At 37.0% G+C, this 72089-nt stretch overlaps 2 protein-coding genes across 3 annotated transcripts; both read right to left on the bottom strand.

The window, feature by feature from the left end:
* Window positions 1–16065: 16065 nt before the first annotated feature.
* Window positions 16066–71622, bottom strand: LOC139138272 (uncharacterized). Its single transcript, XM_070706581.1, has 10 exons — window positions 71425–71622; window positions 64645–64902; window positions 64015–64100; window positions 63400–63489; window positions 63070–63177; window positions 59741–59842; window positions 23862–23973; window positions 20827–21014; window positions 17681–17861; window positions 16066–16718 (listed from the first exon to the last, which is right to left on the bottom strand). Exons 3-10 carry the CDS (start codon window positions 64042–64044, stop codon window positions 16582–16584), a joined length of 948 nt encoding a protein of 315 aa, XP_070562682.1. The 5' UTR covers window positions 64045–64100; window positions 64645–64902; window positions 71425–71622; the 3' UTR covers window positions 16066–16581.
* Window positions 47541–57217, bottom strand: LOC139138257 (uncharacterized). 2 transcript variants are annotated; one of them, XM_070706565.1, is made up of 6 exons: window positions 56882–57217; window positions 54267–54382; window positions 52979–53236; window positions 50430–50572; window positions 49096–49820; window positions 47541–48322 (listed from the first exon to the last, which is right to left on the bottom strand). In XM_070706565.1, exons 2-4 carry the CDS (start codon window positions 54330–54332, stop codon window positions 50561–50563), a joined length of 336 nt encoding a protein of 111 aa, XP_070562666.1. In that variant the 5' UTR covers window positions 54333–54382; window positions 56882–57217; the 3' UTR covers window positions 47541–48322; window positions 49096–49820; window positions 50430–50560. The 2 variants fall into 2 exon arrangements, with proteins under 2 accessions (XP_070562666.1, XP_070562664.1); XM_070706563.1 differs by lacking the exon at window positions 47541–48322 and having other exon boundaries at window positions 48988–49820.
* Window positions 71623–72089: the final 467 nt, after the last annotated feature.

Here is a 72089-nt window from a genome sequence, read left to right as displayed (position 1 = left end):
GCCAAGGTATGCTACTGCAGAGCTGTCGTTCTTGAACAAAATTTGTAAGCTCCGCGGTATCCCTGAGTCAGCCTGGTTGATTGTTGATTGTTACAGTATCTATGTAACTTGCTCCCCGCATGCAGAGTACGGCTAGGAATACTCAATCGGCCTACTAGCAGATGTATTCCCAAACTAGGGTGTATATTCCATTGAGACGTGACGGATTTTTCTGCACTGTATACAGTCAATGCTTTCGATGCTTTTGTAAGTTACATCAATGTTTCAAGCAATTTTTGCACAATTGCTAGTTGTAATATCTGGCTGACGAGTAAATGACATCGCACTTAAAATGTACCTACATCGACTTTGTCATTAATCCCCGTGTTGTTCATATCCTCCTATAGTTAGGCGTTTTATTCAGATCGATTCAATGTGACAACATTTTCACAAGTTTGGATTAAGTTTGCCTGTACTGTCTTTTTGATACCTTCATCATTTACCTTATGCGAGATTCTAGAACAGATTTTTACATGAATTAAATAGGTAGACAAATGAAACTCACAATATATGCACCAGAAATCAATATTCTGTGTAATAATTTAACATCCCCTGGTTAGGTATATGACCCCTTTTCCTTTATCTCACACAGTATTATTTAATCTGGTTAAGACGGTTAATGCTACATATAAAAGAATGCATACAAACCCATTACCTCTAATAGACACATGACCTTGTTTGAAAAGGCGTATATTTTCTCATCGCTACTGAACACTCGGCATATGTACGTGCCCTCAAAAGCTTGTGTCATATTGGGGATTATGAAGAAGGAACTGAAAATTGGTAAAGAGAATGTCAAAAGACAACATGAGTTTTAATGAGGTGAGTGTTTAGTCAATAGTCAAATGTTATATGGTATTTTAATTTGTACATTAAATTACCTTGATAGAAAGGTTTATTTACATCTAATTACGCGTAAGTCAGTTGCGTATACGCGTGTCCGTGCTTACGTGCGATTGTTTTGGTTGGGTTGATTTTGCTGGGGTTTTTTTCTCAGAAAACGCGAATTCGTGTAATTTTTTACGTAAGTTAATTTCTTTACGCGACGACTATTCTTATACCTCGTCTTTCCACGGATTAAAACAACCTATTTTCTTAAAACATTTATTAAGTTTAATGACATTTTGCCAAGGCGTCGGATCAAAAGTTAAATGAGACTTCACATTTCGTCTATATCGCAAAACGATTACGCATATTTCTTGCACTGGTGCAAACTCTTCGAAATATTCTGATATCCAAACATGTTTGTTAGTTTAAATGATATTTTACGAGGTTTCTTGTCTAAAACCCCTCGAAACATGACGAATTCTAAATCAATATTACACATAATTATGACTAGGCGTACGTAGAAATGTCGTTTACCATTTCAAACGACTGTGCTACACGTATGCGACGCCCGGTTATCACATGACAAAAGCGCTACGCGTCCCGACGGAACGTAATTGCGCGTAATTAAACCTCTCTATTAATTTCCATTGAAATGCCATGGAAAGTTTGGTAATTAGGTGAAAAGTTGATTGGTACCGACAGCTTTCGGAATCAGTTTTTATTGTTTGGTATTCTGATCTGGCTAAAATGGGTAGTGTCTGATTCTCCCGCCTTCGGTATCTGTTTGTGGAATGCTCTTACTATTGTATGGAAAGCCATGGCTGACTAAAGTTGTCTAAATTCATGTTGTCATGAGTATTACCATGTTGTGATGTGAATTTAACATATCGTTTAAAGCATTTTCAATGTTGTCCTCGGAACTTACAGTGTTGTAATGGACATTCAGCATGTTGTCCTTAGCATTTAGTATGCTGTCCTAGGGATTTACTATGTTCTCCTAGGCATTTATCATATAGTCATAGGCATTCAGATATTGTTCTTATGCTGTAAGCATGTTGTCCTAAGCATTTAAATTGTTGTGCTAGGTATTTACAGCTGTTTCACTTTACCTCGCCGTTTCAATGTCCGATACACACACATCGTTTGCACGAAAGACACGGTTTTTATCTCACACAAACGAGAGGACATGTTCAAAAAGAGATGCTTTCTCAGATTACATTGAACTACAGTCGGAGGTTGTGCTCGTTTCTCGAGTAGACTGTTGGTGTTATGGATAGTGACTAAAGTGTAAAGACTTAGTCTAGTTAATACGCCGAACTAAAATATATTGAATGAACTTTATTTATCAATTAAAGAACAAAACAAAATGAAGATGTTGCTAAAACAAAACAAATGAAAAAGAGCACAATAAGGATGATCATATCGCTCGAGGAAAGCAGGCATTTATTATACAATGAAACAACAATATTAAAAAGATTAATTTGTATTAAGTTGCATCGTTTTTAACCTCCAGTTAGACAGTCTTTACTAATTAGCCAGCCGACACAAAACCTGGACTCGGTTCATTAGGCAGACAACAAACAATCAAAATAAAAGGATGAGTTTCATACGATTTTGTTGCAGTTTTGTATGGAAATTTGTTCGCTACAACCCATAATTCTACTGCTAATAATAATTTTAAGGAACTAAAATAAGATGGTTTTACAATGATTAATCTCAGACTGGCAATATTATTATGTTATATGTTATGTTATATTTATTTATTAAAGTGTCATGTGTGGTCTTAAACAGCTTGGTTGCCACACCCAGCCCCAAGGGCTTACAAGACACTAAACAGTAAATAAAGTACATAGATATGAATAGCTCGAAATGTAATTTAAGTATAAGAAGCTTCTTGTCTCATTGAAAATGCATGATAGACATAGGATGCCAATTGGGATGGCATGTCGCTCATTAGAAATTTGAGTTTCTGTTGTACATCAAATGAATCAAATACAGAGCACAAGTTTCTGGCTTTAGAGAACAATTGTTTCCTAATAACATTGTAAAGTGTGCAATCAAAAATAAATGGAGCTCATCTTCTACTACATTTGGACAAAAATCACATAGTCTTTCCTCTTTAGGCACATTCGTGTAACGCCCAGTTTCAATTTTTAGAGGTAAAATACCAACTCTCAATTGTGCTAAAAGTGATCTTTTTGATCTAGAAATGGGAAATTGTAAATATTTCTCCATTCCATATTCCGTCTTAAACATCAGATATGTACGCAATTTGGGCTTTTCACTCAGTTGGGATGTCCAGTTACTAATATACAACGTTTTTAATGCATCTTTCATGACAGGAATACTACAAACCTCTAAATTACCAAATTTCTCCTGCAAACCAATTTCTGAAAATAAATCAAACATATCTTTAGCCCAGTTTTTATATTTTAAACTGATATCCCAAGTAAAAACTTGCTTAATCATTCTGTTATCAGGCATAACTACTAATCTATTCCAGAGTCTTACCATGTTCAATTTATTCCTCAATAGACAAGGGTCCCAACCCATATCTCCATTTATACCAAGTATAGGGGCAAATTTGTGGACGCCAAGAAAATATCTAATCGCTCTGTTTTGAATTGACTCACATTTTGAAGAGAAACGGTAGCCCCAAATTGCAGAACAGTAGTCTAAAATTGGAGTAATACAAGAATGAAATAGAGTTGTAAAAGTGTTATATCTAAAATCCTTGAACATGTGTATCTTAGAAATAACTGATCCCAAAGCTCTACCTGCAGCACTTGCTAGGGTTTCAGCAGTCACTTCAAAATTTAAGAACTGATCCAAAACTAAACCCAAATATTTATACTGAGAAACTACGTCAAGATTTGTACCACCAAATTGAAAAATAAAGTCTGTTTTCATTTGTCCCATATTTCGAAAATGAACAATTTGTGTTTTGGACTTGTTCATCTTCATACGCCACCTTTTGCACCAATCTTGTAGATGGTCAATCATCTTTTGTAAATTTGTCTCATTTTCAGCAAGCAAAACAATATCATCGGCATACAACATAATATTAATTAATGAGTTACCAACTGGGATACCTAAAGCTAAATCATTAATCTCAATTGCTAAATCATTGATAAAAATAGAAAAAAGTGTTGGGGAAAGTACATCACCTTGTCTGACTCCATAAGTTGTTGCAAACCAAGACGTAAGGTTTCCGTTTACATTAATACATGATAAAGAGTTACAATACATACTTTTAATAGACTCATAGAACCTCCCATTAATATTATTTTGCAACAATTTGTAGAACAGTAAGTCCCTGTCAACCCAATCGAAAGCCTTTTTCATGTCAACAAAAACAGAAAAAGTTGGTAAATTTTGAGCTTTTCTATTTCGTATAATAGATGTAAGTACATAAATATGGTCAAGACAAGTTCTTGTTTTTCTGAAACCATTCTGTTCGTCAACTATTATTTTTTCTAAATCAAGGTATTTCGTTAATCTATTATTTAAAATACCAGAGTAAAGCTTACTAATATTAGACAATAAACTAATCCCCCTGTAATTTAACGGGACACGTGGGTCAGACAGAGAACTTTTTGGGATGGGTTTGATTACTGCCTTTCCCCACTGTGAGGGCACTCTACCAGAAGTAAAACAAAGTTGGAAAAGGTTATGAAGAATCTTAATCGCATGATCATTCTTTAAGATCTCGTATGGGATTTTATCTGGACCAACTGCCTTGTTGCATTTAGAGCGATTAACAACATAGACAACTTCTTGTAAAGAAATATCACTATTCAGATACACATTAAGACTTGCATTATTTGCTAGATACATTTGTTCACACTGAGTTTAGCACCGATGATTTTTGTATAAAAAGAATCATCGAAAGTCGATTCATTCTCGATATCAGATAAATTATACAATCCCTCAAAATCACTTTTCCATTTATGTAAAACAAATTAATATCATTAACTATCATACCATTGTCACCATAAACTTCAGAAGGAATGTCCTTCTTACACCTAGGTCCTAACTTATTAATTTGGTTCCAAAATTCTGTTGGATTTGACGCATTTAAATAATCTATATTAGACATCAACTTACGATGATATTCTCTCTTGGCAGTTCGAAAAGTTTTATCAAACTTTCTTCGTGCTGTCAAAAACTCGTGTTTCAAAACTAAACCAACTCTTTTAGAACAATGACTATTCAGAAATTTACGTTCTTTTTCCCTTAAATCTTTCCAAAGACTGGAAGTTCACTCGATTATTACTGGTAAAGAAAACTCCAGGCGCGCATGGTTCATTCATTAACTTAGCTTAAGTTCACGTACGTAATTATGCAATAGCTGTTGTCTAGTGGTGCATAGTCTTAAGTTCATGTCTATCCTGTTTCTATGGCGATGCCAGTCTATCCGACAGGAAGTATTACATATAACTTTTCACGACAGTCCTCCCTTGGATTCACTATCCAAGCCACTTGTAAATGTAACTGATCCGACGGAAAGCTGACACGAGAACGGCTTTCGGACAGTTCTCGTCGAAGATCAGGCATGTATAAAGCCTTTGTGGTGGTTGTTTTTTGGGTGGCAGGAGCCAAATTTTAATGTTGCTAAATTTGCGTTATGATGCGAACATGTTTAAACAACCGTTTTCTTGACAACTTGTAAGCAATAACTTGGAATAGGCCATACTTCGAGCAGTCACTGAAATTCCACCGGAAGACTGCTTACCTTTCTTTGATAAGCGGGATATCTTCCTTAAAGTGAAGTTCATGTGTTACGATACCTGTCTTCTCAGGCAGTGTGAAATCTGTTGAAGCTTTATTCACATTTATTTACATTTGTACAATACTGTATTTCTTGTTCAATGTTGTGTGAGTAAAAATAGATATTACTGTAATGTATACTGTGGTCACTTTTAAAAAAATGTATTCTCTGGTTACATGGGTTGTTCAGTGTATCGGCGTTAAACTAGACTTTGTTCAAGTCTCATATGATATTTGAAAGTGTCAGTAGGGTGAACGCGATACACAGGGTATTTCTCCCTGAATCAAGTGAATCACACAAAAACTAACTCACTGCTGCTCAACTCAACGGTAATGTGTCCGATTGCCAGGAAAACAAAGCCTGCCAAATTGGATATAGATTTGTATGACATAGAAGAGACACATGAGAAACTGTTGCAAATGATTTTGTTTTTTCAAATTGATCGACGTGCAACAAGTCAAGCTTTAGGCCTAATTTCTTACATGTAATTAAGGCGACATCCCTACTACGATACCCTGCTGTCTGTATCAGTGTGCATGCTCCATAATACCCGGGACAACAAGTCGTTAAATGCCTACGACAACATGCTGAATGCCTAGGAGAACATATTGAATGAATTGGACAATATTATAAACGCCTAGCACACAATGTTGAGAGCCTAGGACAGCATTTTAAATTTCTAGGACAACATTGTATGTGCCTAAGACAAGATGTCGAATGCCTAGGACAACATAGTGAAAGCCTAGGACAACATAGTGAATGCCTGGGACAACATATTAAACGCAGGGGACAAAATATTGAATGCCCAGGACACTATATTTTTTATTTTTATTTTATTAAATATCTTTATTCAGGGTATCTCAATAAGCCTCGCAAACTAGTTGATCAGCTTCTTTCATTGAGGCCCTCACTCAGTATAAAAAAACAGCAAACACTCAATAAATATACATAGAATCACAAGGACAATAAATTACAGAACTGTAACAAAAATCACATACTATACAGTAACTATACATAATGATCTTTATACAGTGATTTGAAGTGATTAAAAGTATTTGCCTGCTTTACGTGATCAGGTAATAAATTCCATAGCTTTCCACCTCTATGAGTAAACTTACGTGTTGCATAATTATTATGAGCTGGTTTAATGTAAACAGTGCTAGCATTACTGAAACGTGTATTGTATTTATGTGTATTGGAGACTCGTGTGAAGCATTCTAACAAATAGTGTGGAGCTATACCATGGTAACATTTAAACATCAATGAGCAAATATGAAAATTCTGTCTTTCTAGTAGCGAATACCAGTTTAAAGTTTGCCTTACTTGACATGACGGGGTGTAAGGGTGGCAATTTAGTATTAATTTACCAGCTCTATTATGTAATATTTGGAGTTTAGACAGTAACTTACTAGTACAGTTTGACCAAACGACATCCCATAATCAAAAATTGGCAAAACCATAGATGTAACTAACATTTTGGCAGTTTTCTGCGGTAAAGCAGACCTGATTCTACGAATTATACCAAGCCTCTGTGAAATTTTTGCACTTATTTTGGCAATATGTGAGTCCCAGGTGAGAAGTTTGTCGAACCACAAACCCAAATATTTGAAAGTATCAACTTGTTCCAAAGATTCATTACTAACTTTGATATTTAAATTAGTTGAATCGCCGCGCAGTTTTCTACGCGGTCCAAACATCATACACTTTGTTTTCTTAACATTCAGTGTCAACTTGTTTTCGCTTAACCAATCATTGATTGACATCATATCTTCTTGCAGTTTAGTTTCAATTTCTTTAGTATCCTTTGAAGCGTAAAACAGGGCAGTGTCATCTGCATACAGAACCACTTTTGAGTTGCTAACCTGACCATGAAGGTCATTGATGTAAATAATAAATAATACGGGGCCAAGGACGGATCCTTGAGGAACCCCGTAGTCAACTGGGAGAAGATCAGATGTCACACCATTTACAGAGACACTTGCTTTCTGTTGAATAAGTAGTTTTTAAACCAGGTATACTCATTGTCCTGCAGTCCAATAGCTGAAAGCTTATCTAAAAGAAGTGAAACATCAACGGTGTCGAATGCTTTCTTTAGATCTAGAAAGACGACACCCGTGTACAAACCCTTGTGCGTATTTTCTAAAATGTAGTCAGTGACATCTACAAGAGCAGTAGCAGTGGAATGAGATGGGCGGAACCCCGATTGATGTACACTAAGAAAATTATTTGAAGTTAAGTAGAAATACAGTTGTTGGTGGACAATTTTCTCAAATACTTTAAGGCAGATAGACAGCAATGATATAGGTCTATAGTTTTGAAGTATCTAGTACTGACCCATCCTTATACACAGGACAGACCTTTGCAATTTTCCAATCATTGGGTAGATCACCCGTTTGGAGTGAGTAGTTGAATATAGTAGCTAACGGCCAAGAGATCACAGGTGCAGCGGCTTTCAGCAATTTGGGTGACATACCGTCAAAACCAAAAGCTTTCTTGACAGATAATTTATGCAGCAATTTTTCAACGACCTCAGCACAGGTGGGATTGAATTTAAATGTGGTATGCATACGGTTGGAGGAAACAAAGGGTCTGTGATGACGACTTGTGGTGAATTTACTTGCTAAATTTCTTCCTACTGTTGAGAAGAATTCATTAAAAGCTCTAGCTATACCGATGGGGTTTGTGATATTCTTGCCGTTAACCTCTAAACTGCTAAGATTTACAGACTTTTTTGATGATGGAAGTGACTGTTTAACAGCAGACCATAATTATCTGGCTTTGACATACTCTCAAGAATAAGGTTATTGTAATAGCCCGATTTTGCATCTTTCAGAATTCTCGTGACTTTGTTACGTTGGATTTTATATTGATCATAGAAACGTTGATCTCCTGATAAGCGAGCCTTCCTTTTTAGGTAGTCTCGTGTATAAATCTGCTTTCTAATGTCATCAGTAAGCCATGGTGTTGTGTAGCCACGGACTTTAGAAATGCGCCAAGGAGCATGAATATCACAAATTGAATTAAAAAAGGTCTTAAATACATTCCAGGCTATGTTACTATCAGGAGCACGAAAGAGTGAACTCCAAGGAAATTTTCTAAGATCATTGAGAAAATGTTGACTGTTAAAAGATTTGAAGTTCCTGGTTTTTATGTATTTTGGTTTTGGCTTCGGCACTTTACCTCTGAAACTACAGTAAACCATATAATGGTCCGATATGCTCAGTGGATAAACACCGCTGTGGTTGATTGAAGTACTGCTAGAAAACAGAAGGTCAATTGTACTTGATGTAGAAGGAGTAACCCGTGTCGGTTCGTTGATTAATTGATTTAAGCCAATATCTTCCAGTCGGCAGATCAGAGTCGAGCTGGGATTTTTGGCAACGTCAATATTAAAATCTCCCAGTAGAAAGACATCAGCATTGCTTGTATTCCAACCACTTACCGCTTTTACGGCTTGGTCGCACCAATCAGTAGATACTGAACCCGGGGGTCTGTACATACTTCCCACAATTAAGGGCTTCAATGCAGGTAGTTTTATTTCCGTCAGAGTAAGTTCAAGGCCAGTAGGGACATCGTTCGATCTGTCAAGTGCTGGCAAAGATGATTTTACGTAACAAGCAACACCCCCCCTCTACGATTTCTGTCCTTGCGAGAAATCAAGTTATAACCTTCAATGTTTATCTCATTGTCAGGTATACTGGAATCAAGTTTAGTTTCAGAAAGACACAGGATATCTGTTGGAAAATCCATTAATGCTATTCGTAGATTATCTAGGTGGCATATTAGACTATTGATGTTATAAGCCGCTATGCTGATTCCACTGCTCGATAGTTTGGGCAGAGGTTTGATGGTATTGTCACTAAAAGATTCAGTAAAACCGGAGACAACTTCTTCAATATATGAGTCTGTAAATTGTGGAATAATGCATTTGTGACATATCCACGGTTCCTTTGTACTCTGGCGTCGCTGGTATTCCTGTATATTTATATCAGTACAAGTTCTATGAGTCCACGAGCCACACATGTCACAGTGAAATCGATGCTGATTTCTACGTGTCGATATACCACATTGCGAGCAAGAATTGACAGAAATTGACTGTTTCTTCTTAGTAAGTTTTTGTGGCCCCGGATTTAGGGAAATGTCTCCAGCTAACAGAAGAGTCATAGTGACAAAGTATTTTGCTGGATCAGTACAATTTGTATGACGGTTTTTGCTACTTACTGGTTTCGAATAGTGGTTGTTCTCGTGGGTGTAACAAGTTAATTCCCAGAGTCGGGCCCTGCCAGCAGAATGACAAGGATTTACTGACTGGTTGGTTGTGAGAAATACGTCAGTGAAAGACTGAAACAGAAAAAGTTCATCTTGGTTTGGAGTCTTCGTTACAGGTGTTGTAAGCGAGACACAGATGGTGACAAAGTACAATGCAAGCGCTATGCCACGTTGACCGGTCGCCATCTTCAATGAGACAAAGTCCTGAGTACCAAGGTTGCGAGAAAACTAGGTAAACTCCAGATTCAGGCAGGCACAAGTTGACAAACAGGAAACAGTCAGTACACAACACTGTGAGACAGCACTACACCAGGCAACAGAGAAAAATAAAATACAGGTACGCGTCAAATAAAGAAAAAACACGGAGCACCACGGAGACGATGTTCAACGGGTATACTACTCGATATTACAACATATTGTATGCAAAGGACAACATGCTTAATGCCTAGTACAAACATTGTTAATGCCCAGCACAATATGTTGTGTGCCTAGCACAGCATAGTAAATGCCCAGGACAACATTTTAAATGTCCAGGACAACTTTTAAATGTCCTGGCAACATTGAAAAAAGCCTAGGACATCGACAACATATTAAATGTCAAGGATATCATCCTTAAGATCCCACTAGCTGTAACTCTTGAAGTTAGTGGACCAGAAAAAGGGCTTTCTATATTCTCTGGTTTTCTTCAAATTCTACCATTTGAAGGATACAGTCTTTTACCGCTGAAAATTAGACGAGTAAATCAAAATTTTAACCGTTATTTGATTTCTCCCCATTTTTTTAAAACTGGTAATATTCCAAAGAAAACAAAGCATATGATGTCCCACTGGAAAATATTCAGCCCTATGCATTACATTGGATAACATTGTTGTTTCTCTGAAGATTTAATGCATACATGCAAGACGTACAGTGTTTTTGCTTTATTTGCATGAGGGCACCATTTTATGTTTGGCACTCGTTTATTATTTGTAAAATTGAACGCGTAGTCCCAGTGGCAGTTTATTACACTTGTATAAACATCCCTCAATGAATACATTACCACCAATTTGTTTTAGTTTGGAAGTAAAATCACAAAAATAATGCTAAAAGATATAGCTATTGGGCTTTTAATGCCTAGAGCAACATGTTAAATGCCTACAATAATATGCTGAATGCCTAGGACAACGCATTGTATGCCTAAGACAACATATTGAATGAATTGGACAACAATTTGTAAATGCCTAGAACACTATGTTGAGAGCCTAGGACAACATTTTAAACGCATAGGACAACGTTGTAACTTCCTAAGACACGATGTTGAATGTGTAGGACCACATAGTGAAAGCCTAGGACAGCATAATTGAATACCAATGACAATATGCCAGAAGCTTAGGACAACATGCCGAATTCCTAGGACAACATAGTGAATGCATAGTAGAACATATTGAATGCCTACGACAATATGATGAATGCGTAGGACAATATTTTGAATACCCAGGACAGCATGCTGAATGCCTAGGACAACATTGCAAATGCCTAGGACAACACATTCAATGCCAAGGATATCATTCTTAATGCCTATGGCACATATTGAATGCCTAGTCATCATGCTAAATGCCTACGACAATATGCTGATGCCTAGAACGGCATATTGAATGCCTAGGCCTATATATTATTGCCTGAATACATGGGTTTATGTGCCTGAGAGCAGGTGACAATTTGCCTGACGCCCGGAGGGGCAAATTGTCTCCTGCTGCTAGTGCACATAAACCAATGTATTCAGGGAATACTATTTTTATTACATGCCTCTTCACAATTAACGTTATATGACATTTATTACATGCAGGACATTCTCAAAAAAATTTACCATTATCGACCAGCATCAAACAGATTTTATCGAAAGTCAAAATGGCAGTGCGCGCTTTGATATTTTACATCTAGCGTTAAGCGTCTACTGTGACGTCAAAAACGTCGAACGGCTTCGACGGACTGGGTGACTAGTATGGAACCGGTCAGTTCTCGTTCACACGTCCCGCTAACATCCCTGGATGTTCCTATTCAAAGCAATGCACTGATCTGCACTCACACCGAGGCATGTAATAAAACATATTGAATGCCTAGGACAAAACATTGAATGCCTCGGACAGCATATCAAATTCTTAGGACAATATGTTGAATGTCTGAGTCAACAACTAAATGGCTTGGGCAACATGCTGAATACCCTGGACAACATTGTAAGTTCCCAGGACAACATTTTAAATGCTTTCAACGATATGTTAAATGCAGATTGTGATAATAATGAGATAAGAATACCCATGAGAGCATGATAGTAGACCAATCAAGTGAGATAGACTTTCCATACAAGTTTGAAAATAATTGTAATGCCCGATTTAAATTCGGAGTCCACTGCACGGTTATAACAGATAGATGGGTAGATTTGCTTTTTTGCCACAACCCATCAAAGACATCAAAATGTATCGATACTTACTTTCGTTTGCAAAAAAGACTTAATTATAATGCAAGGACAGGATTAGCTGCATTGCAGGGCTCAAATTTGTATAATTATAGTAAGAATGGCTAGTCGACTACAGCATTATCACCACTTATATTTACTGGAGAGCTGTATAAGATATCTAAGGCTGTGCCTATGAAAGAAAATCTAATACTAAGGTGCCATAGACAATAAAGAATATATATTTGTCTTTACAAGAAAAACTCATAAGATGTGTCTTGGTCAGTGGTTGTGTTTCACGTTTTCTTTGTGAACCAAAACCAGTACAGTGTTCGTTGAAGAAGACTTACCTCATGTGTGTTATGTGGGAATCCAACATGGTCGGTGGATACTCAAATAAGCGTTTCCCATTCAATTCAAGGAATACCGGGTCTCGGTAAATATTAAAATGCAAGCACTGTAGTCGCAGTGACGAGTAGAACCTAATATCTTTAGTTATAATGCTGAGTACTGAGTACGGTTCCATCGCTGAAGAAGACATAATTTAGCAATGAGTTATTTCTTTAGCTATTAATTAATCTTTAGAGATGGCGGAATAGCCTGTATACTTCTACACTTCTAACCATTAGAAGTCTCCTTATGACGAAGAGTAAATCATATGTAGTGGATGCGCTCGCACAAGGGGATGTCCATGCTGGGATTACGTGTGTATCGAATTTACGTCCACCTAAGCGTATCTGTTCGCCCTACTTATCTCACCAAAGAAGAGTCCACGACAAATGAAATAGACATCTGAAAACCGCATTTGCACCACTGTATTTGAGTTTTTATTTATCGCCTTTTACTCCATTTATATTTATATTCCGTACAAGAGTTCCTTACCTTTCAAAAGAAACGCACTTTCACACACTTTCAAAAGAAACGCCAATGACACCCGCGAAATGAATACAGCTTGATAAATTGCATAGATGACAGTAAGACAGTATGTATGTATGTATGTATGTATGTATGTATGTATGTATGTATGTATGTACGTACGTACGTACGTACGTACGTACGTATGTATGTATGTATGTATGTATGTATGTATGTATGTATGTATGTATGTATGTATGTATGTGTTTTGCGTGCGTGCGTACGTGACTGCGTACATACATACATACATACACATACATACATACATACATACATACATACATACATACATACATACATACATACATACATACATACATACATACATACATACATGCATGCATGCATACATACATACATACATACATACATACATACATACATACATACATACATACTACATACATACATACATACATACATACATACATACATACATACATACATACATACATACATACATACATACATACATACATACATACATACATACATACATACATACATACATACATACATACATACATACATACATACATACATACATACATACATACATACATACATACATACATACATACATACATACATACATACATACATACATACATACATACATACATATATATACTACATGCATACATACATGGATTGAAGGACAGAGGGAGGGAGGGAGGGAGGCTGGAAGGTAGGCAGGCAGGTAGGTAGGTATATATAGGTAGGTGTCCGTGTGTGAAAGCGCGCGTGCATGGACGGATGGATGGATGGATGGATAGACGGGTACATAAATTATAACAATTATGGTAAGGAATTATTTGTAAGTAGTCTTGAAAATGTACCTTGGAATAATATTTATGAATGTACTGATGTTAATTTAGCTTATGATAGATTTTGCTCAATTTTTACTGAGATTTGTGACAGTTATGCCCCTATTGTTACAAGCAATGTTAAAAGGTCTAGATCTGATAAGCCTTGGATAACTAGAGCAATTAAGAAATCAATTCATAGAAAACATAAATTGTATTGTAATGTTATCAAATCAGGATATGAGCCAAATGCTATTAGTAAGTATAAACATTATAGAAATATATTGACTTCTGTGCTCAGAAATGCAAAAAGGTTTCATTATAGCAATCTGTTTTCAGAGAATAAGGGTAACACCAAAAAACCTTGGAGTATAATCAATGATATACTTGGTAGGAGCAATGATGTCAAAGGAGGTCTGCCAGATAGACTCATTATTTCACCAGATAATACTGACAGTGATTGTACTTCACCACAGGAAATTGTGTCGGCTTTTAATGATTTTTTGTTCATATTGGTCCAAAGCTGGCTGAAAAAATTGCACAGAGCAACAACAATAGTTTCAGAGAATACCTCGGGGAACCAAATTCCAACTCATTTTACTTGTATCCAACTACTGGTGATGAGGTTAGAAGCTTCCTACGTAATCTTGATGTTAACAAATCCTGTGGTTACGACAATCTTCCAGCTCGACTTTTAATCGATGCTGCTGATGTAATTTCTGAGCCATTAAGTATATCATTAATCTTTCCTTTTCCTGTGGGCAGTTTCCAAATGCCCTGAAAATTGCCAAGGTGAAACCAGTTTTTAAAAGGGGTCAGAACACTCTCCTGATAATTATCGACCAATTTCCATTCTTCCTGTGCTAAGTAAGCTCTTTGAAAAACTTGTAGATAGACGCTTGCGATCATTCTTAAATCACAACCACATACTATATGAACATCAGTATGGCTTCCGAGAAAAGCACAGTACAAAGTTGTCTGTCATAAATTTAGTAAATTATCTCGTTAAACAGATGGACGAAGGCAGAGTCACCTTAGGTATTTTTGTTGATTTCTCAAAGGCCTTCGATACCATCAATCATAACATTTTATTGTCCAAATTGTCTCATCATGGAATACGGGGTTTACCTTTGTTGTGGTTTCAGGATTACTTGCGAAATCGTCAGCAATTTGTGTGCTCTGAAGGTGTAAACTCCACATATTCATCAATAACCTGCGGAGTTCCACAAGGTTCCGTTTTAGGACCAACGCTGTTTTTACTATACATCAATGACTTTCCACTTTCATCTTCATATTTTGATTTCAGACTATTTGCTGACGATTCAAACCTTTTCCACACATTCCCACATACACAGAGAAATATTGACCTTTCCATTGTTAACAATGAACTTAGTGATGTAACAGCGTGGTGTATAGCGAATAAGCTCACGATAAATGAAAACAAAACTAAATTCATGCTCATTAGAGGTCGTAAATGTTTACTAAATACTTGTGGCACACTTAATGTAAATGGCAAGGTCATTGAGCAAGTCAACCATGCGTCTTTTGTTGGTATTGTTATTGATAGACATTTGCTCTGGAAAGAACATATTTGTCATGTAAATAGCATTATTAGAAAAAAAATAGGTGCTATTTTTAAACTTAGAGGCTTTATTCCAAAACCAGTACTTATTTTATTGTACAAGACGTTTATTCAACCCCACATATCATATGGATTAGAAGTATGGGGAAATACATTTACTTCCTATATGAATTGTATTTTTTGTCCCAGAAAATGGTTGTGCGGGCAATCTCATATGCTCATTTCAGGGACAGTTCGTCTCCACTCTTTAATAGTTGGAACTCCTTGATGTATTTAAGTTACACAGGTTTTTGATTGGTATCTTTGTTTATGATTTATTACACAATAATTTACCACATTCGATTACAGATTACTGCATGTTGTTAGATTACAAATACAATACACGACAAAAAGAGCAAGGGAATTTATGTATCCACCTGTTAAGACATCAATAGGAAAACAATCAATAACATACACAGGTGCAATTACATGGAACAATATCACACTTAATACAAGAAAGGAACTGACAAGACATAGTTTTTCACAGTCACTTAAAAGGGATTTGCTGACTGAATATATGATATAGACACTTTTCTCACCACTTACTTTAAACAATAGAAGCTGGGTCTAAGATGTGATGAATTTTTGTATATTTTAATTTCTTTAACATCCATGAATGTACTATTAAGCTGAATCGAGGGGTCAGACTTTGATTAGCATTATTGCTATTTTCTGACTCCTATTACATGTAAGCTTATGAATGATTTGTATACCTTCTTTGTTCTAAACATGATTTGGAAAAATAATTTTTCAGGTAATAAAGTTAATCAATCAATCAAAAATCAATCAATAAGTCAGTATGTTAATGCAAGATTTCGACATATAATTTTAATTAATAATGTTACAGAAAGGAGATGCTTTCTGTTGTTCTAAAGATAACCAATAGAAAATTTTTAAATATTTACATACGAATATCGCAGGCTGGACCTCGCCAGGCTTCCGTACACAGGCATGCACCATTCCATGCATGGCAAGTTGCACCATTCTTACACTGACAGTCATGTTCGCAGAAACCTCCAAACTTGTTCCGGGGACAACCTTAAATGTGAAGATAAGCATGGGATAGTAGTCGACGATTTAAAGGGTAGCATCTCTCTATTTTCCGTAAGTTTTCCATACGTGCCCTTGAAACTCCTGCTTTCAATGATATAACTTATAAAATTAAAAAACAATATACATACAGTATAGTTACATTTACATTTGTTTCAGTGTTTTGATGCTCGTATTATTATACCTACGCCATCACACACCGGAGTTCGTCTGATACATATACAACTTCAAATTATCCAGGGATTAGTCTACAGAATTTGATTTCTGAAGTACATCCTACACAATTTCAAAGAGGATGTACAATTTAGCTGAAGAACAACGTAGATTAAGAAAGATTTATTGTGGCAAGGTGATGTGTTTCAATCTCTTTTCATTTGAAGACAATAAACAAATGTAAACGACCTATATATTTGCCTTCTTCGTGGGTTTACTAAGGCGAAGACAGAAACTCATTTGGTTTTCACATTATCAATTACATTTGAAACATTTAGCATTACGACTTTGCTATCAACATTGTTGTCTATATTTATTTCAAGGGATCTTTGTTTATTTCAGACTAAAAAGGAATTCGTCTAAAATATGAACAACTATAAATTGCCGTGTATTGGTAACTAGGGCCCTATTGTAAATACGTTTGAGCACAAGTATTCCATTTCCAAAAGTAACTTTTATTGTTAACAAAAAGAGTACACCATTGTTTCGATGTCAATATTTAATAAAATGGACGTTTCATCCCTTGCTGAAGTATGACAAAATTTACTTTTCCCTGCTTTAATATTACCGAGCACTCTGTAACATATCAGTTTAGTTTCATGAAAATGTTAGATTAGAAATCGTCATTGGTAATATAAATGAGATTCTCGAACTGACAAGCCATGCGCGATATCTCTTGAGTTAGCAAAGTGTAATGCATGAACCAGTGCAAGTACCATAAAAGAGATTGGACTAACCTGTTAATCTCATATTTATTACACCATAATCAATAGGCAGATTACGTTTGCTATCCTTGAATGTCTTAAGTAGGCGGAAGTTTGTCAATGGAGGAGCATTAAACAAATTTACAGTTAGTCGTACAAGATAAGTTTCCAGTGGATCGACAGTATGGTTGCGGGTTACGTCTATGCCATCTTTCTGTCAAGATAAAATCATGTATAAATATCAATATAACGAATTCTATTTACGATAAGAGCTCATTTGAGGTAGAAAAGGATTAACAACAACTCCATTCACTAAGATGATAATTCGCTGTGAGCACTATGAAATAATCGTGATTGTGTTCAACAAATATATATATATAATAATATATATATATATATATATATATATATATATATATATATTATATATATATATATTATATATGTGTCGGTGTGTGGGTGTGTGTGTATGTATATGTATGTATGCACATACACGTACGGAGAGAGAGAGAGAGAGAGAGAGAGAGAGAGAGAGAGAGAGAGAGAGAGAGAGAGAGAGAGAGAGAGAGAGAGAGAGAGAGAGAGAGAGAGAGAGAGAGAGAGAGAGAGAGAGAGAGAGAGAGAGAGAGAGAGAGAGAACAGTACCGATCATGTGGCTCTTCAGAAAAGTCCGACTGCATTCTGAGAAACGGTATTTAACCGTAGATTGAACAAAAATACGACATCGGTTTCCTTTTCCTTACAGATGACACATTCAATGCACTGTGTGCTGACCATGTTCAAAATTTCACATTAAAGGGGAAGTTCACCAAGGATGATTTTTACATATGTGGTAGCTCCATGGTCATTTCCCAAGGAAAAACTATTTTCTCCATTTATAACACGCGCGAATTTTTACAAAAACCGATAAAAATAGTAGAGGATATGCCCTTGTAATTTGAATCATGGGAAAAACGCTCCAAGCTTGGAGCTTGCATCATGTGATATGGAAGGGACCATCTTCGTAAGGGTATGGCCCCCACATTGTCCACTCACAGTAACACAGTAGAAAACAGCTACAAATAATCTGACGGTGGACAGTTTATTATAAGTGATTCATCGTTTATGCAAGGATACTCAGTATAACAAAAGTTATGTACATACGCACAGCCGGTTTAAGCATGGGTGAGTGGACAATGCTATACCCATGGGAAGATGGTCCCTTCCATATGACATTATGCAAGCTCAAGCTTGGCGCTTTTTCTCACGATTCAAATTACATGGGCAAGCTCCTGTACTATTTCTACCGGTTTTTGTAAAAATCGCGCGAGTTATAAATGGCGAAATAGCTTTTCCGGGGTAAGTGACCACAAAGCTAGCATTTATGCAAAAATTATCCTTGGTGAACTTCCCCTTTAAGTCCATGCAACTTGTAAAATACCATGCCATGCAAGGTTGTTGAAATTTTAAGAACATGAACAATCATTTTGCATCATGATGGATAGTATCCATAATTGCCATCAACTCAACGTATATTCCGCAAAGGTTTGTTATCAGCTTTATCTCTAAACAACTAATTATCCGGAGACAACTTTCGAAGGAGAGCAAAGGACTAGTATCACGTAATTCTCAATGTTGACAAGCACTTAAGAACTATGGAGACTGCCGCTTCAATATATAGTTCGAATTAGGGACGGGGCCATATCTAAGTCCCGTAAGCCATAGTATGTAGACCAGATCAGTGCTGTGCTATTGTCCCAGTTTGAACGGTAAGTCGTCGCAATTGAGTTTTAAGTTCGCTTGTGAATGAATTATAGGTCTCAACAACTTTTCCTGAGCTCGTTTCAATCCATTCCGTTGTAGTGGGATAAAAATACATATTCTTTAATAATTACTCTCATTGACGTAAATTTCAACAATTGCAAGGTGCAGGCATTGAAATAAATGCACACAGACAGGAAATGCATAATGGACCTTCTTCGCTTATGGCGAATTTTCGCCCTTAGGATCACGCCGCCCATCAATCGTACTGTTAACGTCCATCAGATGTCTCTCCATATTAGGATTGTTGGTAAAATTGACATCTTCCGTTCAGGGCTAGTCTTTTCTTCCCTAATATACTATGGTGTGGTCGTTACATGATCGTATCGGTGTCTTCTTGAAGACGGCGACAAGTTGACTCTGACATTTTAACGCGAGGATGAGCTTAACGGTTGTATTGTTGCTGAATAAATGTATCAAATGTCAGTTCCGGCATTTGCAAAAGAAAAGAGACATATGGTTCCGCAATGTTCTGATTTTCAGATAGAAGTCCAGAACACCAATAAAGCATGTATTTCCGAAAGCCCTGATATTTGAAATCCAACTGAGCACAGTACACAGTCATTATTTGCATAATAGTCATGTGACAAGCGTTTTGCTGAACCTTCCGAAAATCGGTTTTCCCGCCTTTACCGCACACGCTGCAAGAATTCCGGTTGAAATTTGTGCATTGACAATCCTTGTTAATGTCCTTCAAATCAAATTAGACTAAGGTGCTTTTCAAGGAACTGTAATTGTCGTGCCATATAACTTGCATGGAGACTTGGAAAAAAATCGAAGACAAGGATTTAAAGGGTATTGCCAAGGCTTGTCAATGCAAAAATTTCAAAATGAAATCTTTCAGTGTGTTCGCTAACGGGACGAAAAACCGATTTTTAGAAGGTTCAGCAAAACGCTTGTCACGTGACCGTTGTGCAAATAATGACTGTGTTCTCTTATCTCAGATTTCCTAATAGAAAGGCTTTCGGAAAATATGTACTTTATTGGGGTTTGGGACTTCTATAACTGAGAAAAAATAAAATCTGAAAGTATCTGTAAGGTATGTAGCTACCTTAAGACGAACGAGCCAAGTCACTCTCATACTCATGTCCTACTCTCAAGGTTTGCAATACTCGTATCGAAAAATAAATAGCTCTCTTCACGAAACCGAAACGTAAAATAAATTTATAAAAATCAAGGCTCTTTAATTAGATAAACCTTGTTCTCTAGTTTCCAAATATCGGCCTGTTCATGATAATACCTTTCTAGCTTCTAAACTGCCAACTGCCTTTAATGGTACTACCCAGAACTTCTCTACAAACAACTGAAATAGCATAATTAGAGTAGCTATCGAAGGATTGCAGTAATGCGTGATAAGATAGTCAAAAACCTGGATTTACCGTAAATCTTTGAAAATGCAGGTGTGTTGCGTTTCCCTCAATTCCATCAAAGGTGAAGACTTCACGGTAATTTGAAGAATCTTGAGACACCAATGTAAGCACAACATCATAGAAAATGTGCTTCTTATCATGTGACACAAACCATCTCATTTTGTACCCTTGCATAATGTCACTGATGTACAACATACCTGGTAAAATATAAAATGCATATGTATTTCTGTTAAGTGACAATGTTTTATCATTGCGTGCAAAGTTCACATATCTTATTGCTGAATGAATTAAAAGGCAGGTTATTTTATTTTACAGGTTGTATTGGTGAGTTTCAATTTCATAGTTGAATAGACATTATGGCTTTGTTGACATGACATCATTTATCATGTTCTATTATGTTTATTAAGCGATAAAGTGTCTTGACTTGATTAATTACGCGGAACTTCTACCAATTTAAAATTGCTTCCACTGCAGCATTATAAATTTTCTATTTATCTATCTGTCTATCTACCTATCTATCTATCTATCTATCTATCTATCTATCTATCTATCTATCTATCTGTCTGTCTGTCTTCCCTATGTGTATGTCTGTCTGTCTGTCTGTCTGTCTGTCCGTCTATCTGTCTGTCTGTCTGCCTGCCTGCCTGTCTGTCTGTCTGTTGGTCTGTCTCTGTTTCCCTCTGTACCTACCTACCTACCTACCTACCTACCTACCTACCTAACCATCTACCTACCTACCTACCTACCTACCTACCTAACCATCTACCTACCTACCTACCTACCTTGGTTTGATCATTTGATGTTATTTCACAGGCTTACATTTACTGAAATCATCATCATTATGATACATGATGTTTGTCCTCATTGGAACATCTTGGAACAGTTGTTCATAGTCATTGATCAGTTTTTTCACTTGTTGTCATTGTGAAGGCTGGAATACGCCCACTAAGTCCCAAGATCTTCTAGGGTTCTGAATTTTGGAGTTTGACTGATCCAAACTTTGAATGTAAAGTATCTTTACTCAAATAAGTTTCACTATTACTAAAGTACCATCATGATGTTTGAAATATCTACACTTACAGATTGTGATACTGTAATATTATTGTTGAATGTATCTATAATAAGTTTAAGCATATTTATGTGGCATAATGGTATTGGTTTAAGCCTGTCAAGAGTTATAAATATGAAACTAAGATCGCTTAATTTCTCGTCAATGAGATAAGGACCAAAGTAATGGGCATAGAATGGTTTTCCAGGAACCTGTAAAAGAGCAATAACCTGTAAACGAGGTAGGTTAGAACTTCCGTTTAGAGGTATTTTTATCGTAATAAACTTTCATGGACTGCTAAGATGACTCAAGATGTTTACTTGTACTTCACATACCCTCGAAAGTCAAGCATAAAATTCTGATTCTGACAGTCATTATCATCTGATAAGAATTTCTCTTTAAAGACTTCGAGTTGGCCACAGCAAGAACATGGAAACTAATATCGACAAGAACTTTCTTCAACTTTATGTCAAACACTTTCCAAATGGGTCTAAAGTTGACAAGATTTTCAATAGGAACACAATGAAAGTGAGTTACAGCTGTGCGAAGAATATTACTAGTATAATCATCGGAGATCAGCGTAAAGATGGACCAGCTGATTGGCATGTAGAAATGTCCCGGCAATTACAATCAGCTGGTCGATCAGGTCGCTGGCCCCGGTAATTACTCTCTTTTTATGTGATTTGATTATACCAGCCATATTCTTCATACAACTGTAACTAACTTTAATTGTGTTTCTATTGAATATCTTATGAAGCTTAGACCCCTTTGGGAAGTTTTTGTCAACAAGTTGAAGAAATTTATTGCAGATATTATTTTCCACGTTCTTGCTGAAAGGGGGTTGACCCACGAGATGCTACTTCATATATATATATATATATATATATATATATATATATATATATATATATATATATATATATATATATATATATATATATATATATATATCGAAGAATACAGATGCTCTCGTGGGAAAATTACAGTGCTCGATGCAGAGTGTAATATAATATATATATATATATATATATATATATATACAATAATAATCGCAATCATACCAATCCATAATCCAATGACAGTAGGTCAGAATTCGTAAGACAATAGTTGTAAACATAGACACAAAACAGCACAGAACAGATAGTAAATAGACGGTACACAAACAAAGTCATATTCAAGAAAGAAAGATATATGGACCTCTGGCCAGAAGACAAGGAGTGATGTCAGGTGTTTCGAAAATAGTAAGCGCATCCTGCCCACGTGTGGCACCCGCCATATATCAATCTATAAGTCAGATAGGTAGTGGTCACTAACTAAGGTCCCATGTCGCCGATGCCATCAGCGATCATTTGTCGAAGAGAGATATTGTATTTATCTACCAGTTTGCGATACCTGCCAAGAAGCGTTTGACTGTAGAGACAAGTCTTGCTCTGGTGTAACCTTGATTTAACAGTTTGTAAGAGAGATGGCCATGTCTCTCTACAAAATCACCATATGAACTGCATGCTCTTGCATATCGAATAAGCTGGGAAATGTATACCCCATAAGCTGGTGACAGTGGAATATTACTGATAAGGTGCGGAAAATTGATTATACTAAAGTTGAAATCATCTCTCTTGTCATATATATATATATATATATATATATATATATATATATATATATATATATATATATATATATATATATATATATATATATATATATATATATAAATAAAGTGCTTTCCCTCTATAGGAGTAAAAGTTACCAATACAATAGCAATGGACGGGATGGCATACATTGTATGTAGCTTCATTATTGGACACTTTGTTACTTACTTTACACGTCTCTTTTTGCCAAACATTTGTTCTTTGCAGAAATAGTCGGTTCAATTAATGAAAGGGTCACTTTGATAGATAATGAGATGACACTATTCCGATTTAAATTTGTTTTTCTTAAAATTCTGAGAATGAGTGCTTGAAATAATGTGACATCATTTATGTGACTCACTTACATTTTGAATTGTTGCTGTCGTGTTTGCTTCGAACTTTCTGCGACAAGAACCCTCTGTTCAACAACTTTCCATCAACTGCTGCATCATAAAATGGAATATTTGAAGACGGCTCCTGACAAAAGTTTAAGAAAACTGTTCGTCAAATAAGTTGACGCGATCTCATCTCGTATTGAAACCAATTCCACAGAGCAGTGTTGGAACTTTTTTTATGACGTTGGAAAAATAACCACCTTCACTTCTTTAGTCTGCTGAAGAGATAATTTATGAAGTCTGCAGGATAGTGAATTTACAGTAGTTTGCTTTGAACCATTTGCGATATGGGAACCAGACAGTTGTCATCATGGTCATGTTTATTTGTATGGGTATGAAATTGTGACTCACCCGACTATACGAATTTTATTTATTTTGTAGTAAATGAAATAAAAAGTGACCCATGCGGGACTCGAACCCACATCCCCCGAATACATTTCGGATGCTCTACCAACTGAGCTAATGGATCAGTCAGAATTACTGTGGTCAGTCCTGTCACTTAGATGGGGCTCTTCATTTCATGTGCGTGTATAGTGAGTTTTGGCTAAACTCATTACCTAATCTTTCTGCCTAAGGATCCTATGGATTCAACAGGGACTCGCACAGAAGTCACCAACTTAGGAATTGACTTTTGGTAATGAGGATCAGTCATACGAATGATGCAAAGCCAGAGAAATGTACAGACAACACTTGCAAAAGATGCGTTCTGAATGGGTTGTTTACGAATGTGTGGTGTCGTTTTGACTACCTCTGACCTTCTTACCAGTTCGTGTACACTCAAAAATGTATCGTCGTAAAACACGTGCCTCTTTACGGCAACAGCTCAGCGCTACCCGTAAAGATTTGATTTAATTTGCCTTGATTTTTGCTTAGGTCAGCGCAGCGGAAATTATTGCTCTGGCTCGCGAGAATGAAAAATAGGAGACATTTGCTGAAGTCATGACCTTTTCAATTAGCCAATCGCAGAAGGGTATTTTTCATGAATATTTCATAAATATTTAAATTTGTGAATGCGGAAATAAACGTACGATTTGCGGGAACAATCCCATTGGCAACCTTCGGCGGGCTTTTTAACCCCAGTTGATAGACATTCGGTGTCCTTCAGATGAAAATATCTCCAAAATGGTCTACACGTTAAAATGGCAGCTTTGGAGGGTGGTGCGTGCGAGATATTTCTCGTTACATCATTTTGAAGTTAGTCGTTGAAATACGCAAATCGCCAAATTTTTGCCCGCGATTTTAACGTTGACAGTCGACTCATTTTTACTGGCGTTTTACGTTCTTAGTTCTAGCATACTTAGTTATTTCTAATATCATTCGAAGGGACAGTAAACCAGTTTTCTAATGATTCCTAACACGTGGATGCCACGGGTAGGTGCACAACGATGCGCGGTTTTGAAAATGAAAAGCATTGTTGATCGCCGGTCGCCTGACAAGTAGTATATTGCAGCCGCTAGCCGTTGCCCTGCGTGCAGGTCTGTGTGTTCCTGGCGTATACGGCCTTGTGGTACGTACCCATGAAGTACGTGTATGTAGGCATGTAAAAAATAGATGTATATATATTCACTGATTGTCTCTATGAAATAAAGGGAAAGCAGCTCCACACATCCTATCTGAGTTGTTGCGTTTTTGTAATTATATATGCTGTTGTGTATATCGTGTTTAGCTGTTTTATGTAGAATGTTGATTAGCCATGAAGCGATGTGTCAGTCAACTACTGTATGTGCCTTGCACTGGAGGGGGGGGGGCTATCTGTGATTCTTTGACTCTACGTTTTTTAAACAGTATTCTTCATCTGTCACCAAAAATCATTTTTGATAGGTGGAACGTGTAGAATGATTGATTATCGTATGTGTCCATAAGTTTGTTCTACTGAAGTTTGTTATTAAGTAGGGAAGCTAGAATGTCCATGGTTCGGTCTTGTTGTGTTTGTGTATGCTCGTGTTAATCGGAGTTCGAGCCATGGCATTTATGAGTGTATGGGCTATATTTCTGTTCCTTTCACGGTTGTGGAGGAACCATGCCCTGTTGTATGCAATTAGATCAGACTAGAGTATTGTCGGTGGTTTTTTTTTTTGGTTTTCGTTCAAGTTGTCCCCGTATGTTCTGTTTCTCCGATGATGCGTTCTTTTTCATTTTTTGTCACGGTGCACGATGTCGATCGTCGACGGCCGGAACGACGAAGCACGGTCCGGACCGTGGACGAAGACATGAAATGACTGGCCATCCGATGGTTACATAATAATAATAATTTATTTATAAAGCGTCAATATCCACAACAAAGTGATCAAGGACGCTGTGAGAAAATTTACATATCACAAAAAGCAATTAAAACAGTAATAAAAAAACTACAATAAAACCATCTAAAACCAAAGTCTAAAAAGCAAAATAAAAAGGAAAGTTTTAACATTAGTTTTAAAAATTGACAGGCTAGGAGAACGCCGAATATCTAATGGAAGACTGTTCCAGAGTGTGGGAGCTGCCACACTAAACGAACGATCTCCATACTTCTTTGTGCGCGATCGAACCGGACGAAGTCTGAACTGGTCAGCTGACCTCAAGTTACGACATGGAACATAGAGTGATATCATATTTGAAAGATAACTGGGAGCAAGCCCGTGAATACACTTAAAAGTCAGGACTAACATCTTAAATACAATGCGCTGTGTCACCGGTAACCAATGCAACTGGTACAGAACAGGGGTGATATGAAGAGAGATTTTTGAACGAGTTACAATTCTTGCAGCCATGTTTTGAACACGTTGAATCTGAATGATTAAATTATTCGGAAGTCCATACAACAGAGAGTTACAGAAATCAATACGAGATGTGATAAAAGCATGGACAAGTTGTTCTGTGGCAGACCTTGATAAACATCAGTTGCGAGTCCTCAGCTAAAAACGTCTGCAGGGCCATTTGAAAGTATCTTCTGTCCTTGGCTAGAACTTTACAATGTTTAAGTTCCATGATTCTGTTGTTTTCCTCGATAGTCGGAGTCAAGCAGTCGCGATATGCGCATGTGTCAGACCACAAACGTTTCAACGTTGGCGGCGGTGTTCCGCATTACGTTATCGACATGCTGATTGGTTTATTTTAGTCACATGGGGGTTTAGGGACATTATTGCTATTGAACCACTCTTTTTTGGGAGTGGAGATTTAGCCTAGCGGTTTTCTCTGTGGCCTCTCCGCTAGGCGACTGATGCCGTATGTTGTAGGTTCGAACCCGATTGAAAACTAGCCGTATGTTCTACCAATCCCGGTGGTGGCAGTCTCGGAGCAGCCGGGTACGCACGCTCGTTAGAAATTTCGCGGAAAAGGGGGTGATTTTAGTCGGAAATCACGGAGACATCTAGGTCCGTGAAATCGAGAAAAAGGGGCACTTTTTCAGATCACCCTCCGAGAATAGGTCTGGTTCTTCTCCCAAGACGCTTTCTCACTCGAGAGAGTAAAACCCAGCAGCGGTCCCCCAAGCCATGATCCAGAACCGTCCCGGGAGAACCGTACATCACATCGTGAAGGTGATTGTAACTACGTGCCCACCCCTCAAATCAGTTCGATTAAAATTTAGTATGTTCTGGCTGTTTAGAAATCCAGTGACCGTCCCTGTGATGGTTAACTTTGTTCTTGTGTTTTATGAATTGATACGCTGTATTACCGGGGGGGAGAGATAGCTAATTCAACATCCAACAACAACTTCCTGTATGACTAGCAATATGGCGGTCGGTGGTAGAGGTGTTCTTCGCGGGAGATGCAAAACCTGTGCAGAAATTGCATGGAATTTGTCAGTGAAAATGACAGTTTGAGTTGCGGTTATTGTGGATGTTTATCTGGAGTACACACAGTGAGTCCAGAAGTGAATCAAATGTTGGAAGTGAGTTCTCCGAGTCAAGTAAGTCTTTTCAAAAACTTAGCGAAACGCATAAATTAATAAATGTACAGCTTCAATTGTTGTGGATCCGTAGCCCTACCACTCTCTTTGCTGGTTGTGTTGGGGGTACTCCAGAACCGTCCCGGGAGAACCGTACATCACATCGTGAAGGTGATTGTAACTACTCTTTCCTGGTTGTGTTGGGGGGACTCCCCCAACACAACCAGCAAAGGGAGTGGTAGGGCTACGGATCCGCAGCAAAAATGTAGCTAGCTGTGCTCTTTGGTCCATAGTGGCTGTGATATCGCAGCGGTGCTGTGGCGTCTATCGAATGCGCTCGGGCCAAGGTCTGTGGCGATGACCCTTGACCCGAGTGCGTTCGATAGACGCCACAACACCACTGCGCTATCACAGCTTAGTCCATAGCTACTAGCGTACAAGTTGTAAGGCATCGCTGGTCAACTCAAGTCAGCGAATCAACATGATAATGCCTACTGTTATTTCTAGTTGAATCAGTTGTCATTTTATAGATTGTACTAACACTTGCATGAGGTGTTATGTAGTTGTAGTATTTCTCGTTAAGTTGGTTGTCATTTATTTGGTAGATTATCTGTTCAGGTTATTGTAATAAAAGTTGCATGTGGTGTTTTGTACTAAGAAGTATTTCTAGTTGAATTAACTGTTATTCAGTAGATTGTACCCGGTTTATTGTACTGACATTTACATGTAGTGTTTTGTAGTACATATAGTTGTATTAACAGTTGAGATTGTAGTATTAGATAGATAGTTACCTGAAAGCAGGAGAGTACTATTTATCCAATCTTTGCTGAAATTCAGTGAAAGAAGTGGTTGTTGCTGGTGGCAAATTTCCCTTAGCTACAAGTGATTTTTGTTCAAAAGGATTTTTTTTGTTTTTGCAGCTACAGATGACGGATGATGTCTAATAGCTCAAGAGCCATCAACTGATACAAGATCAAAATGGATCAGAAAAGTGATTGTATATGAGTGTGACTGATGAACATATGGTGAAGACAAAACATTGAACGATCACTGTCTTTCAAGTTTTCATTATGTTACTAAGCATACATTGAACAAGGCAGTCTGTTACTGTGCACATCAAACACAAAGTCAACCATGCTAAGCTAGTGTATTATGTGTTCCTTTTTCACCAAGAGTCAGCACACTTGCTTTGAAATTGGTAAATAATGTATTCAAATGTCTTGGCAAACATTTAGGTAAATCTCCCAGATATCGGAAAAAAGGGGGTGTTTTTCGCAGTGACTTTCTCCCAGATTTTCTCAAAAAAGGGGTGTTTTTCAGAGAAAAATTCTGGGAAAAGGGGTACATTTCAAACTCTGCTAACGAGCGTGGGTACCCACCCGTCCAGAGACTGCCACCGCCGGGGTTCTACCCTGGGTTGGTAACTCTGCTATACACTGCAAGATCCGAGGTGCAAACTTTTTATAGACTACCCCTTCGCTACGTATTTAGGTGTTGCGAGTGTAGCGAATGCTAGGAAAACAAGTCTAATTACAGTGAATATATCAATGCGCAGCCTATTTTAGATGGGACTATTTTCACATAGAGAGTCTGGTATGGAACAGCTCGGTCTTGCCATCGATTTACATATCGTGAATAATTATGCCTTTAAGAAGAGAAAGAAAGTTGAGAGTAGTAAAAGAGAGAGGGTCACCTGAACTTCGTTTAAAGGACCAGGGACCCCTACAAATAATTTAAAAACTATACTAGGGTACGTTGGTGATTGATGAAAGCTAAACATGATAATTTTCAAGATATGTTGAGGTGATGCATGTAGATATTAAGTATGGAATAGAACGGTAAAGTTGTAAAAGAGCAGTCGCGTCGTTACTCGCCAGAGAGACACCCATCTTGTAGCGTAGTTAAGAACGTGTAGCGAGGTGTAACCAAGTCTAGGAGTAAAATTTTTATGAAAATTGGAGAAGGGGGTGTAGCGGACGTAACGAAGTGTAGCGAGGTGTAATAGGCTGTAAGATGGTCACTTTTTACTCGCCAGAGAGACACCCATCCTGTAGCGTAGTTAAGAACGTGTAGCGAGGTGTAACCAAGTGTAGGAGTAAAATTTTGTGAAAATTGGAGAAGGGGGTGTAGCGAACGTAACGAAGTGTAGCGAGGTGTTAGGGGCTGTAAGATGGTCACTTTTTACTCGCCAGAGAGACACCCATCTTGTAGCGTAGTTAAGAACGTGTAGCGAGGTGTAACCAAGTGTAGGAGTAAAATTTTGTGAAAATTGGAGAAGGGGGTGTAGCGGACGTAACGAAGTGTAGCGAGGTGTAATAGGCTGTAAGATGGTCACCTTTTACTCGCCAGAGAGACACCCATCTTGTAGCGTAGTTAAGAACGTGTAGCGAGGTGTAACCAAGTGTAGGAGTAAAATTTTTATGAAAATTGGAGAAGGGGGTGTAGCGGACGTAACGAAGTGTAGCGAGGTGTAATAGGCTGTAAGATGGTCACTTTTTACTCGCCAGAGAGACACCCATCTTGTAGCGTAGTTAAGAACGTGTAGCGAGGTGTAACCAAGTGTAGGAGTAAAATTTTGTGAAAATTGGAGAAGGGGGTGTAGCGGACGTAACGAAGTGTAGCGAGGTGTTAGGGCTGTAAGATGGTCACTTTTTACTCGCCAGAGAGACACCAATCTTGTAGCGTAGTTAAGAACGTGTAGCGAGGTGTAACCAAGTCTAGGAGTAAAATTTTGTGAAAATTGGAGAAGGGGGTGTAGCGAACGTAACGAAGTGTAGCGAGGTGTAAGGGCTGTAAGATGGTCACTTTATTGAGGGAGAGGGGGTTTAAGAATGTAGCTGCGTTTTCATGATGTTAATTCAAGTAATACAACAAAAAGTTACAGAGTGTTGTTAAAAATGTTTACAAAATTACTCGAACATATTTAATTTGAAAAATTGTCACTTGTATAGTGCCCTGTAGCCTCTATAGAGAACCTTTCAGATTATTCAAATAACAGAAAATTCCCCAAAACGTCATTCTTTCTTCTTCGACCTAAACCCTCGATCTTAGGTAATTCTGTAACCTTCGTACGGAGCTATTTAACCTCTCGAAGGCATGGCACTGTGAAGCTCACCGAGCACTCGCACATGCGTAATTATTAACAAAAACACTTCATATAGTACGCAAATACAAACACAGCAACTAACTTATACATCGGTAAATTGTGAAATAGATAGCCTTCCGACTGTAAGTGCAGAAATTGGTTCTTAAGTATCGATGCCCTTACATTATCAGGAAGAGCATTTTCAATAAGGCATATTTTTGTCAGAAACACTGATAGTTTCATCAAAATTTGTGACATAGAGCAGCTTTTGAAAAGGATATTATTGTATTATTGCTCTGTGACAGTGATTAACTTGAAGAGGATAAAATCATCAAAGTAAACCGCGTATTTAAAGAAATGGCGTCTTTATCAAGAACAACAAGTGGAACTGAATTAAAGCGCAGTGGTCGTCGCACTGCGCATGCTCCTGAGGGGTCCCCCCCCCCCCCCCTTGTTGACAACATATCCGAGAATGCCGCATGAGGTTACGGGTTGATTATTATGTTTGCGATATTGTCGATAATATGGCGGCTGATTTGTCACAAGCATACCACCTTTCCAAATCTAACACGTAATAAAGGTCAATTAATCTGAGTTAAATATCTTCTGAATATTGAACAGTAATTACACGCTGGATTGAGATCACATTTGATCATGATTTCCTGAATCAGTTGAACGGGCCTCGCTCGAGCCATGGAGCTGAGTGTATGTCAACGCGGTGACCTTCTCCATTATCGAAGCAACAACACCTCCCTTGTGCTGCTCTGGCTTGCCGATCATGGTCTTGAGTGTAATATTTGTGTTTAGGCATTGTGCTTGTTCCTGGTCTTCATATATATACAATGTTGATCATTTTAGTGATGCATTTTTACTGTGCTGTACATAGCATTGTGTACAACCAGCGTGACCGCGTGATCAAACCCATTTGTTCACTGTGACTGCGTGCAGTAAACTCGGCGACATAATGTGCAGAGTGTCTCAATGTTCGTAGCCTTACATGAGTTCATAGATAGAAATACACCACTGAAGTTCGTTTCCGATCTCAATATTTTACTATTGCATGATGTTGAGTCTTACAAAGGCGTTAACAAAGTGAGGGACCGCCCCCATCTCACTCCAATTGAAGTTGGCAAGACTTCTGTTTACAAACATTTATGTTTATCAACAAAAAAATCGCGCACGGGCAGCGCGACGACCACTGCGCTTTAAATTTCCTAAATACCACTCATACGTCATGAATCGGCTCTTCATATATTTCATTTGCAATTTACTCAAACAATGACGATGAGAATGCAACATCGACGATGGACAGAGAGACAGACACTGAACAAATTAGGAAATACATGTACAGCTGTTTTGCAGTAAAACAACGAAAACATCAAGAAGCCTCAGATCAGAGTGCCATGCACCAAAAGATGAAACTTCTCTATAAAATCATAAACATTGCGGAAGGTGGTACACGGATCGGTATTAGCTGTTCAGTGTTTCCTTACCTGCTCAGTGTCTGTTTTCTCTGAAACAACAGCACTCAATAGCTTGAAATTTAATTTTAAAGTGTACATGCAGGTTTGGTCTATGACAGTTTTTCTGAGATATTAATGTTATAGCTCAAGAAATATGAAATTGAGTTCGAACAAGAAAAGAATTAATAAAAAAGCCAAAACTACCCGACCAAGATTTGTTTACATTTTCCCAAAATATAGCCTTACTGGGTGGCAAACCTAAGTTGTTTAAGGAAAAGCCAAGTTGATCAATTGGTATACAAATAAACATAGGGAGTGATCGCTCTATGACTTTAAAATTTTGTCATTTATTTTTATGTTGTTGTTGTGCTAGTTTGCTGAACCAAGTTGATGACATAACTAATAGGCAATGGTTCTACTCCGGAATAAAAAGGACGCGATGTGTTCTACAGACTCAGTACGCCCAAATAATCACGTGATGCCGGTACAAACAAGCCCACATGTGTACTAACGCGTATGGAAATACACGCACGTCTATGCGCGTTTGCGCACATGGCTTTGTTTGTACCGTGGTCGATTCGAATTCCGGGTTTGGCCTATTGTACAAACATAATCCTAATAGTAATAAAAAATTCTAAAATAAGAAAGTATTTTCGTCGTATGAGCAAACTGTCGTTGCAAACAGCATTTTCATCTTTTTGTGTCCAAAAAATTTAGTTTGATCCTGAAAGGGGCTGAAAACATACTCAATTCCGTACAACTTGAAATTATAAAGGTGGGTTGATCATGTCAAATGAGGGAATGGAAGGGATAGGAACAGGAATACCCGTGGTGTGCCGAATATGACTCCGTTCTACGACTAGGGCGATGTTCGGCCTCTGAAATAAACCATTCCATAGACAGATTGAAATATATGTGAGATGACAACTTTCACACCTCGGTAGCATTCATTGATTAACCGATCGACCGGTAAGTTATAGGGTTGACCAGCTTCTTTGATAATGAGTCATGCTGTCGAGCGTCTGCAATGTCGCATTTGTCGTAGAAAAGGCGATACAATCTATACAAATAGAAAAAAGAAATTAGGCTAATCATCAATTTTCAAACGTTTCTTCACGTTGATGAAGCGCGCTTTGGCCCTTTTCGAAATGAACAAGTTTTCAACGCCGGTGAAACTATGAGAATTGGTAAAAACTCTTGTGAAGATGGTACTTTGCGGACAGTCAGTATTTTCATATACAAATGTCATTGTAAATGATAGTTATCTTAGAAAAGTGTCTATTTTCATTGATGTTAGGTAACTTGTGTGATGCCGATCACCTTTCAAAACTGCAGGTGGGAATTGGCGACTGCAACCTTATTTCCAATTTGCCATTTTCCGACTTCCTATTTGAGTTTAGGAGTGGTCTATGCTAAGAAGAGGCGGAGCACGAGACGAGTTATCATGACAACTAGATTGATGTCTAAGCATTCCCGCGAATATTACGATTAAGCTAATCACAATTTCATGAATGTTCATCGTTACATTCCTGGCACTTCGCCACCTAATTATGAATCAGCCTATTCCCGACAGTGTACATATTTGGAAGTATATCCGATATAAATGAAAGGATTGACATGATTTAATTGTTCATTTTCGCCACCGGTATGCTCATGCAACTTCTCCGGTGCAAAATTAATATATGAAGTTGATCAACGGACCGCGCTCTATCATTTCGTTAAAATACTAGCGCTCCTTTCGTACCTTATTACTGTGATGAGGGAACTAATAAATTGTACATATTTTAGAAATATATTTTTTACTATAACCCAAATGGGATTCGAACCCCCACACACTCACGGCAACATCGCCTAGCTGCTAGGCCTCACACAAAACCAGTCGGCTACCGTTTCCAAGAACATTAATTTAAATAATTTTATTCAGCCACAGGAAGTTTTTCCTATATCTTGAAATGCCATGACGGTCAAGATATTTAACATCGGGACTGTAAAGATGTTCACCTTGACTGAGTTCCTGCTGCTCCTCCCGTTTACGTTGAACCGTTGGCTGTCGAAATTGAGATGCCAACACTCCGCTGTTATCATCTGCTGAGCCGTAATATCCACTAAAAAATCAAATCTGCGAAAGTTGAAACATTAATTGACTTGCGGGAGGTCAGACTTGTAGTCAAAACGAATGACACCACACTAGATCCAAGCACACCTGATAGCCACCACACTGGTTGATAATATTAGTGATATATGTCAACGTCACTGTTTGGTTCATTGTTTTGATTGATTTCGAGGTGTCCATTATTTACGTTCCGGAGGGAATTCCCAGTAGACCACGCCTAAACTCTAATAGAAATTAGGATATGGTTGACTTTTGGAAAGTAAGAAAATAATCAGGTGTTAGCTAAGCAGCATTTTGAAAAAGATATGATTTTCAAATATTGAATGAAGTTTTCCAAGCAAAATTCTGATTTGCCGCAATGTACCATCCTCACCAGTCCTTTTCCCTATTTCTCACACTTTAACTTGTGGCAAAATTTAATATATTTAGAAAAAGGCTGAAATGCTCTTCATCTGCTCGCCTAAAATTTTAAATTAAATTTTGATAATTACCCTTCATTTTATTTTTTAATTGAATAGCTACATTAGAAAATGAACTCACTGCAAAGTTCCACGGATTCGATACTCGGCGCGCTTGCCCTTTTTCTTTCTTTCGTTTAACACGATACACAGTAAACCGGCCGTTACAATTTCCATTTGCACTTTGAAATGGTTTTCAAACCTATACACTCAGAGTCTAGTCTTGCGTTTAGCCGAGCGTTGTCAGTGGGTTAGAAAAACGAAGTATGGTCTCCGTTCTTTCGAGTTGACAAGCAACCTTGCTATTTTAGTTGTACAATAAAACGGCTTTTGTTCCGTTTTTTCATGTAAGATTTACACCTTCAGATACGCATCGTGTGTAAGGGATAAGGCGAATATAATATTTCGTTTCTTGCGTTATTCAAGTTGGAGGATATGGCCCCAATGTTTTCGCCCATAAAAGCGTCAATGTTTCTGTAACGTTGGCTCAAGCAACGAGTTTTCATTCATCTGTTCAACTGTCAGGACTCAATGGGTTTATTTATAGAATGAAATGCGTCTATTTCCTTTGTAAATTCATGGAACCTCACTTGAGATTATCTTGTTACAGAAGAGGAATAGGAGAAAGATGGACTAATGCAACTTTTAATTTCCTACTGTACTTATTTATTGTTGTACTGTTACAGTATGGGAAATAAACGACGTACTGTGATACAAACTTGAGAAGAGAGCTGGGAGGGTTATATTGGTAGTACATGTTACGGTGTCTTCTCGCTTCCTTCTTTCACGTCAATGGGCTATCTATGGATTTACTTATAATTATTTTGTCGCTGTTCAGACATTTAAAATAATGAATGGTTTTTCACCTGATTATTTACAGTTTCCGCGTTTTTAGATGTATCATTTCAATACTCGAAGTTCTGGCAACGCTGATTTGTACATTCCATCTTTTCAGACAGCAGCTAGATATGTAGTTTGTACTTCTACAATTGGATATAGTATTCCTTCGTCTATGTAGGAATACCGAAAGTTTGCCACAGTTCAAAGCGCAGTTACTAGTTTTGTAAATGATAAGTTTAAGAAAAAAGGCTTCGATTAGATTTCATTTGTTATTGTTAACTTTTGTATTTTATATTAAATAAAGTCAAATTTTGTATTTTCCTTATTTTTGCACTCGGAAGTCTCTGATGTAAATTATGATTTCAAATGGCAGAAAATGTAAAATATGTAAACTATTTACAACCTTGATACACATAAACATCGATCTCGTCATCCCTGAGAGAGAGAAGAGAGAGAGAGAGAGAGAGAGAGAGAGAGAGAGAGAGAGAGAGAGAGAGAGAGAGAGAGAGAGAGAGAGAGAGAGAGAGAATTGAAAAGCCTATGGAATGTACTTGTTGGAGACAAACCTGCTAAAATCACCTTCAGCTTTGCTATTTCAATACCAAATACAGTTTTAAAATTACCATAGAAAATGCTTACTAAATAACCACATTGTATACTCTATGTTCCTGAAGGTATAAAATAAGAACAAGTTTTTTCACAGTATTTATTAATTTTGTTCAACGTCATCACAATCTGAATATATAATGGTACTGAACTCAATGGAACTTTCATGCCAAATTTCAACCAGCATCGGAAGTGATTGTTGTAGGGATATTTTACCAAGATCGACAAAGAAAAATAATAAAAATATCAGAATTGTTTATCTCATTCTAACATGCAATGTATGTATGACAACATTTGTAGGGATTTACAAACCTAATTTCCAATCAATACAAGGAACTATTTCTGTATTTTTTCCCGTCAAAAATTCCGAAAAAACTTCACAAAACACAAAATTGAAGATATTTCTCTGAAGCTAGAGCCTCTTATGTTATATAGAGAACTTTTTGTGACATATGTGTTGATGAAGGAGGACATCTTTGACAACCATGCCAGGCTAGCCTGACCAAAAATGGCAAAAATAGCTGCAAAAATACTTGATTACATATGTCATCATAATTTTGACATATTAAAATAATCGCAATCATACCAATCCAAGATCATCCATGGGAATATGTCTACTGAATATCAAAGTTATCAGACGAGTACTTTTTGAGAAACAATTATTTAAACCAAAATGACAAAATTTTCCCCAAAATACAAAATTGTGGATATCATCAGACTTTCAATACATCACATTTCGATTAAGCTTATGAACCATTATACCAAATATCAAAGCTATCATATGAGTAGTTTTTTGACCAAAAATTTTGAGAAAATGCCCAAATATTACCAACAAGAGAATTTCACTACAATTTGGATAAACTTGACTATAGTCATCCAATGGAACATGGATACCAACTTTCAAAGCAATCGGACAAGCCGTCTCAGGGAAATTTTTTTGACTAAACACTGAAAAAAAGCAAGTCATTGACAATGACATAGTCCCCACTTGTAATAGGAGTATTAGTCTTGATGGGGCAGGGAAATGTGGAGTGTATATGTTGAGATCTATGGGCACATAGGTCTATGTCGTTGTTCCCAATTTGAAACACATGAGGCATGTCTAAGTTGTGGTTCTAAATCGGAAAAAAGATCAGACCTCTAGCTGTATTGGCCAGCCAAGAATGGCATATGTGCATAATAAATGAGGTACAAGATGTGACATCTGAAGGTCTAACTCCTATCAAAATTGGAGGGTATAGAACTTGTATATATATATATATATATATATATATATATATATATATATATATATATATATATATATATATATATATATATATATAAATATGTAATCAAGGTCAAAGGTCATCGAGGTCACGTGACATTTTCAAAAAAAATTGTATTGCTAATTAATCCCTACATACCAAAAATCAGACCTCTAGCTCTATTCGCTTGCCCAGAATTAGATATGTGCATAATTAATGAGGTACAGTATGTGCCGTCATAAGGTCTCCCATCATACCAAATATGAAGGGTGTACCACGTGTGGTTACTGAGTTATGGACAAATATGTATATTTCAGGTCAAAGGTCATTGAGGTCACATGACATTTTGTCAAAAAATTGTATTGCTAAGTTATCCCTTTATACCAAAAATCAGACATCCAGCTCTATTGGCTCGCTCAAAATTAGATATGCACATAATTAATGAGGTACAATAGGTGGCGTCATAAGGTGTCCCATCACACCATATATGAAGGGTGTAGCACTTGTGGTTACTACGTTATGGACAAATATGTATATTTCAGGTCAAAGGTCACTGAGGTCACGTGACATTTTGTCAAAATATCCGAGATAACTGCGTGAACGGATGGACGAACAGATGGAGGAACGGACTGACATGACCCAATCTATAAGCCCCTTGACTTCATCCAGGGGGACTAAAACTGTGTCACTCCATCCTTTTTGCAATATGAATACGATGAGAAATGGAGTTTTAAACAAAAAAGTCCTCTAACACGGCCAAATTTGATCGCATTGTGAAACAAATCGACGTGCATCTGTATGGGGTAGGGTACTGTCCTTGTGCAAAGTTTGAAAGAAATTGACCAGGGCATGTCTGAGATATCTGCGTTAACAGACGGACGCACAGACGTACGCACTGACAGACTGACGGACAGACATGACCCAATCTAAAAGTCCCCCGGACTTCGTCCGTGGGGACTAATAACCCAAAAATGCAAACATACATATTTCACCTCAATTTGTACACTCCTTACTCTGTAACTTACTTAGTATACCTAAAGGAACCTGCGTACACCACGTTTCAACCCAATATGACCTAAGGTTACAGAGTTTTAGCAAGCTGCCGCATTTTTCCTTTATTCCCCTAATTTGCATATTTTTGGCACTGACATTTGAACATATTCTCAACTACACCCCTGGGTGCACCTGTACTTGAAATGCTAAGATGGTAGGTGCTGCGGTTTAGGAGTTTCTAATCTTAATTGACATACATACACACACACACGCACACACACACGCACGCACCCAAACACACATACAGACATACATACATACTTACATACACAGATATGCAAATGAACTGATTCATCTTATAAGATAGCCTCTCACTGATTTTGTACATATACCAAATGTGAGGTAAAAATGTTTCTGTTTCCTGAAAACCATGGCTTTCTGAAAATCTTAGAGAAATTGCAATAAATTTGCCTGTTTCCATTGAAAAATTCAACAAGTGAAATTCCACACTGAAAGATCTACATCTGTACATCATTTTTTAGGAACTGTGCTGTGACGTGTTATCAAATTTGATGCAGTATTTCTTAACGTATTACGCTTATAAGTAAATTTCATTAAATATGCAAATTAGACCTTAATTATCATGATACTGATAAATGTCTTTGCACACTATTACAGGACTAGATTTTGTAAACTTTGCAGAATTTCTATACACATCTTAATTATGAAAATTCATCAAATATGCAAATTAGCAATTAATTGACTTAACACTGCTAAATGCCATTGCACACTATGGTGGTCCTGGGAGATCAACATCTGTACCACATTAGTCAAATTTGATGCAGGATTCCTTACATTACACTTATCATAAATATTCATTAAATATGCAAATTTGCAATAAATTGACAAATACTGATGTAAATCTTTGTCTGTTATCAGAGTTGTGTGACCAACACCAGTACTAAATTTCATCACCATCTTTCTAGAAACCTAGCTTTTTCAAAATTCACTAATCATGCAATTTAGTACTAATTATTCACGCCACGCCAAAAACAATGGTTTTGCATATGTATTTCATAGTTTTATGTCCTTGTACCAAGTATGAAAGAATTGGCTCAGGCATGTCTGAGATACCTGCATGCACAAATGCACAGACTCATGCAACCGTAAGTCCCTCACTGAACTTACCTCCGTGGGGACTAAATGTGTGTACACAATGCAACAAGACCTCTAATATGTATATTTCTTTGAAAAATATCATATAGAAAATGTATTTTTACTGTACATAGAAAGATAACTGATATTTTTTTTGGAGAATATACATTTTCATGACACGTAAACGTTTACTTAAATTTTTCTTGAAAACATTAATGCTTTCTATGATAAAATATGCATAATATCTCTGACACATTGAAATTGGTGGGATTCAAGATTGATCAACTTGCCATTTGGCACAGTGTATGAATGTGATATTCAAGATGGCTTACATCTATTTGAATAATACATGACAATACATTTTAAACAAGCGACCTAGCGGCCGATATAGCTCCGCTGTGTTTATGTACAGAATAACTATTTTTGACACATGTTGATGAAGAAGGTGGAAATCTTTGATAACTCAATGCAGTGGCCAGAAAAATGTGGCTAAAATAAGCTGCAAAAATACAAAATTGAAGATTTCATCATACTTTGAATATATCACATCCGATCATCCCTAAGAACATGTCAACCAAAGCTATCTGATGAGTAGTTTTTTGAGAATAAAATATTCTGACCAAAAATGGCAACAATTGCCCCAAAAATTCAAAATTGCAGATTTCATCATTATTTCAATAAATATCATTTAGTTCATCTATGGAAACCTGCATACCAAATTTCAAAGCTATCAGATAAGTAGTTTTGGAAATACACATTTTTTGACCAAAAATGGCAAAAATTGCCCCAAAAATACAAAATTACAGATTTCATCAGAAATTCAATATATATTACTAAGCTTATCTGTAGAAACCTGTATACCAAATTTCAAAGCTATCAGACCAGTACTTTTTGAGAAACACATTTTTTGACCAAAAATGGCAAAAATTGCCCCAAAATTACAAAATTGCAGATTTCATCATTATTTCCTTAAATATCATTTAGTTCATCTGTAGAAACCTCTATACCAAATTTCAAAGCTATCAGATGAGTAGTTTTGGAAATACACATTTTTTGACCAAAAATGGCAAAAATTGCCCCAAAAATACAAAATTACAGATTTCATCAGAAATTCAATATATATTACTTAGTTCATCTATAGAAACCTGTATACCAATTTCAAAACTATCAGACCAGTACTTTTTGAGAAATACATTTTTTGACCAAAAATGGCAAAAATTGCCTTAAAAATGCAAATTTGCATATTTCTGCACAATTTGAACAAATCTGAAATAGATCATCCCTAGGGACATATGTATCAAATATAAAAGCTATCTGACCAGTAGTTTTGAAGAAGATTTTTAAAGATTTTTTTACCAAAAATGACAAAAATTGCCTTAAAAATACAAATATGCAAATTTCACCACCATTTGAACAAATCTGATTTAAGTCACCCTAAGCAAACTGCATATTAAATTTCAAAGCAATCGAACGAGCGGTTTCAGAGAAGAAGATTTTTTACTAACAAGTCATCGTTGATGACACAGTCCCCGCTTGTCCATTTTGTTATAATCTTTGGTGTCTAGGTAGCTGTGGTCTAGGTAGCTGTGGAATGACATTGATGCAATGGGTGCATCAGGCCTGTGACTTGCATAATAAAGTAATCTGAGGAACGTTCAATAAATGACTCATCTCTGCCGGTAATGACCACTCAAGGAACTTTTGATTACATCACACATAACGATGCCCTTACTGCCTCCAGTGTCATGATGGCACATACTATACACATGGTTTGGTGGAATTTTCGAAATGGTATGGGATCGGGTATGTTGTTGTAATCAGCCATTTCGGATCATATAATGAAACAAATTAATGTGCACAAGAATGCAGCCATAGTATTTTATCTTCGTATCACGTTTGAACAAAATCAGTCCATCGAGGGACAGCGACCTACAGTATGTTTATGTTTCAAAGACAAAAAAATCACACCGAAATTTAAATCAAATGGCTGTCTATTGACCATATAGATCATAGCACAAAATTAGTAGACATGCATATGTATGCCATAGTACTTTATCTTTGTACCAAGTCTCAACAACATTGGTTACAGAATATTTGCATATGATTAAGCCTCAAAGACATGAAAAAATCCAAAAATGACCATCTGACAGCCATATTGGAACATGTCACGAAGTAAATTGACATGTATATGTATGCCATAGTGCTTGATCTTTGTGCCAAGTTTGGATAACATGGGTGTAATGACCTTTGAATTACGATTCAAAGACATGCAAAATTCAAACAAAATGGCAGTTCTGCAGCCATATTGGATCCTATCGCAAGCTTAATTGATACATGCATATGTATGCCATAGTGCTTTGCCTTTGTGCCAAGTTTGAACCAAATCGGTTCAAGGATGTTTGAGTTATGGTTCAAAGACATGAAAAAATCGCAAAAAAATGGCCGCCTGTCGGCCATATTGGATCATATCACGAAATAAATTGGTGTTCATATGAAGGGCATAATGTTTTGCTTTTGTGCCAAATTTGAACAGAATCGGTTCAAGGATGTCTGAGTTATGGTTCAAAGACATGAAAAATCGCAACAAAATGGCCGCCTCACGCCCATATTGGATCGTATCGCAATATAATTCGACATGCATATGTATGCCATAGTGTTATGCCTTTGTGTCAAGTTTGAACAGAATCGGTTTAAGGATCTTTGAGTTATGGTTCAAAGACATGAAAAAATTGCAAAAAAATGGCGGCCTGTCGGCCATATTGGATCATATCACGAAATAAATTGGTGTTCATATGAAGGGCATAATGTTTTGCTTTTGTGGCAAGTTTGAACAGAATCTGTTCAAGGATGTCTGAGTTATGGTCCAAAGACATGAAAAATCGCAACAAAATGGCTGCCACGCGCCCATATTGAAACATATCGCAAAATAATTTGACATGGATATGAAAGCCATAGTGTTATGCCTTTGTGTCAAGTTTGAACAGAATCGGCTCAAGGATGTCTGAGTTATGGTCCAAAGACATGAAAAATCGCAACAAAATGGCTGCCACGCGCCCATATTGAACCATATCGCGAAATAATTTGACATGGATATGAAAGCCATAGTGTTATGCCTTTGTGCCAAGTTTGAGCAGAATGTGCTCAAGGATGTCTGAGTTATGGTCCAAAGACATGAAAAATCGCAATAAAATGGCCGCCTGTCGGCCATATTGGATCGTATCACAAAATAAATCGACGTGCATCTGTAGGTCATAGTGCTATGCCTTTGTGCCAAGTTTGAACAAAATTAGTTCATCAGTGTCTGAGAAACTGTTGATGACGGACGGACGGACGGACGGACGGACGGACGGACGGACGGACGGACGGACGGACGGACGGACGGACACACGGACGGGACCCAATCTATAAGTCCCCGCCGGACTTCGTCCGCGGGGACTAAAACACAAAAAAATGCCCCAAAAATACAAATATGCAAATATCACCATGATTTGAACAAACTGAAGTAAGGTCACCCCAAGTGAACTGCATATAAAATTTCAAAGCAATTGGACTTGTGGTTTCAGAGGAGAAGGCAATTGTTGACGGACGACGACGGACGCCGGACGACGGACGACGACGGACGACGACGGATAATCAACCTATTTGATAAGCTCCGCGTCGCTGACAGCGGAGCTAAAAACACTAGAGAAATTAACACATACCCGGTAGATCATCCTACGATATGACAGAGACAGAAATACATGTTATGCTGTATAAAAGCTTGTTAGGAGGTTTTTTTACCATTAAAATATCTGTATTACATTGTAAAAGAGTGATACACAATCAACCAAGTGTTCTTACATATGCAGGCCTTGGAAAAAACTAACATATATTTTCCTTAATTACAAAGGTTACAAATGCATGTAATTTGAACTACTGGAGGAATCAATTAAATCTTACATACATGAGGAAGTTTCAAGTATACATGTACATCAGTGTACAGCTGATACAATGTCAATCCTGCCAATTGGGGATGAGATCATTATCCCATGTAAATCAGCATGCAGTATTGTGATAAAAGTCTTTACTGTGTAACAAGAGAATTTCACAATACACAGCTTTAATACTTGGCTGCAAATTTTTACAGGCATACCAATGGGAACATAAAGCCTAAGACTGACCATTGTACATAATCTGAAATATTCTGAGGAAAATGATGCATCATACCTATAGCTGCATAAAACAGGTTCACAAAGTTTTCTATTCTCAAATATGTTGCTTTTACCAACTGAACTGGGGTCCACTAGACCTATTCAAAGTATTGGTTGTTATGTTGTAAAGTTGGTTGTAAAGTGACCTAGTGACTGACAGAGCCCTGCTGTGGAGTCCAGAGAATAACTATGTGTGACAAATTTGTTGGTATAGTACCTGTCGGTTTCAGTGAGTGTTTTTCCAAGGATTTGGAAAGGTGGGACACTGTGATCTATGATGGTTAAAGGGGGGGGGGGGGGGGGGGGGGGTGTCACTGAGTGAGTGAAGCACAGCAAAGTCACTGAGGAAGAAATGTAGTGGAGGGCTTTTTCCAATTGACAATTGATGTCATGAATACATTCATTTCTAAACAACATGGAAACTGTCTTTTAATGGTTTGTGACATATTGGTAGCATTAAAAGTTCTCATTTGTAAGCAAGTGAATGGCAGCGGATAGAGCTCAACTAGTACTGTGTTATGTAGAGTGTAGAGACTATTTCTGACACTTATTGATGAAGAGGGTGGAAATCTTTGCTAGCTCATTTCAGGACAGCTGTAAAAATTCACAATGTCACATTAAGATCATCCCTAAGAACATGTCTGCCAAATATCAAAGCTATCAGATGAGTAACTTTTGAAACACAAATATTTTGAACAAAAATGGCAAAAATTGACCAAAAAATACGAAAATTGAAGATTTCATCAAATTTCAATATATCACACTAAGACAACCCCTAGGAACCTGTATACCTAATATCAAAGGCATCAGACAAGTAGTTTTTGAGAAACACATATTTTGACCGAAAATGACAAAAATTGCACCAAAAATACAAAATTGCAGATTTCGTCATATATTCAATATATCATATATTAAGTTCATCTGTAGGAACCTGTATACCAAATATCAAAGCTGTCAGAGAGCGGTTTTGATGAAGTTTTTGACCAAAAATGACAAAAATTCCTTAAAAATACAGATTTGCATATTTCATCACAATTTGAACAAATCTAAGTTGGGCTATCCCTTGGGATCTGTATATTAAATAATAAGCTGTCTGACCAGCGGTTATGAAGAAGAAGATTTTTTACCAAATAGCGTCAATGACACTGTAGCTCCCATCCTGGACTATTTAGTGTTTGTTCTCTGGTCAGATATTTGAACATGTGTGAAAGGGATAAAGTGCATGAAGTGAAAATACTTAAATGAAATGTACTGGAGACAGTGAAATATGTTTAATGTAATTATTCAGAATATAAAATGGAAAAAATACAGAATTAGATATATCGAATACTGTGATACAACCATTAACTCAACAAGTCATTTACAATGACATAGTCCCCACTTGTAATAGGAGTATTAGTCTTGATGGGGCAGGAAAATGTGGTCATTAAGAAGTATCACTGAGTGTATATGTTGGGATCTATGGGCACATACGTCTATGTCGTTGTTCCCAATTTGAAACACATGAGGCATGTCTAAGTTATGGTTCTAAATCGGGAAAAAGATCAGACCTCTAGCAGTATTGGCCAGCAAGAAATACATATGCGCATTATAAATGAGGTACAAGATGTGACATCTTAAGGTCTAATATCCTATCAAAATTGGAGGTATAGAACTTGTGGTTACTGAAATATGCATATATATGTATAATCAAGGTCAAAGGTCATCGAGGTCACATGACATTTTGGAAAAAAAAAAATTATATTGCTAATTATTCCCTATATGCCAAAAAATCAGATCTCTAGCTCTATTCGCCTGCCCAGAATTAGATGTGTACATAATTAATGAGGTAAAGCGTGTGTTGTCATAAGGTCTCCCATCCTACTAAATACAAAGGACATAGCACTTGTGGTTACTTATTTATTGACATAAACATATATTTTAGGTAAAAGGTCATCGAGGTCACATGACATTTGGTCAAAAAATTTCTCTCCTATAGTTATCCCTATATACCAAAAATCAGACATCCAGCTCTATTGGCTCTCTCAGAATGAGATATGCGCATAATTATTGAGGTACAGTATGTGGCGTCATAAGGTGTCCAATCATACCAAACATGAAGGGTGTAGCACTTGTGGTTACAGAGTTATGGAAAAATATGTATATTTGAGGTCAAAGGTCACCGAGGTCACGTGACATTTTGTCAAAAAAATTGTATTGCTAAGTTATCCCTATATACCAAAAATCAGACCTCTAGCTCTATTGGCTCGCTCAAAATTAGATATGCGCATAATTAATGAGGTACAATATGTGGCGTCATAAGCTGTCCCATCATACCATACATGAAGGCTGTAGCACTTGTGGTTACTGAGTTATGGACAAATGTGTATATTTGAGGTCAAAGGTCACCGAGGTCACGTGACATTTTGTCAAAAAAATTGTATTGCTAAGTTATCCCTATATACCAAAAATCAGACCTCTAGCTCTATTGGCTCGCTCAAAATTAGATATGTGCATAATTAATGAGGTACAATATGTGGCGTCATAAGGTGGCTCATCATACCATACATGAAGGTGTAGCACTTGTGGTTACTGAGTTATGGACAAATATGTATATTTTAGAGTCAAAGGTCACCGAGGTCACGTGACATTTTGTCAAAAAAATTGTTTTGCTAAGTTATCCCTATATACCAAAAATCAGACCTCTAGCTCTATTGGCTCGCTCAAAATTAGATATGTGCATAAGTAATGAGGTACAATATGTGGCGTCATAAGGTGTCCCATCATACCATACATGAAGGCTGTAGCACTTGTGGTTACTGAGTTATGGACAAATATGTATATTTGAGGTCAAAGGTCACCGAGGTCACGTGACATTTTGTCAAAAAAATTGTATTGCTAAGTTATCCCTATATACCAAAAATCAGACCTCTAGCTCTATTGGCTCGCTCAAAATTAGATATGTGCATAATTAATGAGGTACAAATCCGAGATATATGCGTGAACGGATGGACTCACGGATGGACGAACAGACGGACATGACCCAATCTATAAGCTCACTGGACTTCATCCATGGGGACTAAAAATTGTGTCACTGCATCCTTTTTGCAATATGAATACGATGAGAAACTAAATTTTTATTTTTCGTGGCCTTATACATGGGAGTCTATGGAGATCTGCCTTATACATGGGAGTCTATGGACGTGTAAACTAAAAATATGCGAATTTCACCACGATTTGCCCAAATTTGGGAAAGGTCACTCCTATGCACTTCCATACCAAGTTTCAAATCAATCGGACTTGTGGTTTCAGAGCAGGAGATTTTTTGACCAAAAATGGAGAAAATTACAAAAAAATTCATGAAAAATAGCAAGTCCAAGATACTGACCCAAGATGTGCACATCATTTCATGTCAGCCCAAAGTACTTACATGCTAATTTTTCATGTAATCTGCTCAGTGGTTATTGAGTTTTTTCAATTTTGACTGTTTTTTACATTTTTTCACTTAATTTGCATATTTTTGGCAATGACAACTTCATTTGAACAAAATCTCATCTACAGCCCATCATCCATGTACACACCAAATATCAAGATGAAATGTACAGCGTTTTGGAGTTTTTTGATGTTGACGGACAGACATACAGACATACAGACATACAGACATACAGACACACAGACATACAGACATACAGACATACAGACATACATACATACAGACATTTCCCTAGCCTATAAGAATAGCTTCATTTGCCATATATACATATGGCTATGGGAGCTAAAAACGCCTTTTTTGGCACTAATTTGGATATTTTCAACAAGATCAAAAAATTGAAAAAATCGGTTTCTCAAAATCATATAAATCATCTACACAACAAATATCAAATCAGTAAGTATGGCGGTTCTCAAGATATTTGAGAGGACGGACGCCTCACAATTAGACATACATACATAAAGACAGACGCCGGACGGATACCCATCCCAATAGCTTCTATAGACTATAGTAGCTAAAAATAAGCTCATTCACACTAACTGCAGAGCTAAAATAGAATTTAATCATTTGATTCCATGTCTGTTCTTTTAAAGTTATATTCCTTGAATACAAGTAAACAAGTACTGATAACATATATACTTGTAAATATCTATTTTTCATAAGCTTGTCAGACTGCTAAAGGTGTGCTTGTGATTTTCTGATAACATGAATTTTTACTTATTGCAAGCAATAGTTTTGATCTCCAAAGCAAGTTTCAGATGTAGTTTTGAGCTTTTGCTCTTGATAATGGAATGGGACTTCATGTACTGTATTCACGAGTTAGTCCAATTTGCAATAATCTGCAACATAAATCTCTGTACCCTGTCCACAAGTTGACATTGCCTGAAATCCATATCGCACAAGCTTGAAGATATATCTCCTTGGAAGCCATCATTGTTTACAGCCTGGGGGGGGGGGGGGGGGGGGGGGGGGATCAGAGGAATGTGAAGGGGGTCACTCAAAATATTGATAAGGGGGGGGGGTTACTCAAAATGTTGAGAGAAAGAAGGTGCAAAATGTATTGAAACATGTACCTCTCAGATTGCACCACTTCACACATCAATTTCTACAAATTTTTACTCAGTAAAATTACACATTGAAACACCCCTGAGATTACGCCAAACTGCACCAATGCACACATCAATTTCTACAAATTTTTCCATGCAAGGGAGAGGAGCAAGCCCATCGGACACTTTCCCCATCAGCCTTCCGCATGTTCTTCAATCAGTACTTTCAAAGTCTACCCTATCAGATATCCCAGTGAGGACCCTGTTATGATACCCTCCATATTAAACAATACTGTATGTAGTTGTATACTGGTTATAGTGTGACCTTTGACATCTATGTTTTGTTGTGACTTTGAATTTCATTTTGTTGGTTTCACCTTTTTCAACCGTCATGAGATAACCAATGATTATCTAGCAGGGTACACTAGGATTTGAATGGTCTTTACTATTGCTGTATTTATGTAAATTATAGAAATACATGTATTGAAATTTAAGTTTTCAAAAGTGAGTGTGGGGGGGGGGGGGGTCAGTCAAATTTCCATGTAAGAGAAAGGGGGTTACTCAAATTCATCATGGTTTGGGGGGGCGGGTACTTGAAATTTTAGAGTTTCCGACAAAATTCCTCCAACATCCCCCCCCCCCCCCCCCCCCAGGCTGTAAATAATGACAGCTCCCAATGAAATTTGGGCTGCAGTGTAGCTGTATCTTTTGATGAATTTTTCACAATTTTTTTAATATCAACTCTAGTTTCTTGTTCTTCTTCTGAAAGCTTAATGGGAAACAAAGTACCTATATATATCATACATGTGCACATTGCAATGTTATTGACCAGTATATGTAAATCTGGGTCCTGATTGACATGTACACCTCTGGAGCAGAAAAAGTGATAATGGAATGTTTATAAACAATCATCACAAGTGACAATTACCTACAGGTTTGTTATTATACTACTGAGATCACCATGATACTGAGGGGAGGCATGAAATAATAATTGTGTTTTCTCAGTGCTCTGAAAGTTGAATTTTTCCTCTCTTTGAGCTGGACTACCTTAAACAGTTCAGTGTACAAGCTGAATATGATGATGCTTAGTATTGCGGGTTATATCTGTTAAGTTGCCCACTGTTTGTCTGTGGTAGGTGTAGTGGCCTTTAGGAGTTTTTGATCCTAACATACATGTACATACAATCTGTGTGCTGAGCAGTGTAAGGGTTCACGTCTGTCCACCATACTGACTAATAGGAATCCTCTACCAAATGGAGGTGCAATCCCACTGTCTTCATCTTGAGAAAACTGTCCCTGGTAGCTGGTTTCTTTCTTTGCGTGGTAAAATGCTGCCTTAAAGTCGGTTTTGGATTTATCTTGCTTCCTCTTCTGCATGGATATACACACCTGTTCCCTAACATAGTAATAATAATAAACTCATGGAAGACAATCATGGACCAATCATGGAACATAAAACATATAATTTCTCTTCACAAAAAGTTAGTTTATTTGTGTGTTAAATATCAAAGAATTCTTGTGTAAAAAAAACAAATAAATTTATTTTTCTCTCCGCTATATACATATTTCTCTAACGTAGACATCTCAACCACACCGTTTTCTTCTTGCTCAACCAATGTCCTGCTCAGTTTAAGAATGAGAATTGCTGTAACATGTATGCTGTGTATAGTATCTGGATGGATTAGTGTTAAGCTGATGCACCTACATAGTTGCTGCTGGCAATGTCAATTAAAATACAGAAATGTATCAGTGAACCTGTGTTTCTAATTAGTATTCTTGTAATCGTAAACATGCTAGCTATATAAAGACAATTAAAATACAGAAATGTATCAGTGAACCTGTGTTTCTAATTAGTATTCTTGTAATCGTAAACATGCTAGCTATATAAAGACAACTAATATAAAACACTTTGTGCAAGTTACAAGATACCAGTTCCAGCACATCTTTGCAACAACCACTTGTGTATATATACTTGGGAGTAAGGACTGAAAAGGAAAAAACTTACCTGTTGTTTGATCATTTCCATTCATCTTTCATTGTAAATGTCATGGCAAAGTCCTATTCAAAGCCCTCCACTTTGTTCTTTACTGCTCTTTGTCAAGGCAATGGTATTTCTCATCCTTGACATTGCAGCATTCACTGCTGATCCTGAATTGTAAACAGATAGACTCATGATTACTAACTCTTTAAATGACAATGATAACCTGAATGATTAAAATACATTTGATGATGGGATGTTAATGAATTTCAAACACTCATAATGTCCTTAACCCTAATGATGATAAGCATTACACACATGTAAACATTCTAAATAAGATGACCCAGGTCTATCCACAATACAATTACTCAGCATCGCAGGTGACCCCGGTCAACCATCAACAAATACATGTACACGCTATGGAGATGATCCTGGGCAATCCAGAATACAAATACAGGTACACATTATTGAAGATGACCCAGGCCTATCCTGAATACAATTACAAATAAAGGTACAGTGTTTTTATTGAAGATGACCCAGGCCTTTCCTGAATACAATACAATAAAATACAGGTAAACATTAATTGTTGAAGATGACCCAGGCCTATCCTGAATACAATACAATAAAATACAGGTAAACATTAATTGTTGAAGATGACCCAGGCCTATCATGAATACAAATACAGATACACATTATTGAAGATGATACAGGCCTATCCTGAATACAATACAGGTACAGATTGTTTGTATTGATGATAGACATTGGTCATCTCCCATTATGTATTCTACATAGGCCTGAGTCAGCTTACATGTACATACTGTGTGCATGTATGCGTATTGTGGATTGGCCTAGGTCATCTCCGTTGCATATATTATGTGTATTTTGGATATGTCTGTGCCATCTTCCATACCATGTGAATGCATTTGGATTGAGGATAGCCCTGGGACATATTCCATATCGTGTGCATGTAGGCCTGGGTCATCTTCCATACCGTGTACATGTATTTGTGGATAGGCAGCGGTCACCTTCTGTCATGATGTGTACCAGTACTGAGTAACACTGTATTGTGGATAGGCATAGGTCATAATATTTGCATGAAGATATTGCCCAGGATATTGTCCAGTTGAATGTTTACCATGCTGAACAACAAGCAGCACACTGCGACATGCTAAGTCGTGTTCGATTACAAGTAAGCAAAAACGATAATTGCACAGGTTGTCCGCAGAGTTGCAGGGTAGGACTAGTTACAAAAAATGAAAGTGTACCAGGAATAGTTTGCTGAATTTCCATGGCTAGTGTTTGAATAAGAGAAGAATCAGTTTTTTTTTCTGTAAGACATCAAGTGGCCATTATAGGAAAAAAATTGTGAGACTGGAACGAGAGTGACGCTTTCTCACAATTGGTGAGAATCTCTTAATTGCCATTCTCACTGCTATCGGTGAGAATAGTTTAATTCTCACCATTGAGCACTGAGAAATGCACTTCTTGATGAGATAATAGATTCTCACCGATGGGAATGGAAATTCTCTCTAAGCACTGTGAGAATGGTAATTTTTACAGTGAGAATCAACCAGACTAATCATTCACTGGTGAGAATCAACCAGACTCATTGTTCACTTGCGAGAATTAACCACATTGTTTCACACCAGTGAACAAGTCTGATTCTCACCAATGAATGGTGAGTCTGGTTCATTCTCAGCTTAAAAATTACCATTCTCACAGTGCTTAGTGAGAATTTCCATTCTAACTGGTGAGAATCTATTATCTCACCAAAGAGTACATTTCTCACTACTCATCGGTGAGAACTTTTGAATTCTCACTGGTAGCTGTGAGAATTGACAAGAGATTCTCACAAATTGCAGGAAAGCGTCACTTTCTCTCTCCAGTCTCGCAATTTATTCCTATACACCCAGTTTGATTTTGAAATTAAAGCATTCATTGTTTGGACTACCAATAGAAAGAGGCGACTGTTTACACCTAGTGTACAAAATGTGATTATCTGCAGTACACCTTCTCAAAGTGAACAGTTGGTTTAAAAATTAGACTCTGTGATTGGAGAACTGAAAGCACTTGATGACTGAGGCAGAAGGGAAAGGGTAGAAAGGAAACATCTTGAAGTTACCCTGTAAATAATGCAATACTTATGATACGTCTTGATACATTTACAAAAGTGCAAGTCACATAAGTGTGAAGCACACGGGAAATAAAATTTGTTGTGAATCCTATAAAGAAAGCAGTTTGTTCCATAAAAAATAGTTGTTTATTTTCATTGCCACTAGCTATCTGTGGTTCAGGATGGTCCTACTTAAATTTGAAAATCACAAAGTCCCATGGACCTGGTAATGTATTACTTTGAATGGAAATGATTATGGGACCAGTTTAATGTCATATTGTTACTGTAGCAACTGATAGGACCTGAGTATACAGCTGTCAGTTGGCCAAAATCACAGATGAAATTATATGTAATTTGGATGGCTATAGTTCTAGCTAGTCAACGTTGGTCTCAATTAGCCAGAATGGCTTAGTGGTAAATTTAGCCCGTGGAAACACTGAACAGGATATATGTAAGTACAAACCTGTGCCACAGCAAGGACCCACTGCCTTAGGAAAGTAAATATATTGATGAAAAACTCCCTCAATTCCATGGGTTTTTGCACTGCATTGATGACAACACCACCATCTCTGTTCAGTGTTGGCTGTTTGCATAGCCACACACTGTGTATTTGCTTTGCAATGGAGGATGGTATTTTCACCATGTTGTTTTTCACCAGGTTGTCAGACCAGTATCCAATGACAATGGGACGCACTGCCTCAGTAAGGGATCTCGAATCTGACTGGGTGAAAAGAAAACATTAACAAGGATGTAATGTAAATATTATCTCCTGCACATTGCTGAATTACTTTACACATCAGTTCATCCTAAAACATGGCTTTTTATATTCATTAAGATAAGAAAACTTGATTGTTTATGACTTCTGTAATTTTAATTAAACCTTTCATCACTGGTATAACTTTGCACCAAACCCATTGTAATCACTGATGATTGTGCACCTTTTTAAAGAAAACTATAATGTAGGTCAAGACGTGCATTCAAGCAAGTAGCAATAAATTCATTTATACATTTATTTCAAGGGAAGACCTGGAACAGGCTCCATAAAATATACATAAAAATATGAATGCATGAAGTACAATAAAACAATAAACAACACACAACAAACTATGTGAAACTATTAAAAATATGTACAAATTTAGGCATGACATTCTGACCAGGCATCTGAAACTTTGACAAGATAATGTGTTGTCAATGGCAGGGTTGGAAATGCACACATCAAAGTAGCCATACATCTTTGAAGAGCCAAGTACCTAAAACCATTGAGTTTTATACTGTGAGTCTAAAAAACAGTGCGAGTTCTAGTATTTGTAGTTTACTGAGGAACATCAAAATTAACATGAAACATGATTGGGGACAATCATACATATTATTAAAATATTCATATAAAAATATAGTATATAAAAACAATCTTCGATGATAAAGAGGCTAAAGGTTAAAACGCTTGCAGAATTCTTCATAATTATTTCAGCTGTTAGGATGCTATGTTTGAAACAAAGGAACTTCATGAATTTCATTTGCTCAATTTTTTCCTGTTGATTTTTTTGCCAAGGAGACTACAGTACAGACACATATTCTAAAATACTTACATGTATTATATAAGTTATGTACAGAGCGTCAAGGGAGTTGATGTTGAAGAAAGAACTACAACTCCGCCAAATATAACCGAGCATGCGAAAATCTTAACTGATAATGAACAAGATGTGCAGGAAATTAAAAATAAAAAATGACTAAAAATTTAAAACAAATCTTACCTGATGAAGGATTTGTAAAAGATCAGTTGTCAATCTTTTGATTCTTGTTCCTTCTACGTTCCACATACATATACCTCTGAGGCTTTACTACCAGGTTACATGAGGTATACTAACAGCTGTAGACAAATGTCAATGAATACAATTAGAATCTTGAGATAGTCCTATTTCTCACTGTCTGTACAATGGATACTCAACTTTATAATCATGGATATGTGTCAAAAGATTAGTAAAATCATATACTCATTCATTATGTATTACCATGCCACAAATACACAGTAATCATGGTTTGCTTTTATGTCCGTGAATATGAATAATAATGCTAACATTGAAACTTTTCAGCAAAAATGTAAATAGTCAATTGTACAACGATCATAATCAATCACAAAAACAAAATGAAGTGCTTGTGGGCCAAATTATACACTTTTTAAAAAATCTCCAGATTTGCCAAATTTTTAGGGTGGGCATGACTGTGCATCAATGCTTATTACATGCCTTGATGTGGGTGCAAATCAGTGAATTGATTTGAAAAGGAACATCCGGGGAGTTAGCGGGTCGGTGAACATAATGTACTGACCGGTTTTAATGGTTACCCGGGCAAGTGAAGCCCTTCAACGTTTTTAACATCCAAGTAGACACTTAATGATAGATGTAAAATATACATGTGCACACTTCTATTTTGACTTTTGTTAAAATCCTTTCGATGCTGGTCGATAATGGTAAAATTGTTTGAAAATGTCCTGCATATATACGCATGTAACTAAATGTGATACAGCATTTATAACCATGAAGATATTGTTGCCTGAATACATGGGTTTATGTGCCCTCGCAGCAGGTTGATAATATCATGGAAATAACAGACTCTGCTCTGACCATTAATATTTATCTATAGGCTTTGGCAAGACTGAAAGCCAAAATAAGCATGCTCGCCAAGCCTTGTTAATTTTGGACTTTCCTCTTGCCCTTGGCCATAAATTAATGATAATGGTCAGGGCTTCTCCCATTTTTTCTATTAATTTCATTTATTAAGGGTTAAAATAAGTGTGATAAGGCCATTTGTGTACAAGAAATTAAATTTTGGAATTTCAGCAAATGCACTTTTCATGTATGTACACAAGGCTGCCAAAGGAACAAGGAACAATTTTTTTTCCAATACAAAACTGACAACATTTTTGCACTCTTTAGACTTTCGCCAAGTCTGTGGGCATGTAAATATCAAAAATGAATACATTGAAGCAATGAACTTCGCAGACTGGCAGGCTAGGTGGTTGGCTGGTGCTCAGATAATGGGGTGAATGCCATTCCCTACAGACTTGTGAACCTTGCAGGGTTTCAGTAGCTATAAATAACTTATATAACATCAGGTAATAAATATGCATGACTAATCTTAATCTTAATCAAGCATAATTTTCCAACTCATTTAACCCTTTTCCTGCCAGACAGTAATAACTGTATCCCTTCCCCATCAGCCAAGTCAGTAAAAAGCGGTATTGAGCCAGAACATGACGTATTTTCACCCACTTGGCTTGGTATGTTATAGCATCTTTTGTCAAAAAAAAATCAACTTTACAGTATTATGTTTTCAACAGCCTTCAAATGTACAGTATTATGTTAAAATACATCATATGGAATACGTTGTGTTTCATTAATTTTAACCATCTTGACCTGGTGGTGAAATATGGACTTGGCAGGAAAAGGGTTAAAGTTGGAATAGAGAAGAATAGTGAGTATAAATATGCTTTCAGAATTTTTAAAACAGTCTGTGAATCTTTCTAAACATGGGGGATATTTTTGCCTTCCCTGGGGAATCGCAGCGGTACAATTATCATAATGAATCATGGTAATCTCCAGTCGTATGAAGTATCAGTAAATTTCACAATTGCAATCACCTTCCCTGATTTTTGTACCCATCACAGCTCTGCCCGGCTCCATACCCAAACCGGGTATTTGATTCCGCTCTTGCTGAAAAATTGTAATTTTTCAATAACATTGTTTCCAGAGAATGTTATCGTAGGAATTATAACAAAAGATGATTCATTCACTGGCAATTTTTTAGTAATTCTGGGTAAGAAATACATATATGATTGCAGAAGATGGCATAGAATACCAAGGATTCGACAATTTACAATAAGGGTATATGCAAGAAAGAATAACGGTAGAAAAACATTATTTTAAGATTCAGCGGTGAGAATAAGAACAGATTCTCACTAATTGCGAGAAAGCGTCATTTTCTCGCTCGAGTCTCACAATTTTTCCCTATGATGCTGTACGTGTTTAGGCTTACAGACCACAGACGTTCTGTTGAGTGGATAGTTTGTAAAAGTGGAGTTTCCGCTACGTTCCGACGTTCTCCTCCGTAGCCTTATCACCATTTGAAGAAAAGGCTACAGAACAGAACGTCCGAACGTAGCATAAACTACACTTTTACAAACTACCCACTCAACAGAACGTCTGTGTTACAGACAAGCTGCAGTACAGTAGCTCGCGCTCGAGGTATTTGGGTCGGACGGCAAAACGTGACCTCGAGCCACTGTGCAGTTACACACACTGCCACACCAGCAGTGCTACGCAGAGCTAAAGCGGCAGCATACTGATACCATGGAGGTAGATATACTTACGTGGAAGAGAGAACTTCACCAGTCGACGAAAATACGTGATCATCAGCTGCTCCCCTACAATGGTGAGACTTGGCTGCAGTACGATGTACGGCTGAGTCGCCCCACGATGTAACAAACACAACTCATACGCGATCGCGTGGCCGCGCATTGAAGTGACTTGGGGATTCCTCGTACAGCCTCCGGTCACCGGGGTGACCCAGGCCTGGGGGTGACCGGGCGTTTGTGACAATAGGGCCGCTTTACACAGGCATATCCTTCCATGACAAGCAATCAAGTACGCCATTCATGGCTTTATTTTGACAATACATCAAAGAAACTCGATGTACAAATTTTACAGAATGCTTTATAAATATAAACCAACACTCCTAACACATTACGCTTTCAAGTGTAGTGTTAATTTAGCTTCGCTACACTTCGCGACACTTGTTCTCATTTGCATACAACTTCCCACCTCCTTCTTGAATTAGATGAACTCTGCTGGTGGATAAAATTGTCCCCGAGGTTATCGTTCGCCCAGTTAAAGCGATGAATTCGTTTCTTCGCTTCGATAAAGTTTGTATGTGCGATGTGTTATAGTGAGCATGCGTGCGTGCGTCAGTGCTTCACGAACTCTACAACGTGTGGAGCGGTCTCAGTCAGAAAAATGTAACAACTTAGCTTCTATTGAACTACTCTTTTTTGGGAGTGGAGATTTTGCCGAGCGGTTTTCTCTGTGGCTTCTCCGCTAGGCGACTGATGCCGTATGTTGTGGGTTCGAAACTGATTGAAAACTAGCCGTATTTTAAACGTCTCCTATTTTAGAGTGTACACGAACTGCTTACAGTGTTTCAACTTTTGCAGAGTTGATCCCTTTGTCTTTGACTGATATAACTACCTAGAAAATAATTACTCCTGACAGTTGGTAAGTCCTGAATTTAGACTGTATGTATGGCTCGTAATCAAGGCCATATTCGAACTCCCAATTTTCAACTATCGAACTCCTCATTTTGAACTTTCGAACTCCCAATTTTCACCTAATCCACATTTTCAACTTTCGAACTCCTGATTTTAAACTTTCGAACTCCACACATTTAACTATCGAACTCACATTTAGGATTCCTATTCCCCATTTTCAACTTTCGAACTCCACATTTTCAACTATCGAACTCAACATTTTCAACTATCGAACTCCACATTTTCAACATTCGAACTCCACATTTTCAACTATCGAACTCAACATTTTCAACTATCGAACTCCACATTTTCAACATTCGAACTCCACATTTTCAACTTTCGAACTCCACATTTTCAACTATGGAACTCAACATTTTGGATTCGTATTCCCCATTTTCAACTATCGAAGTCATAGGTCCCCCTAGACCACTAACCAGCGAACACAAGCCAAAATGAGCATACATATAGTCAAATACGACTTTAAAAAATCGTCGGTGTCATTTTACATGAAACTACTTATCACTTTGTTAGGGAGTCCCAAACACATGGTGACCTCGCAGTTAATTTTGAACATGGACGACACCGAGTTCGTTCATGACCACGTCAGTGGTAGTTTGTCTAGGCTGCTACTTGACCTTGACCAGCCCGACAGACGGGGAGATGTGTCACGTAGGTGTGAGAGTCTTGTTAGACTTTTGTCACAGTTAAGTGGCATTGGAATGTGTATGTGAGCGTATTGTCCAGCTGGTGCAAGCCGCTCAACGTGAAATACATATGATGTTGAACATAGTGGTCACGGTGTAATAAAGGGAAAGTGGCTTCACACATCAGCCATCTCGTCTTGTGTGTGCTTTGGTGTGTTTAGTGTCGGAGTTGTGTTTTGGCTGTTATTATTAGTATGGAAATTAACAAGCGAGTCGTTTAAAATAAGCCATGGCGAGCCATGCACGCATGCTCTTGTCATTAGACAACATGATAGCGACCGAATTAAGTGATGGCGGAGGTCGGTGGTAAATCTTAAGTATAGCATCACAAGTGTTTCCGTTCATATTTTGGACCCTCTAGAACATCACATAGGAATAACTCTAAAACTCCGAAACGTCGTGTGACGTATCTATGACGCGTTCTGACGTAGTACAGCCCAGAAGGAAAAAGTGGGTAACTACAATGAAGCAAGTTAGGGATGCCTAGGGAGAATACGAATCCAAATGTTGGTTCGAAAGTTTAAAATGTTGAGTTCGATAGTTGAAAATGTGGAGTTTGAAGTTGAATGTTGAGTTCTATAGTTGAAAATGTGGAGTTCGAAAGTTGAAAATGGGAATAGGAATCCAAATGTTGAGTTCGATAGTTGAATGTTGAGTTCGATGGTTGAAAATTGGGAGTTTGAATGTTGAATGTTGAGTTCGATAGTTGAAAATGGGGAGTTCGAATATTGGCCTTGATTACGCGCCATACTGTATGTCTGATTCCTATATTGCAAAAGGTTCAACGCAAACAAACTGTGTTCACGTAGGCATTCAACTAAACAAGTTTACGTTTTCTTTCGTAACAGTGAATGAATTATTTCATCAGCAGATTTGGTAAGTGTGAATGTGACAATTTCTCCTTGCGACTACGAAACAATCTTTTCAGTAATCTTCCAACTTAGTCTCAATGTTGATAATACCAACACGAGAAGGAGACACACTTTAACAAACACGCCAGGTACGACAACTGCCGATGCTAGTAAAATCATTTTCAAAATTGCCTATATATCGTAAATTGACAATACTTCTTGCTTTATTATTCGTTTTATTATTAAATTCATTATTTGGAATTGGGTTTTCGATGTCATCGTGTGAGTAATCATATGTCTTTGGTTAAATCTTGATAAGACCATTTGACGACACGTAAGAAGTAAGAGTGGATTGCGTGAAAAATTCTAACCTCGTTGCTAATCGGCGTTTCACACGTTTTGTTGTAATACGGGGGCCAGCCTTCGACGTCGATCAAACTTATATGTAACCCAAAGGCCATAGTCTCCATAGACTGTAAAATAACAAAAAGTGTTTATATTTTCAAATTGTTAAAACTAAACAACTCATCGTTAATGACATGGTCCCAACTTGTTAATGGGTACTTTGATTACAAGTCTCTAAAGAGGACAGAGTCCTGTTCATTAATTGGATCTGTGATCAAAAATACTGCAATACAGATGGGGCTTAATGGCTTAGAATGAGTTCCTTGTTTGTGGAAACGTAAAACCAATCTGGCCTGCCACCCTAATTACAAAGTTCATTAAATGATTCGATTAGTAATTAATTGACAGGATGTTCCCAACATTTTTGCATCCTATTATAACACTGTAAGATTATCACCTGTACCATCTTCATAAAGTCTGATACAGTACTTCTGGACATTCACCCTAAAACAAAAATTCATTTTTAGCAAATTATCAATGATTTACACTGCATTTAATGAACCTTTGATAAAAGCAAGATTGGAACCTAATTTGGATAATTGGATCTTTATAGTTTTCAAATTTCTCGAAAGTTTTAGGTGCCCCATAGCTGAATGTTGCGATAAAGAAAAGTAGATGAGGTTACATTTGCAGACTGAATCGACATTACTTCACCATTCAATTATCCCAAATTAGTTCCAATCGTGTTTAAAGAAACCTTGTCTTGATAACAATATTCTTACAAATTATAGGCTAGTTTCAAATTATATTTTCTGTCCAAATGTTTACAGCGTATTGTTGCGGATCGATTGAAAATCTATTTATCAGAAAATAAATTATATGCAAAATGACAGACAGCTTATCGTGCAAATCACAGCACTGAAATTACCCTGCTTAGGGTTATAATGATACTATGTCAGCAATTAGATTCACGAAAGGATATCATCTTGGTTATGCTGGATTTTTCAGCTTCTTTTGATACTCTGGACCATGTCATTCTTCTCATTAAATTGCGATGTCATTTTTGAATAACAGGTACAGGCCTTACAATGGTTTCGTTCGTATTTAAACAGGCCGTGTTCAACTTGTTTATATTAATTCCACAACATCAAAAGATGCTGTTCTACGTTTTGGTATCTCACAAGGTTCTGTTCTAGGACCTTATACTTTTTACTATTTACACAACTCCTCTGATGATGTTATTTCTTCAAACGGCATTGATTACGTGCTTACTCTGACGATTCTCAGATTAATGTTGTTTGTAATAGTTCAGACGATTTCAAGTGGGATCTTGAACTATGCATTGGTAATGTGCGTCAATAGATGAGGTCAAACATGCTGATCCTAAACAATGAAACGACTGAAGGAGTTCATTTTTCATCGCGTTTTAAAAGAGATTTCATAAACATTTACAGTCTCAAGATAGGTACGTTCGATGTTTCGTCTGCTCGATTCGAACGTTCTATGACAAGTCAAATAAATAGCACTTGTAAATCTGCCTTTTTCGCACTGTTACAAAATCGGTAAAATTCGTTCTTTGATAGATATGCCGACCACAGAGAAATTAGTACATGCTTTTGTCACCTCACGACTAGACTATTGTAATAGCCTTATGCATGGGATTCCTGACTATCAGCTACAAAAACTTCAGTCAGTCCAGAATGCAGCCGCACGTCTCGTAACACGCACACTAAGAAATGTGAACACATCTCACCTGTTTATTCCAACTTCATTGGTTGCCAGTGAAAGAGAGAATCAAGTTCAAAATTATGCTTTTTGTGTTCAAAATTTTTCGTAGCGAATGCCCACAGTATTTGCAATCCTTGGTGGATATAAATATCCCTGAGCGTGCTCTCCGTTCATCCAAGAAAATACTTCTTACAAGGACTAACGCCAAGGGTACTACAGTCCATTATGGTTATCGTACATTTTCAATGGCTGCTCAATGTTGTGGAATTGATTTGATGTCAAATTCATTTATATGTAATTGTTATTGTGATGTAAAGAGCACTGAGAATAGTGTAGTGCGCTTTTAAACCTAAATATTTTTTTATGAATGATACTACTAAGTGTCAATGACAGCACTGTAAGATCAACATCTGTACCAAGTTTAATGAAATTCGATGAACTATTTCTTGACATACCAGCCTACTTACGAAAATTCATTAAATATGCAAATAAGAAGTTAATTAAAACGATACCGCTACATATCTTTGCAGCATTTCTATAGAAATATCATCCTAGTTATTACAGTTCATCAGACATGCAAATTAGCAATTAATTGACATGATACTTCTTATTGTCTTCACACAGTATTACAGTACTAAGAGATCAATATTTGTACCACCTTTCATCAGATCTGATGCAGAATTCTAGACACAGAACTCTAAGTAGGAAAATAAAATTAAAATGCAAATTAGCAATTAATTAACATGATACTGCTTAGTGTCTTTGTACACTTTTATAGGACAATGTGCTAAGGATTTGTACCAAAATAATCGCAATCATACCAATCCATAATCTGATGGCAGTAGGTCAGAATTCGTAATACAATAGTTGTAAACATAGACACAAAACAGCAAGGAACAGACGTAATTCGAAGGTACACAAACAAAGTCAAATTCAAGTTTCATAAAATTCGCTGCAGTATTTCTAGACATCACTGTAATTTCAAAAACTAATCAAATTTGCAAATTAGCAATTAATTGAAACAATATTGACATATGTCATTGTGCACTATTAGAACTCTGTGTGGACAACATTTTTACAAAGTTTCATCAAATTTGGCGCAGTTGCTCCAGAAACAGAGCTCGTTTTGCAAAAAAACACGAATTATGCCAAATAGCACTAATTATAGATGCCACACCCTAATAAATGGACGTGCATATATATGCAATAGTGTATTATCCTTGTAACAATTTAAAAGAATTGGATTTGGCATGTCTTACATATTTAAGTGAACGGACGGACAAACACACGCACGCACGCACGCACGCACGCACGCACGCACGTACATGACCACAACAATAAGTGCCTGGGATGTTGTCCATGAGGAATAAATTTCGAGACGGTAGCAATTCATAGGGGACGCTGAGTGAAAAATATGTGCCTCTTTGATGAAGCTTTGCAAAATTGTTCGCGAGCTAATGCCATATTTTACAAAGTGAATCGTACTTTTCTGTTATGAAAATGTAAATGCAAATTATTGATGGCCAAAAGGGAACATATCAGGAAACAAATTAATGCACAATATATGCAATATATAATCCTTGTTTGAACTACCTATGAGATTATTTAAATGCTATATCAATCCTACCTCTGTCTTTGCGTATATAACCAGATGATAAACCTCTGTAATGTCTGCATCCATCAAATTGTCGACAATGATGGACTTGCTTTCATCATCGACTCCAAACCGATTGAACTGCAGTATTCAGAAAAGTAAAAGTGTCGTTAAGGTGGTAAAAATTTCTCTTATATCAAGATGCCAAGTACAAGCAGTGGCTAATTCCTTCTTTTCTGCCACTTTACTACTTTACCACCAAGTATGCCATGGGACATCAATTATTATTTATTGGCAGTAAAGTTATTGCAAGCTCTTGTCGTAAAAAAGAACTTATCGTCTAATAAATTCCCAAATGCTCACCTGATTTCCGTGAACGATGTCTAAACTTACAGTCTCGTAAGCGAGTGACTCTTCAGTCAACTTGAAAACAGTACTTCCTAATGCTAAGTTCTGAGTGCGAAAGAGAAATCGTAAGTATAGTATCCGACGAGACATAAATTACAGAAATGCTTATATGACACAGGAACAGACAATATTTAGTTAGAACTGTTTTATAATGTAGTAATGCCAAGAAATCATCAAAAGATCAGAAAAATTACTTTTCGGGCTCTTCTTTGACTCCGCCATGCGCATAAAATATTGATATGAACAGGCTTCATTCACAAACTATACGACGTCTCAAATGAAGAAAACGCCACATATAGTATCGGAGAGAGGTAGCTTAATTATTTGCTTTTTGCTCTCTTGACTAGAAAGTTGGAAATGAAGTTCGAAAAAACTCCAAAACTGATAACAATATTGAACGCGCAATGTTTACTGTAACGGCTAATATTTTATGTTAAATGAACCAGGATAGAGTAATATGGTATAGGTATAAGACACAAATAGACAGACAGACAGACAGACAGACAGACAGACACAGACAGACTGCTTCCTCGAGACAAAATACATGATATTTGAAAAGTTTAACATCACCTCTTTGATTGACAATGTGTAGTTGTGCATGATTTTGGTATTTCTTTACTCCTCATCGTTCGCGCACATGGTCGCTCCAGTTTTCCCTACAGACGGTTGTGGAGTTTAGACTGTGTAAGATTCAAAGCTATAGGCAGTGTTGAGCCTGGGAATATTCTACTAGTGTTGCTTGGCGGAATTATAAATTTAAATTCTTTTATTTTTGAATGTCAAGTGGCTTTAAGACGAATCAAGACTACTTAAAGTTATACAAATCATTAACATGGGTATAGTCGAGTTTTCTGTGCAACATACAGGTTAAATATCCTAAAATCGAGTAAATACGGCACACTTCTTTCAAAATCAATATCACACAGGAGTATCAAGCGTTGTGAAAACAGACTGGCTGTGTATCACTCTTTCATTGGTTTACAATTGCAAATTGAACTAGATTTCTAAGCTCTACGTTTTTTCTTTACGGTTCGTTGTGTATGGTAGTTGGTCCCAAGTGTCATTAGTATCCTTCGTATGGATTGCTGTTTGCACTTACGCCAATACTACTGTTCCACAAAAAATGTGGTAACTGTGTTCGGAGATAGGAGGACCTATTGTATATTTTCCCATATGTATGAAATGGCGTCATATGTTTACCTGGACAACAAAACCTTACTTTGTAACTTTGACACATTCCGTCATCTTGCTGATCATTTAGACACACAAACCCTGTCGAATCATATCGATAAAATACTTCTCCTGTTTCACGTGCGAGTGTACCGTTCGATGTTTTCACATCTATTGCTGACGGATTCTTACACACTAGATTTGGAAAGTCTTGGTGTATGTTTTCTAGAGATTCAATGTCACCATTAGATTCACTGCTTCGATCAAACCATCGAGTCCAGTATTCGTCTGTTAAAAAATGCAAAATTTGTGTAAATTGGCGTAGATTATAAACTTAAAAGGCATCAAATTTCAAATTCAACTTTATGGTACTAAGTATATTTTAAGGATCAAACTAAAAGTCAGACAAAAACAGAAAAATCATACAACCAGAAAAAAGTCTCACCCGAAAGAAAATGACACGAAAAATAGAGCCTAACAAAAACTTAATTTATAGAAATAAGAGGTCTGAACAAAGGCTTGAAATTTATTCCAACGCAACGGCGTCAAACAGAAAAGACTCGCTGAAGGATATCAACGGCTTCATACGGAAAATTTGACTCCGATAAATTACGAAACACAAACAGTCCAAACAACACACATTCAAGTTGAAATCAAACTGGACACCAATAACATCATACAACACCAAACAACACCAAAACTAGCAATGTTAATCTTCCCGTCAACAACAAGAAACATCATGCGCTGAAACAATAGTAGACTGGCTTTTTCGGCAGCTGAGTTACTGGCTCACACCCAATCTACAAAACAGCCTATCAATTTAGTGCAACAGTCTGCTGAAGTTTAATCCTTCAATTTATCCTTTTTTGATAAATTATAAAGACTTGGAGCAAGTCTAGAAAAATAGCGCTCCGAACAATATCCAAAAATAAACAAATAACGATCAAACCATTCCACAAGGGTAGAGATATTGCCATCGTCGACACAAAAGATTACATAATCGAGTGCGAAAGACCGCTGAGCAACGAACACTACTACAGGCAACTAACAGCGAACAACTCTGACACTATCAAAATAGAAGTACACAATCTGGATTCAGCATTGTACGATATTGAGAATACATTGATCTCGATACATACAAATACCTTGATCCTACAAATAAAACTACACGAATACCACAGTGTTATCATAACCTAAAGTACACAAACTCTCCCACCGGTGCAATATATGTAGAAAGACCAATCAACAGCGGTTGTTGAGGTCCTACACACAAAATCTCTGGATTCATAGACTACTTCTTTAAACCGATATCATCGCCAAACAAAAGAACATACATACGAGATTCAACGAACCTTATAGCCTACGGAAAATAGAAAATGTCCAAGTTCCGAACAGCACAAATTTCGTCACACTTGACGTTGTGTCTATGTACACAAACACTATGCACGATGAAGCAATGAAACTAGTCGGCAAAGCCTTACATGAAACACAAAACGTTTACAAAATAAAAAAGCCACACACGAAGCATATGTTACCTATGCTAACACTCATACTCAAAGGGAACACATTAAACTTTGACAACAAATTCTATCAACAACTCTGCAGATACTCAATGGGCTCCCATTCATCCAAAGAAACAGCTGACATTACATTCTACGATCTAGAAATGAAAATCATCCAACAGTAAGAGACACAAATAGCTCTCTGGTACAGATTCAGAGACGACATTTTCATGATCTATGGAACTTTTATGAACTGGTCGAATTCATTGCCAAAATCAATAAATCACACCCGACATTCGAATTTTCATATGGAAGTTCGACACAAGAGGTGACATATCTTGATCTAGTCATTTTCAAGGGCCAGGGATATAACAGCAAACATTCTTGACACAGAACACACACAAAAACAACAGATACTTTCCAATTCCTATACAACGATTCATGTCACCCAACAGCCACGTGATGTCGTGAATATGTAATTTGATTGACAGTGGTCGACGACAGTGGTGTTGTCGGGTGGAAACCGTATAATTGGAACAGCCGATCGTTTGCTAAGACGACCAAAAGGTGCTAAGCGCATCTTTCATTAAAGTAGTAAAGTAAACTATACATAACTAATAGACAGGGTGCAGGATCGTTTCAGGCTAGATCGACGGTTTGCACCCCGTGAAGTTCTGTGTGGGCGAAGGGCTGTCATGGTAGACATTGTTGATGTTATGTTGGGGTAAAATTTGATGGAACTAATCATGATAAGATCATTTTCTGTTTCCAATGAGCCTCATATCAGTAAAATTGAAACTCAGACAGAAAACTCCATTTTCACTTTTCGTCTTGCTGTTACTAACTTTCGTTACTAACAATAAAATTTCATTTTCATTCTACCTTTAATAAAATTTTAAGCAGAAATTCCCAATGAGTCTCATATCAGTAAAATTGAAACTCAGAAAAACTCCATTTTCACTTTTCGTCTTGCGGGAGGAGTGATACCCAACTCTCGCGTTGTCTCCCTCTTTGCTGCGCTCACTAGTTCCTCGTCGCTTGTACCACTTCAGTATACTTACATTGTTTACCTGGTATTTTTAAAAGTAGGGACAACACTTTATGAAAAAATGTTCATAGTTTTCTCATAGACTACCATGTATAGTAGATCGACTATTGCAGTAAGACACTAAAATCAAATTCCTCGGACATACATGCACTTTTAACAACTCTATTCTAATTTAGTATATATATCAATTATCAAACAACTATAAATGTACACATATTGCTAGTATAGTTTAAGGAAAATTTAGTCATAGTTTTCTTATAGGCTGCCATGTCTTGTGAATCGACATTTGTAGGGAAATTCAAAACCAATTTTCTTGTATACGTATACAGTGTAACCACCTAATATACCCTATTCTAATCAATTCTTGAACATTTATGAATGCACGGATATTGGTGGTTATGAATTTGAAGGACATTATTCATAGTTTTCTCATAGACTACATGTATAATTAATGAAAATTTTCGGTGAAATTCAAAACTCAATTTCTTTTACAGTGCTTTTCCTTCCCTTCAAGCGACGTACATTTACATTAAATATCATACATATACAGAATGACATAGCTTGTTTTGTAGGGAATATTGTAAATAGCTTGCCAATAGACTCCCATTTATAATGATCTGATACTTTTGTTAAGAACACTATATCTTGCCTTCTTATAGTTGCTTAAAAATAGTTACCACCCGAAGGCATGCTTTAAATTTCGTGACCCTTCCCCGAAATTTCACTCCAGTTGACGTCCCAAAGCGGATTTGACTCTTTCTGCAGCTAACCGACTAATATTATGCAGTGTTGTTCACAGTAATGCAAGCATGCATGAAAGAGGTTCGAGATAGGATTTATTTCTTAAATGAAAATTGATCAATTAATTTTGTCCCTGTTAACACTTGCTTCTCAGTTCATAAGTATGCGGAGGTTTAAATGTCGACTACAGTAACTCAACATGTACTGAAGAAATATAATGAAGCCGGAAATTCCCCTGCAGTTGACAAATTTTAATGTTCATTGTTATGCAGAACTCAGTGTACGTCAAGACCTAATGCCTAATTATAAAGACTTAAAGACATACACTGAGTACGTACTTGCGAGATGGTATTTTTAGAACCATTTGCAATCCTTTACTTCTTCTGCGGTTTAGAATGCAAACTAGATCAACTTGAGTCGGTTCTTCATTATTCTGATTTCAGCTGACTGGTCTACGTGGTTCTGCTATTAACTGCATGGACCACGTCTGCAGGAGCAGACATGGTCCTGAATGTGCACAATAAGTTCTGTGAAAAATTGCCTCAATTAGATCACACTCAGGGATCTAAAATGATTAATGCAACCAGAAGAAAACAAGAGATATCGATTGTTAATGCTCACGTTTTTCAGTATATATTGCAGTTGTCTGTAAATTGGAACTTTTGCCACAAGTTTGCAACTTCATTTAAATTGCTACGATCAAGATCATGAGCAATATTCACTACAGATAATTCAAAAGGTCATTAAGTATACAAATATATAATTAGCGAAATAAAAATAGTAAATTTCTTCGACTGGTGTCATTTTATCACCATTTTATATAGCAAGTGTAATTGCCTTTGCTCAAGGCCTTCAAGCTTTATATAACAAACTGTGTGAGCTCATTGGATTTGTAAATTATAAATTAGCTGACATGAAAATGCAAAACATCTTTCACTAATACAATATAATTCTCTATCAATATACAAAGTAAGTTCCATACACTTCTGTAGTGTCCTTCCAGTTTTATGACCCTAAAATGAGAAGTTAGATTTACAAATAAATTAGTACTCGCTAATGTAAATATGCTAAGGACTTTCAATTATATTTTATCATAGTATCTTCAATGAACATAACATGTTTTGTCAACTTTGATCAAATCTATTCAGATATTTATCCCTAATTTTGAGAGTTCATCAGGTATGCAATAGAATAATTAGTTTACCTACACATTCAAGAATGTTTTATCATTATAGTATCTCCAATGTACATAGCAAATTTCGTTACTCTTGATCAAGTCAACCTAGATATAAATTTCTCTAATTAGAAAAGTTCATTTGATATACAAAGTGGTTATAGCTAAAATGAGTACTCAGCTGCTCAGCTGCAGTAAAAATGCTAAATGACTTTTAAGCTGTACGTCATAGTATCTTCAATGCACACAGCAAGGTTCATCGACTTTGATCGATTTGATGCATATATATATATATATATATATATATATATATATATATATATATATATATATATATATATATATATATATATATATATGTGTGTGGGTTCCTAGTTAGGATGGTTCGATAAATATGCAAATTAGTAATAAGCCGATCTAAAAATGCTGAAGAAGTTTTGTTATTGTTACAGCATACTAGTAATATCTTAATTGTACGTAGTAAGTGTCGTAAACTTAGATCAACACAATTGAGATTTAGATAGGAAAGTTCTTTGAATATGCAAATTAGCAATTAGGTTAAGTAAAAATGCCAAATTACTTTCAATAGTGTTATATTATATACTCACTATTGTATATAGCAAGTTTTCATGAACTTTAATGAAGTTAATCCAGCTATATTTAGGAAAGTTTGTTAAATATTTAATACAGTGTCTTCATTCGGGGTTCGAACCCACAACATACGGCACCCAGTCACCTAGCGGAGAAGCAACAGACAGAACCGCTCGGCCAAATCCCCACTCTCAAAATAGAGTGGTTCAATCACCGAGCTAAATTGTTACATTTTTCTGACTGCGACCTCTCCACACGTTGTAGAGTTCAGAAGCACTCACGCTCGCACACTCAACTATCACACATCGCACACAAACTTTATATCGAAGCAATGAATACATACATCGCTTAAACTGAAGCTGAAGTAAAATGCTAATCGCTTTCAAAATGTTATACAGTATCATAGTATATTCAATGTTTATGTCAAGTTTCTTCTGCTTTTATGAAGCCAATTCATATATATTCCTAATTGGAGAAGTTCGTTTAATATGCAAATGAATAATTAGCCGAAGTAAAAATGCTAAATGATATCAAAATGTTATATCACAGTATCTCTAATATACAGAGCAAGTTTCATCAACTTTGATCGAGTCAATTCAGATATATGTCCCTTGTTAGGAAAAATCGTTAAATATGCAAATTAGCATTAATTTACTTGTCATCCCTTGTCTCTTGTACCGCTGATATATTCTTGTGCGATAAGCATTTGTAGAAATTCTCATCACATTGTATGCATCCGTTGTCAATGTATATCCGTTTTTCGACAATCGTTAATTATGCAAATTACCTTCAAATATGTAAGCTACGCCATCTAAAACTAATCACTTCTTGTAATTTGCAAACAAAATCTATGTACCGAATTTGATTTTGATCCGATAAGCCGTTCTTGAGATGTCGCGCCAACAGACAGACAGGCAGACGACGGACACACAGAGAGACATCGCTGCGACATTAGCTCATGTGGGTTTATAGGTGAGCTAAAAATGTATGTTTCATAACGGACATTTCCGCATTCCTGACCTATTGTATAGTCAAAGAAATACACAAGCATATTTGTATGCTCGAGAGTTAATGTTGGAGCTTGAATGCTAAACTCAACAACCACAGACAAATTCTTGTCCGTGCAACAACAAAAACAAGACCCCGAATACGACAGATGTCAATGAACCCGGAAGTTTACTATTGTGAAGCGTTAACTTCTAGGCTTCTGATTTCCTGACTATAACTTCCGACAACTTTTCTCTTGTAATCTTGCATGATTTTCAAGCTTTTAAAATGCGGTCGATGTGCAAACTTTATGCCATATTTGCTAAGCATGTTGCGTACTCGATGTCGAAGTGGACACAAGAATAACTGAGGGAGGGTTGTCAATCATGTATTTACTTTACGTCACTGTGTACACAGTCCGTCTAGCCGCCGGTACTGTGCAAGAAGTCCAAGTCGGTGAATCCGGCAGAAACTAACTCACTACTCCGCAGACTCAATGGTAACGCGTTCAATTGATCGCCTTGGCTACCAAATTCCAAATAGGTCTGTATGAAATAGGAGAGACACAAGGGAAACTATTATAAATGATATATTTCAGAAATTCACCGACTTGAACCCAATCTAGTTTTCTGGTACTTCAATGTAAAACTAAGCCATCATTGTGTTATATTAATTATAAATGACTGAAATCAAACAACTATTATTTAAAAGCCATAAAAGTGGCGGGTCCAATGCTATTGCAACCTCTAGTTACACATAAAACGTACCTGAGGGAGTTACCAGGCAGAGAAGAACAAGCACTTGAACTTGTCGCGCCATCACTCTGTTTTGGTTGTTTTGAAGCCGCCAACCCTGCACAGCTCACTGCTTTCATTTAAAATTATCGATGGAGGATGATTTTGTATCGGTCTTGCGACAGTTCCAACGGACTGTGACTGTGCGTACAAGAAAGCGCAATCTTGTAAACCTCCGAGTCCTGAGTAATAGTTTCAACTGACCATAGACGTAGTAAAACATACCTTCATGAACAGACCAACGGGAAACTTAAGGCTTACGTAATAATCAGCAGCTGTTTAGCATTCACATTGTTACTCCATTCAGGGAGTGGGTAAATAAACTGCGATACACAATAATCTCGTCTTCCGCTATATTGGTTCGGTACATGGGGAAATATTAGGCAAATGGAAATGTTGCAGGTCTATTCAGGTGCAGTATGAAAATACTGAATTACAAACTTTCAACTCAGTACTCTGGCCCAAGTAGCTTTACTTTCTAAGGCCTACACAGCGGTTTTACAAACTGACTGGCCAAGTTCACCCAACGATCCATGCAAGTCTGTCCCCGAGTAAAATGCTTCGTGATTTATTCTTTTTTGATATGCCCATAGACTTGGAGAAAGACTAAGTATAATATGCTAATAGTATCGAAAGGC

The sequence above is a fragment of the Ptychodera flava genome, chromosome 8, assembly GCF_041260155.1.
Source record: "Ptychodera flava strain L36383 chromosome 8, AS_Pfla_20210202, whole genome shotgun sequence".
Lineage (NCBI taxonomy): Eukaryota > Metazoa > Hemichordata > Enteropneusta > Ptychoderidae > Ptychodera > Ptychodera flava.
This window is presented reverse-complemented; position numbering and strand designations above follow the sequence as displayed.

Bases quoted from the DNA above. Each gene is read 5' to 3' on its own strand.
- LOC139138257 (XM_070706565.1), bottom strand. From the start codon at position 54,332: ATGTGGAACGTAGAAGGAACAAGAATCAAAAGATTGACAACTGATCTT. The intron at 53,237-54,266 runs GTAAGATTTGTT...CTTTTCACCCAG, and splicing joins TTTTACAAATCCTTCATCAG to TCAGATTCGAGATCCCTTAC.
- LOC139138272 (XM_070706581.1), bottom strand. From the start codon at position 64,044: ATGCACAACTACACATTGTCAATCAAAGAG. The intron at 63,178-63,399 runs GTGAGCATTTGG...TGAATACTGCAG, and splicing joins ACATCGTTCACGGAAATCAG to TTCAATCGGTTTGGAGTCGA. The intron at 23,974-59,740 runs GTTAGAATTTTT...AACTTTTGTCAG, and splicing joins AAACGCCGATTAGCAACGAG to GAGCCGTCTTCAAATATTCC.